The 70,278-nt window shown below is 54.9% G+C and overlaps 1 protein-coding gene across 1 annotated transcript; it reads right to left on the bottom strand.

Moving 5' to 3' along the window:
- Positions 1-14,891: 14,891 nt before the first annotated feature.
- Positions 14,892-53,237, bottom strand: RXRA (retinoid X receptor alpha). The gene is made up of 9 exons (XM_075716363.1): positions 53,028-53,237; positions 47,322-47,472; positions 45,934-46,113; positions 32,770-32,939; positions 26,887-27,016; positions 21,886-22,018; positions 20,668-20,759; positions 18,866-18,971; positions 14,892-15,039 (listed from the first exon to the last, which is right to left on the bottom strand). The coding sequence occupies exons 1-9, from the start codon at positions 53,235-53,237 to the stop codon at positions 14,892-14,894; spliced, it is 1,320 nt and encodes a 439-aa protein (XP_075572478.1).
- Positions 53,238-70,278: the final 17,041 nt, after the last annotated feature.

Raw genomic sequence — 70,278 nt, 5'->3', positions numbered from 1 at the left:
TTCCAGACTGGGAGATCCCGGGGTCCTGGAAACCAGCGACAGCCCGCATGGACCAGCGGACATGGAGACATCCAGGAGCACCAGGACAAACAAGCGAAATACCAGCAGGATGGAAAAGGGCCCAAACAACAACAGTTGGCAAGCGAGAAAGTATTTTGAGTAGTCAAGATGGACATTTCGCAGAGGTAAAGATCACATTTTTAATAAAGAAACATACAGCTCACACTTGTGCTAGGAAGGAGAGCCCTCTGTTTCTGCCCAGTGTTGCGGGGCAGAAGCAACCGTCTCCCCTCCCATCTCAGCAGTCCTCATCCTCTTTCCACTGGCCTGAAAAAAAGTCTGGCTGTGAGGAAGTGCTCTAAAGACACAGGTAAGAAGGAGAGAAAAAGAGGCGATTGTGGGCAGGAATGGAACCTCCCCACATAGGCATGGCAGAGGCATGGCAAAGCCCCCCAGGAAGGTAGGGAGGCCCAGAGACAATTTTGGCAGGAGCGAGACCATAGAACAAGCCAAGCTTCATGTGTGAAATCTCACATAGAGCTGCTGCTATAAATAAGGTTGATGGATTGATGGCCATAAATCATAACCCTGCTGACATCCCAGAGCTCTCGCAAGCAGCAGGGACACTTGTGTGGCTGGTTGTTCTCCCTTGGCAGAGGCAGGAGAGAGATTAGTCATTTGTTGTGTTTCCTTAAACCACCTCCTCCCTCCCCTACAAGACCACGTCTTGAAAAAAAGGAAGGGTTTGAAGCTCCTTGTGAAAAAGGCTATGACAGGTCTTGATCATTGAGTTCCCCAGATTCGTAGGATCAAGCCCTCATACTCCTGGGGAAAGTGCTGCCAACAGCAAGGTTACTGCTTATTTTGAGCGGAAGAAAACAAGAATCCAAATCATCTTCCTTTGAAGTTAAAAACCTCATTTCTACTGTGTTTACTGGCATGACACTGTAGCCCTGTCCTCTGGACCAGATCAAAGGGGACGTGTCTGCTCCCACCAGAGCTAGGTCCGCCCTCGGCCACGGGATGACCTGGTCCAGCAAACGCTGCAGAACTGCGGCAGGCGAGGGCTGCGGAGCAGGATTAGCTGTGTGCTCTGCTCGCGCAGGGCGATGGCAGCTGCCTGGAGGATGATCCTCCTCAACAGCACAGAAACCCCACCCAGGGCTCTCCGCAGAGGCACAGCCCGGTTTAGTGGTTACAACCTGAGGCTGCACAAAAGCACCTGGTTCCTTTGTTTGATCTGTCTGTAACTTCCCTGGCTTCCACTGCGTTGTTCCTTATTTACATCCCTGTGAAGATATGACATTCTCACCCTGGACAAGGGTCCCTCAGCAAAGCACCAGTGGTCAAAACCCAACAGCCCCAGCAACCCCCCCAGCCTGCAGCAGCCCAGGGACCGCTCCCCTCCTGCGAGCCCTTTAAAACCTTTTCTACAAATGTACTTTTCTTAAAGTTCAAAACGTTCTGGGCATAAATCCTTCTCCTCCCTTCCATGCTGCTGGAAGTTTGCTACCGGCTGTATATTTTTAGATTTTAAAAATGTCACCCTCAACTGCTCTGAGCGCGTGTAAGTACTGTAAGAAACAAACCATATAGACTTTCTGTCAATAACACCAGCCTCAGATGGACTCTCTGCAGCCCTGGCAGAGTAAATTATAGCCTTTCCCCCCCAAATGATGGCTGGCTGCTTATTATTGGCTTTCATCTTTATTGCCTCTTAAGGTAAAATGGTTGGAGTGACAACAGCAAATAGCTAGCCACAAATTGTCTCTCCTGCTGGCCTTCCTCCCACTTGTCAGCAGGCTGAGATGCTCGGAGAGCCCCCAGCACACAGCAAGGATGCTGAAATGGGCTGCGTGCACCCTACCAAGCCACCCGGGGGGCCTTCCTAAATCCCACACAGCCCTGGACACCCCCTGCTCTCTTCTCTCCCCTCTCCTGCCACAGTCCCTGCAGGGACCAAGTGACACAGGAGGGGCATAGACCAAAGGAAGCACTGGACTGCTGGCCCCATTTCACCCCCTCACTTACACCACTACAAGTTTTCCTCGTGTGAGAGCATCCCGTATTAGACAGCAGTGAATCCACAGCTAGCTGAATGGTGCAAATGGCTCTACACGTGGGGAACGTTTCATGTTTTAGGGCCAGTCTTGTTCAATATCTTTATCAATGATCTGGATGAGGGGATCGAGTGCACCCTCAGTAAGTTTGCAGACGACACCAAATTGGGTGGGAGTGTCGATCTGCTGGAGGGTAGGATGGCCCTGCAGAGGGACCTGGACAGACTGGATCGATGGGCCGTGGCCAACTGTATGAGGTTCAACAAGGCCAAGTGCCGGGTCCTGCACTTCGGTCACAACAACCCCATGCAACGCTACAGGCTTGGGGAGGAGTGGCTGGAAAGCTGCCTGGCCGAAAAGGACCTGGGGGTGTTAGTAGATAGCCGGCTGAACATGAGCCAGCAGTGTGCCCAGGTGGCCAAGAAGGCCAACAGCATCCTGGCTTGTATCAGGAATGCTGTGGCCAGCAGGACCAGGGAGGTGATTGTCCCCCTGTACTCGGCGCTGGTGAGGCCGCACCTGGAATACTGTGTCCAGTTTTGGGCCCCTCACTACAAGAAAGACATTGAGGTGCTGGAGCGTGTTCAGAGGCGGGCAATGAAGCTGGTGAAGGGTCTGGAGAACAAGTCTTATGAGGAGCGGCTGAGGGAACTGGGGTTGTTTAGCCTGGAAAAGAGGAGGCTGAGGGGAGACCTTATCGCTCTCTACAACTACCTGAAAGGAGGTTGTAGTGAGGTGGGTGTTGGTCTCTTCTCCCAAGTAGCTAGCGATAGGACAAGAGGAAATGGGCTTAAGCTGCGCCAGGGGAGGTTTAGACTGGAAATTAGGAAAAATTTCTTTACGGAAAGGGTGGTCAGGCATTGGAACAGGCTGCCCAGAGAGGTGGTGGAGTCACCATCCCTGGAGGCGTTTAAAAAACGGGTAGATGTGGCACTTCGGGATATGGTTTAGTCTGGTCTACCCTTGATTAGTCTAGAGTGGGCTTGGTAGTGTAGGTTAATGGTTGGACTGGATGATCTTAAAGGTCTTTTCCAACCTAGATGATTCTATGATTCTATGATTCTATGTGGCTCATCCCTTGCTGGCTACCACAAATCAGCCCCTGGGAGCCACCCCAGTCCCTCTGCTGCCACCAGAATGGTCCAGTTTGTGCTTGGACATGGTGTTGTGAAGGGTCAGAGCTAAAAACTCGTTGAACTGAGCCGCACTGGCTTTGTAATGCAGAGCCTGCAACTTGTGCTGAGCACTTCTGATGTGCTTGAAGGAATCTCCTGTCAACGAGCCTCTTCCAAGGGCCAAGGCAGAGAGCTTGGGGCAGAAGAGGTGGGAATTTCCAGCAGAGAAACATGGCAGAGACAGTGCTCTCCTAAAAAGGAACAAGAAGATTTATCAGCACATGAAGACCAGATCATTCCAGGCAGGGGTTAATCCATGGGGTCTTTGGGGACCCACCTCCACCCTCCAGACAGCAGGAAATTGTGCACAGCACGCTCTTTGCCATAAGGAGGGAAACATTTTTGGAGCAGGAACAGACAGGCCAGAGCAAGCTTTTCTCATCCAACCGGAGTCTGACGGGAGGATCCGGTTTCAGAGGATTAGGTAATGTCTTCAGATCGCCCAGGAACCCACGTCCTGGTGCGTCTGCCCAGGCAGCGAGCTGGGAGGGGAGGCAGATGTTGATGGCCATGGACACACAGGAGCAGCCCTCCCAACCTGGCCCCGCTCAGCCTCCTCGCTCGCCAGCAGCCTGTGGGCAGGGATGGGGCAGGGTTGATGGGCCCTGGCCAGTGACTGCTGGCGGGGACAGTGCCATCCCTCTCTCTGCTCCTCCTGTGGCACGTGGTGGTCAGAGTCCATTTGATTGCCAGCCCGGGGGCGAGGAAGGGCTTCTCCCTCCTGCTGGGCTGGTGGGAGGTTGCAGAGGCAAAGGTTTCCTCTGCTGCGTACGGGGTACCCCCCTCCCAGGCTCTACCAGGACATTGGAACCACCTTCCCTGCCATCCAGCTGAAGCCCTCCAGCTCCTCCAGCCCCTCCTGTGGCACAGGGTCCTTCGGGCCCCACCACCCTCCTGTGATGGTCGCAGTGCCATAGCCCTGCTCCTTTCCCACTACAACCAGAACAAGTGGAAAGCAACACTCTGCACGGGGAGGAAGGGGCTCCAGCCTGCCAAGTTCACAAGCAGCAAAGCAGGAGGGTGGTGGGAGGCTGCGGTGGGCGGACGGGGCTGGGTGGGAGCACCCTCCCTGCTCTGCTCCTCGCCGCCGGCCGACCTTGAGCCCGGCGATTCCCCCTCCCTCCTCTCGTCTCCCTCCCCGGCTCGCTCCAGCCCTGCGGTGAGCTCATGCAAGGTAGCCCCTGCCACGGCGAAGGATGTGGCTGCACTTATTACTAGGTAGGGTGCTTTTATGTTATAAATTAAAAGGTCCGGACAAAATGAACACCAAGAGCTGTGTCCTCAGGAATCACAATGACTCAAACACGAGCTTTTTATAAGAAAATAAATTCAATGACTTGGCTGTTTTACTCATTGGGCTGTCTTACCTTTAACAGTATCCTAGCAAACACTTGTGTCTTCATTTAATTTTCTTCGGCATAATACCCACCATAAAAGAAATACAGCAGAAAGCCTGTCTGATAACTTTAGCGAATTTCCATCTGACCCTCCCCCTGGGTTTTGGGTTGAGTGTTGAGTGAATGAGCTTTAAAAGCATCTTTTCATTTAGTCTTCCACAGCAGAAAATCACCGAGCCAAGAATCATACCTCACTTTGTCAGTAGAAAAACAAGATGTGGGCTTAGTGGAATTGAGTTGCGTTGGAGCACGGTATGGAAAATCTTGCATATAAAGCCAAACAAGGTTTCACTGCCAGTGTTGTAAGGGAGAGAGATGCAAAATTTTTGTGGCTAGTATTTCTCGCCTGTGCCTTGGGATCTCAGGCTCTTTGGAAATGAAAGATACTCATTTTAGGCAATGCTTTACTTTAAACATTTTGTTAACCCTTTGTCATACTGCAAGGGAAAAGCAGGCGCTCGTATTCTTTGAAGGAAAAATGAGTGTAAATAATTAAAATACAGTGTTTTAGGCAGTGGGCTGTTCATCTAAACAACTCGCCGCAGCAAGAAATTTCAGAGGCAGGGCGAGGAGGAGAGAAGGAAATGAAAGGTGACCGGCAGAGAAGCATGTTTCAGGGACGGAAAGCTGCTCAGCAGACAGGCTCAGAAAGGCCTGAGGTCCATGCATGGCACCAGGGAGCATGAGAGGGAGGCGGCGTTTCGCTTCACGAACTTCGCAGCCTTAAAGGACGCTGTCAAAAGCGAGTGACAAACTAAAACACCAGGATTTTTCCATGGGTTGTTCCACTCCGGCCCCTGGGATGCACTGGGCAGGGAGACCGGGCATCCTGGGCAGGGGGAGTGGGGAGTTTGGGCAGGGAGAATGGGAGCCAGGCAGGGGGAGTGGGGAGCTTGGGCAGGGGGATTGGGGAGTTTGGGCAGGGGGATTGGGGAGCTTGGGCAGGGGGAGTGGGGAGCTTGGGCAGGGGGATTGGGGAGCTGGGGAGGGGGAGTGGGGTGCTTAGGCAGGGGAAGAGGGGAACTTGGGCAGGGGGAGCGGGCATCCCAGGCAGGGACAGAGGGGAGCTTGGGCAGGGGGAGTGGGCATCCCGGGCAGGGACAGCGGGGAGCTTGGGCAGGGGGAGTGGGCATCCCAGGCAGGGACAGCGGGCATCCCGGGCAGGGACAGCGGGCATCCCGGGCAGGGACACTGGGGAGCCTGGGCAGGGGGAGCGGGCATCCCGGGCAGGGGGAGCAGGAGCCCGAGCAGGGACAGCAGGAGCCGGGCAGGGACAGCGGGAGCCGGGCAGGGACAGCGGGAGCCGGGCAGGGACAGCGGGCATCCCGGGCAGGGACAGCGGGAGCCGGGCAGGGACAGCGGGCATCCCGGGCAGGGAGAGCGGGCATCCCGGGCAGGGAGAGCGGGAGCCGGGCAGGGAGAGCGGGCATCCCGGGCAGGGAGAGCGGGAGCCGGGCAGGGAGAGCGGGCATCCCGGGCAGGGAGAGCGGGAGCCGGGCAGGGAGAGCGGGCATCCCGGGCAGGGACAGCGGGCATCCCGGGCAGGGACAGCGGGCATCCCGGGCAGCCGCTGCGCTCCTCCGGCACGGGCAGGGCTCGCTCCGGTCGGGAGGTGGCAGCAGCACTTTGCTCTTTCTTTGCTCTTTGCTCTTTGCTCGGCCGGGCCACGCCGGACCCCAGGGGCTGCCCCAGGCACTGCCCCCCCCCGGGGGGGTGGGATTAGCCCCGCTCCTGGGAGCTGCTGGCCCGCAGCCTTCTGGAAATTCACCCTCTGTGCTTCAGCCTCCTGCAGTCATCCACGCTCGCTCCCAGCAGACGAACAGCCCCGGGGTCTCCAGCCCAAGTCCCACCAAGGAAACACCTGGAGCGCAGACCTGGGGAGCTGGGGATGGAGAGGGGAGCGCTGGGGCAGGGGAGGGTCATCAGCTGCGTCCTCAGGTGCGTCCCCACCGCTTGGAGCCCCAAATTTGGGGGTTGACGGTTGGACTGATGATCTTAAAGATCCTTTCCAACCTTAATGATTCCTAGTTTTACTTTCATTAAAAAATAATCCAGCCACCAAGCCAGGAAACATGAAATTAATTATTACTCTACCCTTAACTGGTTTAGTGGTGGACTTGGTAGTGTTAGGTTAATGGTTGGACTGGATGATCTTAAAGGTGTTTTCCAACCTGAACAATTCTATGATTCTATTTTGTTTGTACCAGGGACTGATCTTGAAACCAAGGTCCTCCAACCCGGTCATGCACTGATCTCCCGGTGCTCCCATCTGGTCCCATTTTCACCCGCACATGGACAAGGCGGCGGAGGAACCCTGAGGCACACCTGGAGGTGGGTGTCTGTATGGCTTGCTGACACCATGGGGAGACCCGTGGAAATGCCGCTTGGAAAACGTGACGCAGAAGGCCAAGGTGCCCTTTGCAGCCCCGGCACAGGGGGCTGCCCCGGGGGGGGCACGGCGGGACCCAACCTTGGCCCCGGGGCCAGCTGGGGTGAAAAGGCTACTTGAGAGAGGTCAGGAGGAGAAAACGAACCTGCTTTTCTTTGGCAATTATGAAGTGACAAATTACCAGTGAAAGAGCTCATCTGTCTGTATTTATTTGTAGAGCCCCTCCTCGCTGCAAAACTAAGACACGGAGAGGACTGGGATCACAGCCCTTCTCTTAAGGCTTTCAAAACAGTCTGCTGACACCTCACTCCATCTCTGTCAGTGCTGGGGACATGCAGAAATTAAGTGGCCAGCCTGGTGCCACCAAGCAAGACGCATTTCCAAGAGCGAGCACCCTGAGTATGCTCTGCAACCCCCGACACAGCATCTTCCACTCTGCCTCCCCTCATGGACCCGGAGGACCAGGATGGTGTTTTGCAGGGGAAGCTGAAGTCCCCTCCTGATCCCACACCTCCAAGAGCTCAGAGTTTAAGGAAATCTGGTATTAGGAAGTTCCTGATAAACCAGAGAGCTCTGGACCCCTTTGTGTGTGCTATCCCCGAGCTCCCACGTCTCCATGCTGCTCACAGGGCAAGGGTGAAGCCTGCGCACACCCAGCCCTGAGACACAACAAAAGCCCCAAGCGATTGCATGTGAGAAATGTTTAATTGCATTACAACCATCTCCTGTTATCAAGGAATCAGGAGGGGAGTCAAAACAGGCACTTTGATCCCTGCAGAAGCTGGAGAAACAGCGACGAGTTGGCCAAGGTGCAAACCTCCTCCTCCCTCTCCGGCAGCAGAGGAGGGGGAGCAAGGCCCTTCCCCAGAGCCAGGTTTGGGGGCCTGGGGAAGCCCCCTGCCTTCCTGGGGGAGCAGCAGCAACCACAGCAGCAATCACCCACATGAAGAAAAAAAAAGAAAAAAAAAAAAAAAAAATCAGTGGCCAGCTCGGCTTTGCTTTTCTTTCTGTTATTAGCATCTTTAAATACAGAAGCAAACGCGATTTTCAAAGCAAAGTGTGTTTTTTGAGCCAGTGGGCAGCAGCAACCCACGGCGCGAGGACGAGCATCCCGGCGAGCGCTGCTCCGCGGATCCCGGCTCGCTCCACCCTGGGAGATGGGGGGGGGGAAAACCCTCAGGAAGGGAGGTAAATATTTACTCTCTAAACACAAACTGCTGCCTGGAGGTTAACAAGACACATAACCACCCTCTGCAACAGGAGCCACGAGATGTGTGAGCGTGGCCGGCCGGGTGCTCCCCGGCCCCCGGGGGCTCCCGAAGCGGGGCGGGGGGGTGGAAGCGGGCAGCGGCAGGTTGCTGCTGAGGCGGATAATCCCCCGCACCCCTTCCCCTGCCCTCCGCAAGCCATCTCCCAGGGCTTCCCAAATGAAAAAATATTGCGGCCAAGTTAGAAACACAGGGATCGTCACTAACCAAATTGAAACTCTTATTTTCCTTCTCTATTTGACCGGCTCTGCAGCCGTTGGGGGAGGATTTATCTCCACTGTAAACCCAAGAGCAAGTTCAATCTTGTTTGTACCTGGCAACAAATCCAGGTTAAGCTCAGGCCAGCGCTAACAGCTCCCGTTCAGGCACACGCGGCGCCGGGGCAGCAATGCTCCCGCTCCGCAGGCACTGATGCGACTCCAGGAGGGATGGAAAACAGTCGGCTGTCCCCGTGCATCCGCCGGAGCTCGTCAATACGTCCTTGTCACCAGGCTGGGGGTTCTGCCCCGGCTCATGGCCCTGTGCTCTTAGAGGCTCCCCCCAAAGCTGAGCCCCCCAGGCAGACCTGGGAGGGCTTTGCTGGGTGCCGCGATGGCGCGGGGACCATCCCTGCCGCAGCCCTGCCATGCACCCAGGGGGGCCTCGGTCGCCCCACTGCCACCCACGCAGGGAAAGGCCAGGGTGACCCGCAGGCGCCCGGCCACCACGTCCCCCCGGGGTCCGGCCACGCTGGGCAGCCCAGCGGCCAAAGTGACCCCTTGCCCCGTGTCCGCTCCAAGGCAAGGAGGGGGACGCGCCGGGGGGAGGGATGGTGCCCCTAGCAGGGTGCAGCCGGAGGTGTCAAAGGGACCTGAAATTCATTCGAGGGACATTCCTGAGGGGAACCCAAAAAAAAAAAAAAAAAAAAAAAAAAAAATCTCCTTTGCTGAGTCTCGGGGTTCCCCCGTGGTTCTGCCGTCACTCCGTAAAACCAGGCTGGACTTACCCTGACTCGCCCCGCGGCGAGCAGGAGGGACGCGCCCCCGGGGATGGGCACCCTCCGGGGCCACGGGGACCCCCAATGGGGACAGCACCTGAAGGAGTAACTCAAGACACACCAGTGAAGAACAAAAGAGGACTTGGACTGGGTTATATTTTAAAATGCTCATATATTTTCTTTTTTTTTTTTCTCCTTTTCTCTTTTTCTTTTTTTTTTTTTTTTTTCCCCACAATTCTAATACAATTGTTCATCAAAATACTGGCGTTTCCAGCAGCAATTCTTTTTTTTTTTTTCTTTTTTTTCCTTTTTTTTAAGTGAATAATAATATACGGTAGTGATTTCACAGTAAAACAGACCTGCGGGAACGCCGGATATACGTGACAAAAGACACCCCCAGACCAGCCCTCCCCCCCCACCCCGCCCCCCGCAAAAGATTTTGGAAGTGGGGGAAAAAATAAAAAGTTCATTCAAAAAAATTATTTCAAAAGAGATTTCATATAAAGCCTTTAAAACACGGTCAAAAGTTTCTCCCTGTTCTCCAGATCCCTGTCCCTGTGGCTGAACATTTACAGAGAGAAAAAGAGAGAGAGAAATAGAGAGAGTTTATAACAATCTCTGTAGAAGAAACAAAACAATCCAGAAAGAAAATATCCAAGAATACGTAAGGGATAAAATTACATTTGTACAAAAATAGATTTTAACTTTATTGATGCTTTAGATATTTTTCCTTATCTTTTCTCTTTTTTTTTTTTTTGTCATTCTAAATTTTAATGTATTTTATTTTTTTTAGCTATGCATCCCATAGCCAAGGCATCCATCACTAAGTATTGGGAATTGCTAAAGCTATTTTTACTCAAAACCACCTGCTGCTCAAAAGAAAAAGAAAACAAACAAACAAAAGAAAAAACCAAAACAAAAAGGCATCTTAAAATAGATGCATTTCCTTTGTCTCGAGGAATAAAGATCCACATTTGGCATCTGCCAATTTGGAAAGGGCTTCAGATACAATGTAATCGCTTACATGAAGCAAAGAAAAAAAAAAAAGAAGCAAGAAAAAAAATAGGAAAAAAGAATCGACTTAAAACAAAAAAACCCACAAAAAGTCTGTAATTGCTACGGTTATAATATATGTGTATGTGAGTGAGGATATTTATACAGTGTATATATCTACAGTACATACATGTATACACACGCACATATGTATCAACTTAAACCAGCTCATGCACGCTCGTCACTGATGGGGACAGCATCAGCTCTTGAGCCACGGTCCCGCCGTCTCCGACCCTTTTAGGAGCGGGAGCGGAGCCCAGCCAGCCACGCTCTCCTCCCCGGGGAGCCGCGGGGCAGGGTGGGCGGCGAGGACGGGGCGGGCCGCCGGGTCCAAAGTGCAGAAAAGCTGCCGGCGAGCTCGGGAGGGTCGGTGCGGGCTTCCTACACCCATGGGTGCTGGGGAGATGAAGGTCCTTTGCCTGGAACTCCACTCCTCGGGTCCCACCCGGCAGCAGCGCTCAGCCCCTTCGATGCTGACGGATGCGCGGGAAGGTTCAGCATCCTCACGGGGTGGCCCGCGGGCACGCTGGATTCGGCTCGGGTTGGGTCGGGGCTTAGTTGAAACGCGCACACGCAAGAAGGCAGCGAGGAACATCCAGGGTGGCAGGTGGGTGGCTGAAAAGCTGATGTTTGTGCTATCTTTAGAAAATTAAAGATTGTCCCACCAACAAAAAGGAGTTTAAAAAAAAAAAAAAAATTAAAAAATAGATCACCCTAATCAAACCAGATTTTTGCAAGAGTACTAAGATCTGGTTAAATGAAAGTCCTACCTCTCTAGTGAATAACGTGCCTTTTTTTTTTCTTTTACCCATGTATCACCTCTTCAAACAAATACGTAGTATATTTATAATTATTATGATGAGGACAAAGAAAAAAAAAAAAGCCAAAAGTGAAAAAGAATACAAATGAAAGACTCAAACTCATGCAAAAGCACGTTGTTTTAAGGCTGCTGTGGCAGATGTTACCAGACGCACAAAAGCTTTTCCTTCTGATGGGGAGGGCTGGGCTGGTGATGCTGGAGGGGGAGGCACCAGGGTGGGCTGGGGTCCGGGCTCTGGGGGCTGATCACATGCGTTCAGTACCTGCTGGCAACCCAAAATGCCCGGGCATTTCAGGCCGGGGGGAGATCACAAGAGCTCTACTGAAAGCAACAGAATCATGCTGAGTTACAGCAATGCGGGGCCTCCCTCGACACCTGCTGAAAACACAAAGCCCAGGATAACGCTCAGCCTTTCCCCAAAACAGCCGGGGGCACGAATCGAGGCCGTGCACTGCTCCGGCAGGGAAACTGAGGCACGGAGACACGCGTCCTGGCCCACAGAGCCTTCCCCTTTGCACCATGCTACTTGCTGAGGACACCCCCTTGCTCGTGGCATTTTATCGGGTCAAATGCTAACTGGGATGGGATGGGATGGGATGGGATGGGATGGGATGGGATGGGATGGGATGGGATGAGATGGGATGGGATGGGATGGGATGGGACGGGATGGGATGGGATGGGATGAGATGGGATGGGACGGGATGAGATGGGATGAGATGGGATGGGATGGGATGGGACGGGACGGGACGGGACAGGATGAGATGGGATGGGATGGGATGGGACGGGATGGGATGGGATGGGATGGGACGGGATGAGATGGGATGGGATGGGACGGGACGAGATGGGATGGGATGGGACGGAATGGGATGGGATGGGATGGGATGGGATGGGATGGGATGGGACGGGATGAGATGGGATGGGAGGGGATGGGATGGGAGGGGATGGGATGGGATGGGATGGGATGAGATGGGATGGCATGGCATGGCATGGCATGGCATGGCATGGGATAGGATGGGTTGGGAGCTCCTGCTCTGCAGCCCAGCGTTGCCCAGGGCTGCAGCCAGCCAGACCACAGCCCTTGCAAGCCACCACAGCTCAGCACCCAGCACCAAACAGCCCCTTCCAAGACACCAATCAGGAAAACAAGTGGTTCCACCCAACGGAGAAGGACAGCAGGTTTATTCTAGTGCAACGTCCACTGACTCTTTCACAAAGCACCCTCATCCTCTCCGGCAAGCAAGCTCCAAGGTCCTTTCCACCAGCAAGAGCAGGGCCAGGGGCTGCCGGGGGCTGGTTTGGCTCGGGGCTGAGCTCCGTGCCGGCTGGCTGGGAGCCGACACCTCCCTGCAAGCCCCCCGCGGGGCTGCGCCAGCCTCGCGCTGGCAAGGAACAGCCTGCTCGTGTTTACTGGCACCCTTTACATATTTCATTTCTCTTGCCTAGTTTTCTTGGCAAATTCTTGCAGGGTGAAGCTGTTTAATAATATTTTCGGCGGCATGCAGGCTGCTGGAGAAACACAGCCAAAACGCTTTCCCTGCCTCTGTGGATTTGCCACTTCAGGCCAGCCTAAGGGAAAGTTCTGACCTGAAATCCTGAGTATTTATTTAGCAATGAGATGGCCTGGTTAACTGCAGGGGACGGAGCCGGGGACTCGAGCTGCCAGGCGGGATGATGACGGGGCGGTGATGACTGTGTCCCCTCAAAAACAGAGGTGGGAGCTGGTGGGCACTGCTCCATTCCCCCCCAGGCACAAAGGAGATGTTTGAAGAGCCAGCTACAACCCCCAGGGAGAAAGAAGAGAAATACCTCGGGGACCTAACGCTTTGTCATTTTAAAGCACAGAAGACATGCAAGCGGTGGGGAAGCCCTCGGCCCAAGGCCAACTTGCAGGCACCTCATTCTTGGCTCCGAGCACCCGCCCCACGGTGTGTTCGGGACAGTCTGTTCTGTCAAGGAGGGGAAAAAAAAAAATAACCCTCCCCAACATCCCTCACCGCTTGCTCTGCTCTTTTTTTTCTCCAAGTCGTTTTTTTGGTGGGGCTCTGGAGACACCTGATGAAGGTGAAATGGGGATGTGAAAGGGAAACGCTCCCTGGCTGGGGGATCCTGTCCTGTGGGCTGTGGGTATGTGGGACCCACGTCCCTAATCCCCAAAAACCTGTCCATCTCCCTGCTGCCATGCAAAGATTCAAAGGAAGGAGCGTGCAAAAGCTAAAGTGCTTTTGGTGCTCTCGGCATCCCGGATGGGCACGCTGCCCACGCAGGCAGGGGCTGCTGCCACATCCCCCCCACCCAGCCGGGACCTCTCAGCCCCCGCGTCCCTGCCCACCGGGGGAGACTCAGGGGAGAGGGAGCCCTGTTCTTGCTTCACCACTAATTAACAGCCACAATTACCAGCCTGGCTAAGCGCTCCCACTAATTGTTGCCTTGCAGTGTTTTGCACCGCAGCTGCTGAATCAACAGGAGCAGCCTCCTGGGCGAGCCGAAACCCTCATGCGCGGCGAGGGCTCGGGCGCTGCTGGCCCAGGAGAAACGCCTGCCGGTACCCAGGCATGGAGGGGGCGTTTTGCCAAGCCCACCCCATCAGCTGGAAATGCCCCTCCAACCTCACAGAACCAGGTCAGGATGAAAAAAAAAAAAAAAACAAAACAACCCAAGGAGCCATTGCTGACATGCCAGCTCCTGCTGCTCCAACGCAACAGCCCTTGAAATAAAGCGTGGGTCTGGCAGGACCGAGCCTCGCGAGTGGGGCTGTGCCGGGATGCTGGGTGCAGTGCTGAGGGCAGGGATCCCGGCAAGACCCCGCGAGCTGGGGAAGGGTGATGTTGAGTCCCCGGCAGCCTTAAAGCAAGTGCTCCAGCCGGCTCGTGTCCATGTGGGAAGCTCCACACCAAGCACAGAGGCATCTTTGGGAAAAGCAGCAATGCCCGGCTGCCCTCTGGGATGGCAAAAGGGGATTTTTTTCAGGTGCTGCCACCCACAGGACCCTCTGCACTGTGGGTGAGAGGGTGCCCTGGCTCCCTGTGCCACCACTCGCCTCGGTATTTGCGGGGGGATTCAGCTCAATCCCAAATCCTCTGCTTTTAATTGAAAGGAGAAGGCTCTGTGCAGCCATGGGTGACTCATTCACAGGGCATGGGCCGGGCCGCCTCTCCAGCCTGCCTCTCCCTCTGCGAAGTAACTACTGAGACTACTAATAATAGTTAGAAACCAAAAATAGAATTTTTTTTTTTTTCCTTCTCTTTTTCAAAAACTCCATCCTCTGAAAATAGCCAGCTGCAATCCAGCGAGTTCAACCACTCCCCTCGGCTTGTCCAAACCCCGCTGCCCCAAGGGCTGGGACTGTCCCCGTCCCTGTCCCCGCTCCTGTCCCAGGGGAAGCACCGCCGGCCGCGGCACGCACGCGGGGTGATGCCAAGCCCGGCCGGCAGCTCACCCCAAAACTCACGGCACGGCGGGGGCCGGGGCAGGGGTGCGAGCCGGGGCGGTGGGTGGCAAGCTCTCTCCGCTCCCACTTCTCTACATCTAGCACAGGGAACCAGCGAGCAGGTCTTGAGATGCAGCAGTGACAGCAAACGGACAAGGGTGAAGGCGACGAGGAGGCGAGGACGGCAGGGGCTCGCCCCGGATCAGACGGTGCCTCCAGCGCTGGGGAGAGGAGGGAAGGACGGGCTGGGGCGGCGGTGGAGGAAAGCAGAGGAAGGGGCCCCGCGAGACCCCGGCCGGGCGAGGGACTGACCCAGCAGCAGTTCTCTAAGTCATTTGATGGGGCGCTTCCAGCATTTCCATCAAGAAGGTGTCGATCGGTGTGTCGCCTATTAGCTTGAAGAAGAAGAGGTGCTCCAGGCATTTCAGGCCGATGGACCGGAGGGCTGGGAGACGGAGCAAGAGCTTTGCGAACCTGGGGGGCAGGAGACACGACATGGTCAGACATCCCACCGGCAGCCCCGCTTCTGCCCCGACACCCAAAGCTTCTGTGGCCGCTCCTGCTCAGAAGGGCTGGGAGTCAAGACACAAACTCTTTTGCCTCCAAAGTCATGGGGCTACACCTGGTGCTGTGCAGAGAAATCACTAATTATGTCCCCAGCCTTGAAGATCAGGCAGCCACAGTGGATATTCACAACACGCACGTGCTGATAGCTGAGCTGGAAGAGTAAAATAAGAAATGGAAGGCCATCCCTGGACTCGGGTGCAGCACTGGCTTCGTGCATCTGTGTCACACGTGTGCTTTACCGTTCAGCGAGCATCCCGGGATGCTCGTGGGGTCCCTACGCCACAGCCACAGGGAAGAGGCACCATGGGACCAGCCTTGTCGCAGGCAATGGTGCAAGCAGCTGCAGCAGCTCGATCTTTGGTCAGGGAAAAGGGCAAGCAGGCGGGGAGGGGATGGAGGAGATGCTGAGTGGCGTTAGCTGGCACTTTGCTGGGCGATGCCCCTTTCCTGCAGGCACCAGGCACCATCACTGGGGCTGCTGCTGGCTGCCGAGCCCTGGGGGCTGCTGGCACGGCAGAAACCCGGCTGACAGCCGGAGGCACCCCGGGTGTGAAACCAATGGAAGGAGACAAGGGCTTTGAGGCAAAAGCTGGAAGCAACACTGCAAACCAGCCGGGACACGGGGTGTTCCCCTTCTCCCTGCCCAGCGCAGGGCTCCGCCGAGCCCCAGCCGAACAAAAGCCCTTTCTCCCCAGCCTGCCCGGCGGAGACGCTTGTCAGGTCGCACCCTCGATGTCAGGTCGCACCCTCGATGCTGGCAAGAGCAGACAGGCAGGAGGGGTGCACAGCCGGGCAGGGGAGAGCCAGGGGGGCTGGGGAGAGCTGACAGCACTGCAGGAGCCGGCCGGGGGGAAGGAGACGAGCCTGGGAGCCGGCCGGCCATGCCGGGGAAGGGCTGCTGTTTGCTGGGCACAGCAGGAGGCTGCAGAGCCAGGAGAAAGCCACCGGCTCCTGCAAGGGTGCTTCGGAGCACCCCACGGTGCCACCCCCGGGGTGCCCCCACCCTGCCCGCGCCCCCAGGGTGCAGGCAGCAACCCCAGGCACTGCGGGATGTCGCCTCCCTGCTCTCCAAACAGGGAAAAGGCCCTTTAATGGCTGGGAAAGCATTTATTTGTTTTTACTGCCGCACAATTGGGGCTTGAACATAAGCAAAGGCCGGAACCAGCCCAGGGAGAAGGAGACTTTCTAGAAAACACATACATAGACATGCATAAACATACAGATACTATATATGCACGCACACTTCTCTCTCTCTATTTTTTTTTTTTTTTTTTGCTGAGCTGGCGAGAACGGTGGGAGCAGAGCCAGGAAAAACAAATCAGTCCTACCATCCCATTCAGGAAGTTTCACTTTAAACCAAACCAGATGATGGCTCCAGCCCTCGGATACGTTTAACTGTGAGATAACCATCCCACAGCACAATGTGCCAGGGCTGCGGCCGGGAGGGGAGAAAATAGCCCCGATTCCCCACGGCTGCTCGGTGTCACGTATGCACCATGCCCTCCCTGCAGAGGAGGGGGGCGGGCTGATGCAGGGGGGAAGCACTGCTGGGTTTTTCCTAGGAATGTCTCCCTCCGTCTCATTGCTGCGGAGAAATTCCCGTTTGGTGTTTACATGGTGCTCGCGAGCTCTGGATGGCCGGGGACTAGGCTGAAGTCATGCACCAAAGGGCATCTGAAGCGGTGGAGAAGCCAAGCGCTCGCCGCAACACGGAGCAGGGGAGGGCGACTGCCACGGGCTCGACGAGGCGTTTGCTCAACCACAGGAAGAACTTGTTTCCAGCCCCAGATGGTGATCACATTGTGCCATGAGACCAGAAGGATGGAGAGAGCTCCTGAGAACTTCATTTAGCTCTTGTGCAACTCTGGACTCCCAGCCCACGAGTTAACCCTCCCAAGCCACCTGGGCTTACTCCACCATCGCCCTGCACCGCACAAGAGATGCAGTAAGGTCAGCAATGCCCAGTCACAGCTCTCAGGACAGCTGTAAGTGTGCAAAAATGTTTAAGATCCCCAAAGAAGGGTGTGAGGATCACACAAGGAGGTCCCCAGCCCAAGGTCATTCAGAGCCAGTAAGAGATCAAACTCCAGAGCCCCTGGTGCAGCTACCGGACCCAAAATGCTCCCGTACACATTGCTGATCATTGAGGTAGAGCCCTGGGGACCTGATTTTGACTGGTGGCTCAGCAACTTTGCTCAGTCGCGCACAGCGGCTTTGTGGTGTTTTGGTTGATGAAAAGCAGGGCTTGTCCCCGTGCCATCCCCCTGCCCAGCCCAGGGAGAATTAGGGTGAAGGTCCCGCTGGGTGTGTTTGACTCTGCGGTGAGGAGGGGTGAGCCTGTGGCAGCTGCATGCAAGGGCAGCACGACTCAGCTGCGGACACTGGATGCCTGTGCAAAGCAAAGAGTTCATCCTACCGGAGGAATAACCCAGGAGAGCTGCTGGCCACGATTCCCAGCGCAACTCTCTTTGTGCCAGGTACAGCTGGCTGCTCGCTGTGAGCCCTAAGGGGAGCAGAGCTCCTCTGAAACACCAGAACAGCCAAAGTCCAGGGTCTGGGTCTGGCTTTGCTTAGGAACTGCAATTTATTAATGCTTTTTGGAAAAGGAGTCAGCTTGAGAGTTGGCCTGGGGTCCATGCAAACCACCCGGGGGAGGAGAGGTAACCACCCCTGCTCTGTGCATCGTGCTCATTCCTCTCTCATCCCTCCTCACCGCAGAGGCAAACACACCCAACAGTACCTTCACCCTAACTCCCCCTGCCGCGAGCCAACCACGAGCGCCCAAGAAGCCCCTGTACAATGCATCTTTTTCCATCTGCTAGCACATTGGTACCCAAAGGGGGGAAAAAATAAGTCCCATATTACTTCTGAGGCCATGACCTGCCCACTGCATTCATCGCTGCAAGAGCATCCTTTCTTTTTTTAACCATCCAGGCACGCAAGACTGGGAATGCAGGTGAGATGCAAATCCCAGTGGCTTGGGCTGTTTTTCCCAACGTTCACGCCTCAGCGGCGATACGCACCAGCAGCAGTTTCCAGTGCTTTGCTTGGTTTCTCAAATGACTGTCAGTAACTTAACTGGCAGTTGCCAGCTTCAGGCTGTAACTGGGAAAATGCGCCCACTCAGCTCCGGAGCGGTCCAGGAAAGCATTCCTAATTCCCCCTCCCATTCCCAGCTGGATTGGGGGAGGCGGGGAGGGGAGAAAAGAGCATCAATTGAGGCTTTCACTTCCCAGCAATGATGCTCATCTGCCACCGAAAATTAACTCCGTGTGCGTCTTATTTTCGCTGTGGTTTGCTTTCCGTGGTTGCCAAAAGGGAAATGATACCCCTTCCCCCATGTGCTCATCCCACTGCTGCGGCCGCAGGAGCCGGGGCTCCTCAGGTCTCGACACCGCCGTTAGTGCCCGACCTTGTCCTGGTTGCGCTGCGTTTACTGGCATGGGAATAAAGACCTCTCTGCACTTCACAGGGGGATTTTCTAAGGACGCTCACAGCTGAAGCAGGTAGAAATGAGTGGGTTTCTCTGCAGAGAACTGTTCACTCCCAGAAGAGCAGAGAGCCCTAAATGGAAGGACCCAGCACCCATATGCTGCAGGTGCAGCGACCCCGAGGGCGGCACTCGGACCCTTCCCTGGGCTGCAGCACCCTTTGCACTGGCTGCAGCACCCATTGCATGGGGCTTTGCAGGGGGGCGAGGCTGCAGGAGGACAGGGCACAGCCAGCAACTCACCTCCCGGGCTGGTCGGGGTATTTGTGTTTGCAGTATGCCTCTAGCGACGCGTACACCTTCTCCCGTAACGCCTCCACTTCAGCCGGGTTGGAGAGACCTTTCGAGTCTGAAAGGCAACCAAAGGACCATCAGCCAAAAAAACCTCCAGGCTTTCCAGGCAGGCAAGGATCCCCCTGTGCACCCCCCAGGCCCCTCCACCCCTCCTGGCACCACCAGACCAGGGCACAGCGTGGACGCGGGGTCTGAACCCCAGGAATTCAGGGCAGTACCTAACACCTCCCGGGGAGCATTCAAGCCCTGAAAGGTTCGCCCTGTAACTACAGATCTGTTTTACTCCACCTCATACCCCAACCCCAACCATTTTGGCTCATTCCAGTGGTCACAGACCCTCATGAAAAGGGTTTAAGTCCCCCTCAAGTCCTGGGCTTGTGGGATTTCTCCCTCCAGCACTGTGCCAGGGCTGAACGCAAAGCCCCCGCTCTGGCAGGTCCCCTGCAACGCAGCGAGGATCTGTTTTTAGTAGGGTGAAAGGGACAGTCAAGCAATCGATATCCCCAAGCACATGCACCATGGGAACCTCTCCAGATTCCCCTTCTTTTACCATATACGGCTAATCCCAAATTACAGACAATAAATTACTGGTGATTACAAGGGCGGGGGGGGGAGTCAAGCAGAAAAACAAACCCACAAAACAGCAATAAACCCCACTGAAATGCCCTGGCCTGGGTTCGGTGGGAAAGGACAGAAAAAGAGCCATGCTTGGGCATAAACCATGCTCCTGCGAGGGCAGGGAGGGGAAGGGGTGGCCGCAGATGTGGAGGTCTGTCCTCAGCTATCATCTACTTCTGCTCTGGACCGACCCGCTCTAAAAAAACATAGAGAACCCCCCAACAGAGCTGTACAGGTATCTGCAGGCTGGCAGTCTACCTCCTGCTGCAGCAGGGCTTTGCTCTCCGAAATGCCGGAGACAACCCCCGGCACTGAACCACCTTCTTCCCCTGGGCAGCTGGGGCCAAGCGGGGGAAAAATGAGCAGCGTGAAGCCTCCCGGAGTCTGTAAAACTAAGCAAGATGCGGACAAAAAATAAAGTTCCTGTGTATTTTATGAGCACGCTTCATGCCGTTCACTCTCTGCAGGCTCTGCAGAGGGCTTTTCCAGAAATGCAATTAATAAAAGCCCTTGGATGTTGAGATCAGGAAACAGAGAACAACAAGGTCCATGCTCTAACTTTGCTCTAACCCATACTTTGGTCTTCAAAGATATCTACATTCTTTTTAACTCCTATTCAGGGATAACCGCCTCAAGCACCAGAACTTTCTTTTTACAGAGTTGGCTGAAACACTAAAAATAGGAAGACTCTGTATGTTGATCAGACCAAAGCCCCTCAAGCTCAAAGAACTCAGCCCATCAGTAGGAGTCAGCTCCAAAAGCAGCATTCCCCATCTCCTCAGACGATCACAGCCAAGTCCCAGCCAAGGCTGCACCCTGCATGAAGAATATTTTGGACCACGAAACTGTGCTGCCCTCTGCAAAGGGGGAAACACTCCTTGGAAAGGGAGGCCTGGAGAGCAACCCTGGGCATGGATCCAGATCCATCCCTGACCTGCAAAGGACATGCTTGTAACGTGGCAGACGCATGTGCAGCACTTCGTTTGACTTTCATCCTTGCCTCTCTTCCTCGCCCTGCCCTCGGGAGTTGTGTGCCCTCGGTTATTTGCAGTGGAGCTTTATAGGTAAGAAAAGGAGCCAAAAGGACACAGCATCAGCCAAGAGAGGACAGGAGAGAAGGTAACGGCATGTACCGGGGTTGAAGAGGACAATGGCTCGCAGGCAGCCTAGCTCTGTCTTGTCCATCTGCATGTCTCGCATTTTTGACACGAGTTCTGTCAGTACTCTGCAAGGGACAGAAATCACAGGCATCAGCATTAAAAAGAAATGGAAAACCACCCAGGTGTCAGACCCAGAGTGAGGTCCTCTGGTGCATGGTTAATGAAGTCATGGGATAGTGCTCGCTTATACCAGCTGAGGATATGCCCTCATTTTCCTCCGGTATCAAAAATAGCTCATTAGGAACATCAATAGTGCCTGTGAGATACAACAGGGACCATAAAAACTGGCTTCATACATTCACCGAGAGGCTTTGGCACCTGAGAAAGCTGCCTAAAAATAAAAAATAAAAATATAAAAAAAAACCCCAACAGGTATCTAAAAGCAATTTCCTCTGCCGGTAATTTTTATTACTCCCTTTGCTCTTACTGCAGGTGCCGGTCTTGAAATATTTTCCACTGATTGCCCAGTTTCCCCTGTTAGATCCTGCAGTGAAGTCATGATCTTGCACTTATGACCTCACAGGAAACCAATGATGTCACCCAGGTCCGAAGAACAATTTCCTTGCAAAGCAAAGAAGCAAAGGTGAGCTGGTTTCAACTAAGCCATATCAAGATGAGTCTCGGGCAGAGAAATAAGCCACAAGTTAAGTGGCATCTGGAGCCACACTGGGGGTCAAACCCCCTGGAAGTCTGGCTTTAAAACACTTTCCCAAAGCACGAGATTAAAGAGCCCTCGGGAAACGCCTGTGGAACCTGCTGGGTATTTTTGGTGCTTTTTCATTGTGAAAATAAAAATCACGTCTTGGTCCAATTAAAGATGAAAAGAAATAAAGGAGCGGCCTCCTCATAACATTAGAAGGCATCTGGACCCCATGAAAAAGGCTTTGATTAGCACTGGGCAGCCCTCGCCCTGACTATTTTGGGCTGTTGGTTTCTGCAGGTTTAAGAGGAGGGATTTAACGTCATTGCCTGCAGCAAGGACCATGACATTTCCATGCACGCCGTGGGACGGACACGCCTTGGCCCGGGCTCCTCCGACCACGAGCCCATGTGCCAACGCATCTCCATCCGACCCCTCAAGCAGGTTGCAACGATGGGAATGGAGGCGGACCGGTGCGGCGACAGAGCCGGGGATGTCTAGGCAAGGTGGCCTGGGATGTGTTCCCCCCATCCATCCCTCCCTCTGCCCACCTGTCGAAGATGGCCCCGACGCCAGCACTGTGCGCGCTGTTCCGGTGCACGTGGAGCCCGGTGGCTAAGAGGATCCCGTCTTTCACGGCTATGGAGCGGTGGGAAAAGGAGGCGATTAGGAGCTCATTCCACCCTGGGGAGGAGAAAACAACCAAGGCTGCAGGTTAGAGCCACGGGGTCCTCAGTGGGTTCGGGGAAACAGCAACATCACCTCCCCGGCGCGAAAAAGAGAGGAGGAAACCACTCAAGAGCCACCTCTGCTAGAGTAACGGGGCTGGATGTGGGAAGAGAGCGGGGAGCCAGCCCCTTCTTGGATGTCAGGGAAGGAAAAAACCATTAAGGAGCAAATGCACTAAAAATATAACGCTAATAAGGGAAGCGGTTTCCTCTATAAACCTTGCAGGCACCAGAGCAAACAGCTCTCTGCCCTGCTCCTCTCCCTGCGAACCTACGAGTGGGTGTGGAGCCCTGCGTTCCCCCTCTGACCTTATACTCCCTGCCTCCGAGCAGTTAAAGACCTATTAACGCTTTGTATCAGCTAATTGGGCTCGTTTTCAGGCCATAATGGGACACAAAAGTTCATTCACCATTATTCAGCTGTGTAAACGGGGACCATGAAAACTCTTGCCTGCAGCTTTGTTGCTTCTGCCATATAAATTCTGGTAGGGATTGCCTCTCCTCTTCCCTGTGGCTGTACAGGGATGTCCCACGTCCATCACTTCTCCACTAACAGCTTCCCATAGCTGCTTGGAAATCAGCTTTTGTCTTAGTAGTTACTGGACGTGCTACTTCAGGAGATAGGAAAACACATCCTCTGAGGCTGGACACTATGGGAGCAGTCTGGGCTTAGGGCTTAGTTACAAATGGGGAAGGGAAGGGAGATGCAACCTTCCTCCCTGCCTCCCAGCTCCCTTTCCTAATTTAACACATCCTCAAATTCTTAAATCCGCTACCAGCTGAGTTCAAGAATGCCTGAAACAAACCCATACAGGAAGAAATGCTGTAAACTTTTGAAGGGTGGAAATTTTGGTGACTTTGAACCAGGGGAGGCATCTTCAATAAGACAAGACGGGTCTTCTGCAACCCTAGGGAGTCTCACGCTCATCGCGTGGCTGATTTACCCAGCCTGAAAACGTTCTGGTGTCCAGAACACAGGGCTGCTTGGCAGGGTCCAGAAATGTCTTTCCACAGGCTGGAAAAGCAATGCAACAACGTCCTTCACCTCCTCTCCTGCCACAGAAACATGTCTTTTCTTGCTGTCTGGAATAAATACAAGGTCTACATATGCTGTATTTACCTACCGTTGCAGAGATGGGTTGTGCCATTAGAAATGTTGACAAGGAATAAAGTTCACTCTTTCCTAAGTGGCCACAGGATGTTTCCACCCCAATCATGGGAACATTTTTTTGGCTATTTACTGGGCGAGGCCTGGCACTTGCAGACAGATTGCAACACTGTGAAACCCAAGGAGGATGGAGGGGAAGACGTGGGACTGCACCAGGAGCCTGCAGGAACTGTGCTCCATGGCTGAAGAGGACTTCCCAAAACCGTCTGGTGGGTCTCCCAGATCCACAGAAAGGTTCTGCAGGTGTCTCCCAGCAGCCATCACATGCAGACCCACAGCAACTCCGCCTGCAGCCCCTCCACGCAGCTCCAACCAACAGAAACCAGGGCTGGTTCACAACGTCCCTCCACGACACCAGCATTCACAACTCTGCCCTGACTCTTGGCCATCACCCAACACCCCTCTGCCCCAGCAGTGCCAAATCCAGCCTCCAGCTTTCCAGGAATACATGAAAGTGGTGAAAAGTGGCTGCAGGGTACTGCCAGCATCTGTGCTGGGCTTATTCCAGCTAAGGAGCACTGGATTAATGAGCATCCTTCAGCTGAATTATTCCCATTTAGAGCTGGGATGTTTTGGCTGAAATGGGGAACCTATTTCTACTTGGTGCTTTCACCAGAGCATCCCCAAAGAGCTGAAAAGATAGAGGCAGGCAGGAAAAATTAGGTATAAGCACAGGCAGCAAACCTGAGTTAGAGAACAAACAAGTCTACCCAAGGAGTTTTGCATTTCAGCCCAAGCTCTGGAGAAGCAGAGCAGATTTCTTTGACGCTTGTGACTCCTTTCTCATCAAACAAGGTGGCTGCAGCCTCCAGGGATGCTTTGGCTCCTCTGGGGTAGGGAATGCACCTGGCAGGGCAGTGACCATGGTGTTAATCCATCTCACTACCAAGTTTCCCCACCAGCCCTATGACATGAACTGCAGCTGCAGAGATGTAGTGCTCAGCATCCTTTGCCAGGCTGGCCCCAAAGCAGAGAAAACATTGGGTTATTGCCGCCTCAGCCATAGCAAGCTTGGAAACAAGAAAACCCAGGGAAAACAGGCTGAAAAAGCTGGCTTTCCTTCTCCTCCAGAAAGCTCAGAGAAGGAAGATTTTTAAAGGATTCAGGATTAGAGGAAAGCTACTGCCGGCCCATCCAGCACTGCTCCTCCAAAGATGTGTGCTCCACTTAATTTTGCCTCCAAGGATGCATGACTGAACCTGACTGATGCTCTTAGCTAAATTTTAACACTTAAATATTTCATGGGCAGCCTTTCTCAGCAGGCCACTCTCCCCACTCAATAATAGATAGAGCCACTGGTTAAAAGACTTGGGGGAGGTTATCTGAGGCCCTGACAGAGATGCTTGGAGCAGGGAGCCCATCAGAGCCGCTCCAGGTGCTCAGCCCACCTCATGGCCATGGAGTTAGAGCCACCATGAAATTTGGGACATAATGGGGGCTGCAGCCCCCTCTCCTCCCGCCCCGTGGAGTTGCCCCTCCAGGATGCCAGCTCAGAGTTGGTCATAACAAGCACCAGCACAGAGGAGAGAACATCAGGTCAGAAAATCTCCAGCTCAGCTTTCATTAGCCGCCTTCTAAAGAGAAAGAAAAGCCTTGAACTGTTGTTGCAGGGTTTGTTTCCATTTCACAAAAGAAAAAGGCAGCTTTTTGTCTGAATCCAGTTCTTCCCTGCAATATTTGAATAAAGCCCTCAAAGATTCCTACAGAGATGCTTCACCTACTCATCCACTCTCACAAGAGGTTCGAGACCCTCTTCAAAAATACACTTTTTGTATTTTCCAGAGAGGGCCCTGGGCCAGCTCTGGCAATACTCACACCCACGGAAAAGTCAGGGGAGCACCTTCACCAAAGGGCTAGCAGGAGCCGTGCAGGGAGGGCATGGGACTTGGCCACGTCTGCAGCAAGAATAAAACCCCCAAATTCTCCATTCCCAGAATACTGCTGTAACCACTATATGAAATGTGACTATAAAAATCTCCTTTCAGTAATACAAGAAGAGTGGAAAACCTACACCAGTAAACGGTGTGACTTAATCACCCAGAAACCATTGAGGTCAAGGATTTCAGAGAGGTTGCAAGAGGGACTGGGTATCTGTATGTAGGGCCAAGGTACACAGTTACATTGGTTGACAGTCAATAAAAAATTGCTGAAAGTATTAAGATTCATGCATTTGGGTTGCAGTCAGCCTTATTAAACAGAATGACAGAAAGTGTTTGTGTGGTGGGAAGGGAGAAATACCAATCCCATCATCTTCCTACTCTGGAGCCCTTATATACCTTCTCCTGAAGCAACCTGGACAGACCTTGGACCAGAGGAGTTCTGGCAGTTCCTATATTTTGTGTTGAAGTGCATATTTCGCACTTGGTTCTTAAAGTACTTTCCTGCCCAATTTCATGCATTTATTTTGGGGCACACACTTTCTACAGTAAGAAGCCAGGAACGCTGCCATCACGGTGGATCAGCAGCGTCTTGTCTACAGAGGCTGCTAACTCGAGGCCAGAAGAGTGCAGAGTGAGAGGCACAAACCCGGCAGGGTCTTCCCCTCCTGAATTCCCTACAAAAGTGCATTTTGGGGAAACAAAAGGAACTTTTAAAACCACCAGGGACTTCAGAGTCCCTGGCTTACTTGGGTTTGGCTGCGGGACTGGTTCACTCCAGGAAGCTCACAAGCTCGCCCTTCTCTGAGGCTGCACCTCTGCTCTGCACCAGACTCCTCCATCATTCCCTTTTGGATTCCCTTGACTACTTCAAGTAGCCAAGGTCGGTGTGTCTCATTGCCAAGCGGAGACCTGGGTGTCACTGCCAACCGTCAAGGACTCCTCGTTTCCTCTCCCAGTCTCACCCTTCGCATGGAGTTAGTCATTTGCTGGCAGCCACTTCATCTGTCCCACTGACAACTTCCCTCTCTCTTTGTTTAAGGGAGCAAAACTCTCCGCTGCATCAAGCCAAGCCTTTTTAATCACTTATCTGATGATTGGAGCTATGCAAAGAGCTTCATGCCTAAAATGCACCTCCGTCGAGCTCTGCTCTTGACTTCTTGCCCTCCTCAGCCTTTGTGCATAACTTGCCAGCAGTAGGGGCTTGAATTTACTTGGTGGGAGAAGACCCTTTTCACAGCTAACTGCTTTTCACCTCCCAAAGCCTCCATTCTTGCAGACCCCCTACTGCAAAAGGAAATTTAAAATAAGCCCAGAGAATTTTATTTTCATCTTGGTGGGTGGGAGAAGGAGGTTGATAAATTCTTCTCCCCTTTCTGGTTTTAATTATGATCAAACATTTGAGTTTGATGAAATTTCATGGAGTCCCAAGCCTACTTGGTCTTTCAAGTCTCAGCTTGGGAGGAAGGCAGTGCATAGCTCCCTTGGTTTAAATCACCCGGCGCACATCTCCAAGCGCCTCGCTCATCAGAGATGAAGCCGGGCCATTTTTCAGCTGATTGGCAGCTGGTGCAACATTTTGGATCACATTCAGCAACATGTCCCTTGGGGCTTTTTAAACCCTATTTAGCAATTGAATTATCAGAGGCTATTACTCAGAATCAGTTAAAGGCTTTCAAGTTGCCGGGACCTAAATCTAAGCATAATACCTGTCACCGTTGAGATGTAGCATTCCTACAGCCCCATGCCAGAGCCCGCGCAGGGACGGTTCCCACTCACCTGCTCTGAGCAAGATGACCTGGTCGTCCAGGGGCAGCTCGGAGAAGTGGGGGATCCTCTTGGCCCATTCCACCAGCGTGAAGAGCTGTTTGTCTGCTGCCTGGCATATGTTCGTCACCGGGTCATTGGGCTGCCAAGAAAAGGAGATTGAAAGGCTGGGAGAAAGCAGAGCAAGGAGAATAGGAGAGGCTGGAGGAGTAGCTGAAGGGTCTTGCTGCCTCCCTGCTGCAGGGAAGGACCCCAAAATCAGGAGCACCCCAGAAGTGGATGTTATCAGTCACAGGGAAAGGAGGTGACTTGGCTTCTCCACCACACAGTTTTAAGTAGTTTTTAAGCAAGCTCCAAAACAGGAACCAGGAGTGTTGAGACCTAACATCCATCACAGTGACTGATGAACCAAACTAGCTCCAGCCCGGGGACAGGCAGGCTTCTGCACCCATGCAGCATGCACGTTCCCCGTGCCAGCATGTCCCAGCTCGATAAACCAGCACCAGAGGGGGCATTACAGAAAAGAAAAAAAAAAAAAAAAAAAAAGAGAAAAACCTTTTCCTTTGAAATATTATCCAGTAACAAAAAACATCTGCTCTCAAGGAGGACAGTCAGCCTAAACATGCCAAATCCCTGTTTAAAGGAACTGCTAACAGCTCAAGTGGGCTTGTGATTAGGAACTGGAAGAGACTGTCTAACCCCAGCAAAGACAGACCTCACTAGTACAAGTGTGTATATAGGGTTTACCTCTCTGGACAGGGATGTAAGAGCCTCTCCACATATCCCACTGTAATCCCTGCTGATACCTAGCAGCTTTGATTGTACAATTCTTTTTCTTCCATATCCTTAAAAGAGCAGTTTCCAAATCGGAGGAGGATGAGTGTTTACTTCACCCCCAGATTGCAGGGAGAAGGGGTGCAAGTTGAGCGTGGCCGAGCAGACACGAACGCCAGCGTAACCTCTCCCTCTGGCAAGAGTCTCGGTTGCAGCAGGACAAGGCCGTTCCTCACCATGAGCTGGCTGCTCTATGGCAAACCCCTCTCCCAGGCTGCACAGATGAGGACCGTGCTGCTGAGTCTCACTCGTGCCCCCCGGAGCCATGCCCGGTCCCCTCCGCTGTCCTCTGGCAGCAAACACAAACCCTGTGCCTCAGTGGCCAACATCTCCCATTCTCCAGGCTTAAAATAACCAGCATCTGGCAAGCTCAGGGGCACCCGCCTTCGAAGTATTTTCACCTGTTGCATGCAGAGATGGATGGGAATGGGCTTGCATTCAGCAGCGCAGCTGAGGAGCAGGGAGCATTGTTACAGGGATTTTCCCCTCCTTGCTCTGCCCATCTCCAGCAGCTCCCCGAGGAGTGCAAGGGCAGGGCAGTCTCCCTCCGAGGGAGCTGGGGCTCCTTCCTGGGGAAGGAGATGTGAGCAGGGACTGGGCTCTTCCCCAGAAGAGGGAGAAAAGATGGGATTTCCTCTGGACAACAGGAAAACCCTAAACTGGGTGTGAGGAGGAGCTTTGCAGGGTTGTTTCTCTGGAAACACAGGGACCGTCCGCTTTCAGAGGCATTTGCCAGAAGGGTGAGAAGGGACACCCTTGGCCCAGGGGGTCAAGGATGATAGGCACATCACCAGCGTCAAGTCATCCGAGTTTGGTCAGCAAGCTGGAGCAGCCAGGTGGAGAACCCAAGCGTCCCGGCTCCCACGGGGTGGGATTGGGATGGAGCCCTGCATGCCCCGGAGCAGGACACGACTTACGGGAGACCCCATGCTCCAGCAGAACCTGACCCATGAAGCAACAAGTGCCTGCACAGTCCCATGAAAGGGGTGTTTTAGGAAAGTTAGATGTTTTTGCCAAAGCTTTTATCACGGGTTGCTTCTGGGCTGGTTGTCACTGTCTCTAGGACTCACCCTGATGCAGCAAGCTGGGCTCCAGGTCTCCCAGCCCAGGCTGTATCACGGCTGCTCTGCAGGCAGCACAAGTTGTACCCAGCCTTCCATGCTTCATATAAAGCCTCAGCAAGGGGCCCAGCCTTTAATTACACCTCAGACGGCAGTTCCTGGAACCACCACGGTGCTTCCTGGCAGAACTTAATCACTGTAGCTCGAGAGGCAGCTAAAAGTATCATCCCTGCAGGCTGAAAGGGCCCTGCCTGTCTCCAGGAGGGGATCTGCAAAGCGGTGCTAGAAACCCTCCCCATGCATGGTAAACAAATCCCCTCCTGCAGTAAATAGCAAGGGCACAGTGCCGGAGTGTGACAGAATGAAAGGACATGCAGGCACCTGATCCTTCTGGAAAACCGGAGCTTGGAGACATCTTCCAGAAAGTGGTGACTTGAAACCAGCTGCTCAAAGGCCAATTAAAAGCTAATGGGGATAACATCTCTCAGTTACAGGCTTTGCCTTTCAGTGGCCAGGAGCCCATCTGAGGTGGTGCTTACACTGCAAGAGCCCAGCGTTGCAGCTGCTGGGGACACGGGGCAGAGGCAAACCCATCCTCGCGCCTCGTCGTGCTGCCCGGGGACAAGGTACCTGCCGAGGGCGTATGGCCAGTGCCCAGCTCCCAAGGGAGCGGGATCACACGGGGTCTGGGAGCTTCCTGGGACACACAGAGTGGAGGAATCCTGCAGCCATGCTCATTTACAGCTTGTGGAACCTCCCAAAGGGTTTAGCCCCTTTGCCATGGTCAGAAGCCAGACAACCGTCACAATTAGCAGCTATTTGCAGGGGCTGAAGAGCTGTTATCTGGGGCTCACTGGTGCAATTACTTCAAGTGAGTGTTTTAGTGATGCTCCTCGAAACGCTAGTCTTGGCGCCCTCCTACCACCCAAGGCAGGAGAGCAGATTTGCAGGGGCACATCCCTCTGTCTTAGCTGCTCTCTGCCTGGCTCAGCATCCTTCCCCGTCCTGTCTGTGCCACCCACAAGGATCACACCCCACTGTACTCCCCCTTCCCCATCGTGGGCTTCAACCCATGAACGTACCCCATCCTCTCTGGTGTCAATCAAGGCGTCAGGACAGAGCCCCAGGTCCCCTCCCTGGTCACGTGCTCGGAGCAGCACACTTCACCAGCAACAACGTGTGTAGATACCAGGGTTGCTGGAACAGCTCACAGGCTGCAACCCCCCTGCCCTTCCCTTTTACCAGCTCTGAGGACTCTGCTGAAGCCCCAAAATTGGGTCCCACACTGTCCTAGGTGGAAGAAATCAGTGCCAGTGCCAGCCTGGCAAAGCAGAGGGACCTCCCTCAACCAGAGGTGGGATCTCTGCTCTCAGAGCAGCCAGGGCACCTTGGCACAAGGTGACAGTCACAGACGTGAGAGCGTCTGGGACAGGAGGGTGTTAGCTCCTGCAGCACCCTGCCACCTCCGTCCCAGCCTGGCACAACCCCGTGAAAACGTCCTTGCAAGCGCTGGAGCTCTCCAGCTCACCGGCAGCGTTCAATGCAGATGGGCTAAGGTGCAGGGGTGCAAATAAATGACCCAGCATACCAGGCCAGGAGGAAACAGCTTGTGTTTTACCCTGTGTCTATTAGGGACTGAATTTGTCTGCCTTTCCATCACACGGGCTCTCTGGGGAGGGCTGGGAGGAGGGCAGCTCCTCCGTCTTCCCTCACCTCATCCGGTGGCCTCGTCACTGCGAGCTGCTGATCTCATACATCTGCTAAACCTGCTACAAATGTCACCTCATCGACAGAAGCCGCTTGACAATAATAGGGCATTTCAACAAGCCTCCTTCTTCTATTTAGATGCAACACACATCCTTGTTCACAGTAATGCGTGTTGAATTATGCAGGAACCAGCTTTCAATTTGCTACAAGAGGCTGAGGAGACGCAGTGCCAGACGAAGCCATTTATTTCAGCTCGCTCTCTGGGGTTTGTTTTCAAGTCAGCACAACACTGGCTACAACTCCCCTGAAGTATTTTTAATCCTGATAGCTGTCAGAGCCTCTCCGAGTCCCTCGCTAACCACGGCTGAGCTGCCTCCTCCAAAAAAGCCCCTTGGAGCTTCACGGCAGAGTGGGACCCTCCGGCTGGAGGGCATCGCTGCCTGCAGGGTGCAGCTGGGGTCTCAAATGCCGGGGGGAGCACCATGGCCCTGTATCTGCTTCCGGAGAGTTTCCCTTGGGAATCGCCTCTGTCCTTAGCAGGAAGCCTTATGCACCGAAAAGCTTCACTTAGCAAGCCAGCCATTAAGTGTCCTTGCAGGTAAAGGCCAAAAAGAGCATCCCGCAGAGGCAGTCAAGACAAGGAGCAGCCTGACTCCGAGATCTCTTGTCAAGCCCTGCCAGATAAGGTATTCCCTGCTCAATCCTCCAGCCTCATATGAAGAAAGAGATAAAGTAGTATTGTAGCAGAAAATAAATACTGCAGAGTCCTTCCACTTCCCAGAAATAGCTGCATTTCATCACCGCAGCCTCACAGACACCTAGCACAGAGCAATAGGAAACGCAGAGGGATATTTCAGCGTATGTTCCTGCTCTCCTGGGTTAGCCAGCCCGCCCGCTTGCAGATCCCCAGCTGCACCTCCGTGCTCCCCTGAGGGACTGCCAGGCAGCCAGGAGACGCTCCCCACTCCAGCCTCCCCCCGCCCCAGCAGCAAGGCTGGCAATAGCTGGCAGGGTGTCGGGGCAGTGCATACCCTCCGCAGCCCTGATGCCACCTTGCAGCAGCGGTGCCCTTTCCTGCTAACAGAGCACGCCGTGGGATGGTGCGTGCCTGCCAGAAGGCATCGCCTAAGGCAAATGAGAAATTAAACATGTGCGGCTGACCCTGGCCCCAAAAGCGCACGCACAATGGCGCATGGCAATTTATTTTGTCCCCTCTCCCCCTCCTTCTCTTTGCTTTGAGACTTCCCGGTCCCTCAGTATCCCAGCCCCCCCGCAGCGTACCCAGGGACAGGGGTCATTAGCCCCACTCCTGACCCTACTGCTGTATTAGGTGCCTCAACTGCAGTCCTACCTTTTAGAGGCATTCCTCTCTTCCCATTACTTTCACGGGAACGGGGGCTACTGAGGAATGGGGACTGCATCCTAAATGCTGCCTAGACTGGGCAGCAAGTACGTGCTCTGCGCCAGGGCTCTTTATGAGGGCTTTGCATAGGGTCTATCCTAGAAAGAGAATTTCAGGGGATAGGTTGGCTCTCACATTTGGAAGTAGTTGCTTTGCAGGGAGGCTTTCTCTAAGCAAGGCTATAACCTGCTGATAAGGGGATCTCTTAGGAAAGGGACCAAGACAGTTTCCCTCATCACAGCTTCTCACTCTCTTCCTATTTCCCTGTCCGCTATCTCTTGTTTACACAAGGTCCTCTTAGAGCCTGGTTGCTTCGAGCAGGTCCAGTTATAACACAAGCTTGGGAAAGGAACTTGAAAGCATACTTCTCCAGGTTTTTTCTTCTTAGAGCCAAGCAGCTGTGTAACTCTGCATCTGAAAAGTCACGCCCCAATTTTACAACTCTTATCTCTTTGCACTTCAGCCGCACAGCTCTGTTTATTGGCTTGACTGGACTCTGAGCTCTTCAGAGCATGGAGTATCTTCCCGCCTTTTAGCACTAAGGGCTGTTAACTAAAATAAAACCTTCTCTGTGACCCTTTCTAATTATGCCTTACAGTATCTGTTCCTTCGCTACGGCAGTGAGACGGACAAGTACCAGTGCTGCTGGTTGCGCAGGGGCAGAAGGGCTCGCTTTCCTCACGCTTTCATCTAAGCTCACACGCGGCATCTACAGCAGAGCTAAGAAGTTGCATTTCTGAGCTCTGCTTATTTCTTTTCCCCTAAGGTAACTCCTCTCTGACCTAGGCTCGCTGCTGTATTCCTGCTAGGTCAATCCCAAGGCCCCACAAGCCATCCGTCCTGCCCCCTGTGCCCAGGATGGGGATGGGGCCAAGGGGAGAGGTGCCTTACCGAGCTCGGCGTCAAGCCCATATTTGCTTCAATGTACGTCTCTGTCTTTGGCTCCACTGCGAGTTCAGCTTCCAAGATCTTCTCCACGGGCATGTCCTCGTTAGCGCTACTTGTTGACTCCACCTCATTCTCGTTGCGGTCCTTCCCCCGCTGCCTCTCCTCCTGGACGGCTGGAAGTGGACAGAGAAGGGACAGTGTCAGTCTAGGGCTGCCGGCCACGGTGTCACAGGCTGAGCCGGGACCCTGAAGCTCCACGGAGCTACAGGAGTTACTTATCCACGAAAATCTAAAGCATCCTCAGACCTGTAGGACCACACAGACTTCTGATGCCTTGTTCTCCCACCTGGCCTTTCCACCAGTGTGGTCAGTGGGTCTCGGGCTTGGAGAGTCCAAGGGGGTGTAAGGTTTGGGGAAGCCGCCGAGCAGCCCCGGCCTGGGAGAGCTGCTCCGCGTGTGCTCCCCTGGGAGCACGGAGAGGGAGGCTCCTGCTCAGACTTGGCCTCTGCCGGGAAACTGTCCTTTCTGCAGGGGGAGAACTCCTGGAAACAAAAAGGCTAAAGACAAATGACGAACAGCAAAGGAAGCAACACGGCGAGCTGCCGCGGGAGAGGGAAATGGACGGGTGAAGTGATAGCATAAAGGAATCCTAAAGAAAAGAGAAATCGGTCAGTTTAAAGCCTAAGTCCAGAGTTCATCCATCTTCTGAGCCTGTTAGTGCTGAATTTCCATCGAGGTCATGGCATGCATCTAGTTCCCTGGTCCAGCAGTGATGCTGGCGGCTGCCGCGAGGCTCCGTGGCAGGACGGTGCTCCCGTGGGACAGGAGCTGGGAGCAGGGATCTGCCGGCAGGCGTTGTATGCAAACCAGCATGCTATCTTTGTCTCTGGGCAATTTCTAGACAGGAGAGACCTGTCCCAAATCCTGTGCGGTAGGAATAATCGAGCCAGAAGCATGTCACATGCTGATGAGTTAATGTCTGAGCAGCACATAGATGAAAAACACTTATTAGATGCTAATAACATTATTATTAATGATCTCCCTTTGAAACCAGCACACACGCTTTCCCTAAACTTGGAAAGTAGCTTTATGCAGTTACATCGGTAACTATCTCTTTGTCAACCACGATGTTACATACCCTAAATCACACACTTTTCCACACACCGTTGTTTCCCACAGTGCATTTTAGCCCAGTCTAGCTGAGAACAGCCCAAGCAACAGGAGTTTTCATCACTGGTCATGAGAGATAACTCCCAGAACTTATCCAGCCTTTTGCTGAGGCCCAAATGAGGCATTCGGTAATGAAAAAGGCCTGCTATTTATTGACAATTATCCTAACACTTTACCTCTCTGCTGAATTTGAAGCTGGTTACGTGATGTTAAGAGAAAGCAGCAGGGGCACGGGTATTGTTCCAGGGAAATCAGAGCTGTCTATAACACAATAAGGCTTTTTAGGCAATCAGTGGGACCAGCTCTACGCCAAGCGCAAAAATAAAACCTAGAATATAAAACTTATTACTTAAAAACCAGGAAATTAAGACACGTGCTAAAAGAGTCCTATATGGACGTTGATCCCATTAACCCAGCACCACCCCAGCATGCGAAGGCCTGGGGCTGATTTCCATGGCTCGCCCTCCCCTCCTGCAGCAGCCACTGGTGCAGCGCTGCCGTTTGCTGCACGTCAGCGGTGCTCAGACTCCTTCCATGTGAAAGCTGTTATGCAAAAAGCGAGAGGTTATTTTTTGCAAACTGCTCTTAAGTTTACGGGCTGCAGAGGCTCCCGAGGCCCACGCAACGTTTTCTGCTTGGTCTGCCAGAGCCAGGTAAGCTGCTGCTGTCAGAGCTCAGATTTGTGTCATGGCTTTTGTCCATCTGGCTCTTGTCTGGCACGTATTCTTCTCTCCACTTTTTCAGGCCAACATAAAATCCTGCTTAAATTTCTCCCCCCACCCCTACTCCTGCTTTCTCAATCATCAAAAGGCTAGAAATTTTTGCTTAATGCCAACTCTTCTTCAACAGAACAGATGCACCAAAACTCCTCTGGGCACATTAGAAGAGATAAAACACCTACTAAATAACAGAAAAGCCTAAGAGAAAAGCAAACCCTCAACAAATGGGATTTTATAAAATGACTTAAATGCCAAAGACCTCATGCACAGTCACAGCAGGTCTCAAGGATAAAGGTGCAAAGCGTGGTTCCTTGCTCTGAGATCAACCACCTCGGCCGCTGGGGCTGCTCCGCCGGGAATGCGCGTTAGTCCAAAAAACACATCCTCTTGCTCAGCTGCCAGTGACTTAGCTGGACACTGGGATTTGTGGGAAAGTACTGCAGAGCTCTGGGGAGACAGTGGCTACCTAAAGCCTTAAATCTGAAAATCTCAACCTCATCAAAACCAACAGTCACGTTCTTGAGGGTGAAGAATCAGATACACTTGAAAGTTATAGGAAAGTAAATCTTATAGGTCATCACGACAGATGACAGCAGTATTTGCTAGTGATTAGGCTGAATCTAGCTGATATAAACGATGGATGGAAGAGACAGATGGAAAGAGATTATATACATAAGTAGTTATTTCTGTTGATCTGTGCTTTGAGCTGCTACACCAGAAAGCTGGTGCTGTTGCTCGCTGCAGAGCTGGTCAGTGGAAAGCTGACTCATCCCAGCCTGCTTAGCCCCACGCAAAACCCTTGACACTCGCCCCTGCCCAGCTGGCCGCCGGCAGCAATGACACACCAGGCAGAGCAGATGGCGTATTCTCACCGAGTATGTCAGGTCCAAAGATAAACCAAGCCCTTGCCAGGGAGAGCGTTACCTGCTTTGCTAGCCCCGTGTTTCCAAGACCAGACAGCCCTCTCCAAAGCCAGGACAAGCCTGGCATCACTTTGCGATCCCCCCTGCAGCTTGGATGACCTCCATCCATCCCGTCCCTGGCTCTCTGGGCTGCAGGAAAGCAGTGACTGCTTCCTGACGCTATGCTCAGTGATGCCGTTATCCTCCCTTCCCCCTGAGAAGCTGCTTGATGCACTGGTCTTCACCGAGGTGTACATCTGCAGGATGAGGTACCCGTACGACGTGATGTTCAGTTGCTGCTTGCTCGCAGGACGCGCCTTACCGGGTGTTCATGAACCCAACCTGTTCCTCACTTGGAAACGATGCAGGACACCCGCCCAGCCCTGGTTGCTGGATGTAGCTTTCGGGGATGCCTGCGAGGCAGCAACTCCTCTAGATGTTGACTCGGTTGTAGATGCTATTTTCTCTCCCTACAGGCAGCTTGAGGAATGAAGTGGGAACAGCTTAATTCTTCATGTAAGCAACAGGTTCGCTCCTGCAACAGCTCTGTGCCTGGCCTTGGGGTACAGCTGCCGGTGCACACATGAACTCCCCTCTGATGGTCATCTTACTGTCACCTCGTTCTTCCAGCTGTGGCACTCCTAATCCTCTTCAGGATCCAGAGGTTGAACTCGTTTCAAATTTAGTGCCTCCACTTTCCTAGTTCCAGATTCACCCTGAAGCATCATACAGCTCCTGGGGTAGCAAGCCCAACACATTGTCCTGAAAGGTGCAGGGATTTGCAGTTGGCATTCAAGACTCTGTGGGTTCCAAGACTTGGACTTCCCTGCAGATGCAGCCATCCTTGCAGCCTGTGGTTCAGAAGCTCAGCAGAACTGAGAGGGCATCCAAGATGCAAGGAGCAGGTGAAAGTGTCTAAGTGCTGCCAGTCATACAGGTTCTTAGCAGAGTCCTCCATGTCTCTGATCTCCACTGGCAAATGTCTGCAATTTACTGCAATCAGCATCTCCACAGACCTGCTGAGGACCTGACAAGCTGGTGCTCCTTCTTAGTAGAGATGCTGAGGGACAGACACATCGCCGTTTCAGAAAAGAATGGGGACTGTGTTTCTTGAGATATAAGCAAAAAATAGCAGGTGGGGTAGGGGGAAGGAAAGAAGGAGCAAGTATTCAAGCAAAACACCTTTTTTTTTTTTTTTTTTAAATCATGCAGTATGGGATGTTTGTGTGAAGGAACATCTTCAGTAGTCAGGAGACCCCCTCACCGTCAAGACCTAGGACCTTATCTCTGGAGTCCGCTCCCCACTCCCACTGGGGATTAGTCAAATAAACCACGGTGGAGATGACAAAAACACTTTTTTCAAATAGATTTGGTTTGGGAGCTGGGTTTCTTTGTGGCTTTGCTTTTTATTTTATCTTTTAAAAAAAGAGAAATACAAATGTATTTGTATTTCTGCTGCATGGCAGCTTGTCTGGTAATATTGAAATGGGAATACCTTGTTCTTCTCGGCTTCCCAGAGGTCTTGTGGGCCAGGATGGATGGTGCTCCATCCCTGTAACACAGTAAAATTTAGAAACAAAGATCATTATATCATTTGGTTCTTGTTGCTTCTGCTGGATTTTTCTCTTCCTTTCATGTAAGTTGTAAACTCACAGGCTAAAGACAAAAAACCAGAGGAGTTCTGCGACTGACTCCTGCAACCCAATGTGGCACAATCAATGTATATTTAAGAAAAAATAAACATTCTCAACTCTGGAGAGGCCACAAGATGCTTCTCCCGCCTGTCTCACACATGATGCTTCACAGGATTAGCAAGGGCAGGACACAGCGTGGCAATTCAGGGGAGCTGGTTCTGCTGCTAGCTCCCTTCTCTTGCTCGTCATCGATGCCCCCCTCTGCACTGTGGCCTTCTGCTTAGCTGGGTGGGTAAGGAGACATCCAGCTTCTGTTCAAGAGGACCTTGGGAAGAGGATTAAACTACAGGGTGCCTGTGATAACAAGGCACTTGACAGCGTGACCTACCAGGACCTTGCCCAACCTCAGCTGGGCTCTCTTGCTCTTACTGCAATAAGATGGTGATAAGGAGGTGAAGAGCTGGAGAACACATCCCCGCTGCTGCGGGCTGAGCTGCCGCTCACCAGGAGGAGGGAAGGGCTGGCAAGGGCTCTGCAAGACCAGCATGACCCTCCCGTCTCCCATCGCACTCAATTACTGCCTCAGCAGATGGGCTCGCCTGGACAAACTATGGGGCTTGTCTCAGACGGATGCGGGGAAGCCACCGAGAGGAGCCTGTGTCCTTGTCCTTCCACCTCACCGCTCAGGCTGCAGGTGTTAGACGAGATCCACTCTTAGGACCGCGCTGTTCCCAATGCTGCTGATTTTTCTGGTCGTGAGAGTGGCACAGCATTTGATCAATGGTGTGGGTCTGTTCATTGTAAACGCAGGAGGCGAGCCAGGCATATTGCTTGCTGCAACCCAGGAAACGCTCTCCTGCGAGGCAAAGCAGTCCCAAGCTGTCGTTTCGCCAGCCCTGTCTGCCGCGCCATGTTTTCAGAGATGAGCTTCCCCGCGCTCTCCGCCGTGTTGATGGCTGTGCCAATGCTTTTATTTTTCTTCAAGGAGACTCGTATGGTTGAGAGGTTTTCTAGTCTGATTTTCTTAACATAAGGGAAACATTTAAACCTTGCAATCCACTTGAGGAGAAAAAAAGATGTTGTAGTCGAAGTGCTCTGAGAGGCAGCCCCACCTCCTCCAGCTATGTCTCAGCTGAGCCAAGGACAGAAGCCTGTGTTTTCCATGGCACCTGATGAAGAGGCTCTCATGTTATTCTGCTTGATTTCATCTGTACTTGCCTAAGGCCGCTTGCTGTCATTTTTCATCTCGAGCTTCTCCAGCCCATCTGCAATTCCCCAGGCCATGGTAACGGCAAAATACGGAGCCCCATGTGTCAAGACCACTTCTCGGTGACCTCTCTCTCTTTAAGAACCAAAATGTCTCGTCCCGTCGATTGCAGATGAGCCTCAGCTGCCCGGGTCCAAGGGCTGATGCGCGAAAATGCCAGATCCATCCTCTGCCGGTGTGCACATCAACACTGGCCGCCTTGCTTTTGCTCGTGGTGCAGCACCTGATGGCTAAAGAAGTGGGTTTGGGTCCACTGCAAAGCGAGCAACCAGCCTGGCTCAGGTGCCCAAACCAACCAGCGTGGGTGGCTGCGGTTGAGTAATGAACTTTCCAGCCACTGGAGAAGAACAAGCTGCTTGCTGAGGCTCTGGGGAGGACGTGGAGGACACTGCTGAGAAACCACTGCGGCATCCCCAACTCCTGCCACTTCATCGCAAGCCTCGCGATGAACGTCGCCAAGTCCCTGCTCCTTGAGCCGTGTGAGCGCCCCAGAATCCCAATCCTCCGGCAAAAGTTCTTTCCTTTTTAAGCCTTGGGCTCGTGGCGAGAAACCTGATGCTGTGATCTGCAGACTAATTAGATTTTAAAAAACCAGAAAGATGTCAAGTGCATGCTCTGTTTTTAAAGCCTGGCCACAGATCCAACATGGGCGCAGCCAGGTCCCCCACGCCGCGGCACGGCCACCCGCCACGGGCACTGCCACGCTCAGTGGGCACCGCGCTTTTGTGCCGGAGGAATGTTAACGAGGGGAGGAGAAGGCACAAAAGGGACAGGATTTTCCACCGAGGCAGAGGCGTTTCTGAGAGCCCCCATGGGTAGGAGCACTGCAGGCTTGTTTGTTTGCTGGGGGAGGACGCGGAGGCTACAGCAGCTCCTAATTACCACCTACCCAGCGTTAATACAGATGAGCGCTTCTTTCTGAAATGAAAATCCATCCTTCCAGGAACAACAGCGTGGATGACTGGCTGGGGTTTGTTTCTTTTCATGGGGGAGGAGGGGGAAGGATAATTCACTCTCACCAAAAATGGACTGAATGGGGTTTTCTCTGGGGGACAGATCCAGCGTCTGGAGTCCCTGGGCACGGGGAGCCCAGCACCGCGGGGAGCAGGCACTGATGCTCAGCCCAGTTCTTGGGCAGCGCCAAAGCTGTGGGCGAACAGAAGATGCACTTTTTGGCCTTGGCTCTCCCGTTCTTAGCACTCTCTGATCCTCTCCCACCTTTGTCCCTTTTGCTCCTTGCCATTCCCCGGCAGATGCAGGGATCCGCAAAGCACACAGGGATGATGATGCCTTCTAGACCGCTCCAACCTGGATGCATTTTGGGGACATGCCCCTGCATCACCAGGGCACACCACCCTCCTCCTGGAGAGCCCGGAGGCTCTGGTGGCCTCCAAGACCCAAACCTGCTCAGTCTTCTCTGAGCCTACAAGTGGGTGGCTGTTTTATTTATGAAGTGCTGGATGGAGGGTTATTGGGGATTTCCGTTTCACTAGCGGTGGAATTTATTAGGCTCTGCTGCCTTTTTATGAAGCTACAACTTCGCTGTGTATCAGCGGCATCTTGAAGCGCTTATGCCTGAGGTACCTGTTTATATTAAAAATGCCACGATAGCTGAGGAAACTAATTCAGACAGTGTTTCTTCTGCTTTGCTTTCGTGTGCCTCCTTTTTTTTCAAAGATGCAGCTTTCTACTACTGCAAACAACCTCCAAAGCTGAGGTACAAGAAATAAATGGTGGTTTTTTTCTCCAACATTTTCAACTGAATACTGCATTTTTTTAAGAGAGGCAGAATACTGCCGTGACGTTAAAAAAATGTAACTTCAGTGAAATGGAGTGTTAAAAAGTGGATTGAAACCTTTGCATGCAGACAATCCACATGCAGAATGGCTCTGGAAAACAAAAGCAAAAATTGCTAGCTCACTTTACTCTCAAAAGCTCGACACTGGGAAGTATAAGCAAACAGCAACATCACTAAATCAACGAGAGAAAATCATACAGCAAACCTTTTTTCTCAACCTAAGAGTATCCTTAAAACCAAAAAACAAACCCAGCATCATGTAACCAGCCAGTTTAAAGAGCAGCACTTTAAAAGGATATAAGAAACAAGCTCATTAAGCTGAAAGACATTTTCCATTCCAAAATTACTACTAAAAATAACTGCGCTCTTGAACTCTGCCCCTTCACTGGGGTATGGCCACTTGCCTGCTTTTACATTCACTCGGACAGCGAGTTGGAGACCTGAATTCCTGCTCTTTCTCCCCAGACTCCTCTTGCTCCTGTTGGTCCCGAGAGATGCTCCGGGAGCTGGGATGGCTCCGGGGGTTGCAGGGGGGTGCTGCACAGCCATGGCAGGGGGATCAGGCACAACTCAATGACTCCTGTGTTAGTGCAGGAGCTGAGCTCCGAGCCACTCCGGGTTAAAACACGGGGAAACTTTGGTCTTTCTGGACTAAGTGATTTATCTGAGCAGCTCCCTGGCAACATGCAGAGGTCTCCGAGCTGCAGACTAGAGCTGCTCCCCGCAACGCTGCAAGTCAACACCAACCCCCCCGCCCGCCGCCCGCAGGTTAAATCCCTCAGCTTGACGGCAGTGCAAGCGAGAGGGGAAAAAACAACCCACAAACACAGGGGAAGAGGAAGAATTATCTCAGCCTGTGAAGTTTAATGAAGTCCTGGAGTCAGAGATCAGGCATGCAACTGGGCAGAAGGTGTCCTGGATCCTCAGAGCACGACTCTGGATCATGTCACGGCAGCTGACGGAGGCAAGCTGCAGCTGCGCCGTACCCAGGCCACCGCCGTTACGGTATCTGCACCTGGATTTAGGAACTATCTTGGGGGTCACTTATGCGGCCTGAGACGCAGCCGCTGGGGGAGGACAGCCTTCTGGTCTCCAGATGGGCTACGAGCTTCCCGGCAGAGATGCGTCAACATCCATTTCACCTGGCCGGCATCAAATGCCACCGTTAGTGCTCCGCAGCGCGCTCGGGCTGCAGGCTTCAGCTCAGCAAGTGGTAGCCCTGTTAACAAACCAGGCAGCCCAGCAGGTCCGGCGGGGACAGTCTGGCTCGCCCAAGTTGCCGCTCACGTCCGAAGGCAGCGCTGGGGGAAGGAGAGGCAGGAGACGGAGCGGGGCCGGGCTGCGCCGGTTCCCAACGTCTGCTCCCTGTGAGCCGTCCAAGGGCGGCCGGCGGGAGCATGAGAAAGGGCTCCTCGCTGGTATTTCCTGCTCGCTGTGCGATCCGGCGGCGTTGCCAGCAATGGTGGGGCCGGGACCGCGTCACACGAGATAGCGACGCGCTGCAATGCGAGGCCGTGGAGTTTGTAGTCTCCAATGACCCCCTTCACCTATGGATTTAACCCCAGCTAATGGCATCACGTGCAGGACACCTTTATCCCAAGACCCTCAGTGTTTACTCCCACCTCTTCACAAGACCTCTGCCTCTCTACCTCAAAGGCAGCTTCCCCTTTTTCCCTTTAAAATATAAGGCTGCTGATACACAGACACCTTAGACCCTAATGAGTAACAGATCAAGCAGAGAGAGTTATGCTTCTGGATGCAAACAGCCACCCCCACAACAATAATCCCTGCATTAGTCAAGATCCCTGATGGTAATCTTAATTTTGTTGACTATCCAGTATTTAGTGGGAGACAGAGTACAAAAACCAAAGCCTCACACAGCTGGCAGTAATTCACAGGGAAAAAAAATGCTCCCAGTTGCTTATTTATTATAGCTGCAATACCTCAGAGTCCGTGAGGCTCATTCACCACGGACGCGGCATCAGGATCTGTATCTTAAATGTTTTTAACAGGGAGCAGCAAGAAGAGACGCACACACCAGAAGGAATCTTCTGCTTCTGCAGACTTTCACCCCCTCAAGCCAAGATCCCCAAGACCTGATGGCAAAAGCAAAGCCTCGTAGCTCTGAAATCCCCTGTCCTTCCAGCAGTACCCCACGGCCACCCCCCGCCTCCCTCCTCCATGGGTGCACTGCCACAGCTGCCCTGGCCAGGCTCCTTCCCGGAGCACCCAGTCAAGGTCCATCCCTCCAGGTCTGTTCATGGCATGTTCACCTGGAGATTCCCCAGGTGTCGGGATCAAACCCTTCCCGAGCTCCGTCAGCTGCCCAAGAAGCCCCGGTGCCTTTATTCCTTTAAGCCGACTTCTTAGCTACATAATAGAGGCATTTTCTTTTACCCTCCTGAGTACGAACGTACCCTTGTGGGTACAAACGTGGCCCTCACCCCTCTTCTCCCCAGCATCATTCTGTAGGTCACAGCACTGCTCACCACCACGCAGGATGCCTTATTCTCTCACCAGAGCTATAGTACTTGGTTTAGAGGGTTTTACCGTACTTCTGTGACATACAAATACCTTTGGGCTACAGGAGAGATACTTCCCCAGCAGGAATCTGATATGCATTTATGTAGCTATAAATTAGGTCTCCAGAGCAAGATATTTTTTAGGAAAATGCGGCCCATTACCCTGGCTCTGTTACTTAAAAGATGCAAGAGTTTACACTAGAGGACAAAAAGCCAGCTATGTTGTAAGTATTTAGGCAAAAGGAATTGGCAATGCAGCATTTAGCCCAAAACTGTTCCCCAAAACGGAGGTGGTGTGGGGGCAGTGGGACTGGCGTAAGGACAAGGACGAGGCTCCCAGCTGGCAAAGTGGATCGGCAGCAGCAGTGAGCTGGGATGGATGCAATGGGAAGGAGACGTTTTGTTGACAAATCAGGTGGATATCACACGTGAACTCAAGAGCTGCTCAAAGCCAAAGCTTAGTGAGATCCAGCTTCTCACTTTCAGGTCTAGGACAACACTAGGACATCTCCAAACCTGCCACGAGACACTTAATTTTTAGGTTGATAACAAGACAGAGCTTTATTTGGGTACTGGGGGAGTTATTCCAGCTTTCCCTACATGGGTATTATACCCCAAACATCTACTGAATGTCGATGCACCGGCTTGCTGCCCTTCTCTGAAGCTCTCCTCATTGCAACACCAGCATCAGAAGATCAGCCAGCAGCGCCTGAGTGCAATTCTAGAGTTACGAAGATCCCATCTGTCACACTTTTAAATAATTGGCTGATCGTTATGAATTCATTTGGTATTCATTGTGATAATGTTAATCAAGATGAATTAATAGAGTCCTCATACTGTACGCGCTCCCTGGGGAATTCCACCACCATTTAGAAATTAATTAATGGACCTATAATTTTCGTGGTGCTGCCCATGCAATCACCGTTAACGGTAGGCACGAAGCAGGTATCCGATCACAGGATGTCAGTGCAGGCTACGGCGTTAAAGCCTTACTGCTGATGTTCCCTTCCCTACAGACATCGGCTGAGATGTTCGAGGGGTCTGAAAGGAAAGCGGGTCTCCAGCTGCCGGTGCAAGGCTCTGGAGGCAATGCCAGGGTAATGGGATGGGATGCATCTGTCTACACCTGCATTTCTCCCCTGAGAAGCAAGTGCTGCTGCTCAACACACAGGACACTTCTTGGCTGCTTTTTAGTCACCCGAGTCTCCTGGGGCCGGAGATCAGACTTTCCTCCCTCCGTTTCCTCCTCCTACCACACATCTCCCGCGGGATCCAGGACGCTCCATGGCTCTGCCCGCCTGCAAAGCAGCCAGGGTAATACCAGCCCCCAGCACATGAAGCACCGTGCCTGCACCATTCCGCTCGTCTTTAGAGGCATTTTCTGAATGTCTCAATCTCTCCATTTAAGACTAGAGGTTCTCTTTCAGTTCTCTTTCCCACCAAGCTGGAAATGACGCAAACGGAACAAGAAAGACAGGAGCGAGGAAAGGGCGGAGGATGAGGAGTTGGGAGGCCTTGCAACCGCTCTGTGGTGATGGCTCCAAGGAGCAGCTTTCCTTTGTCACAGAGGAACCCTCCATCAAACATGTATTGTTTTGGGTGAGAGTGGGGAAGGGGCCACGGGCACCCCAAGCTCTGCCCGCTGGTGTTCCTTGGAGGTTCCAGCTGTGCGTTGCGTTTCTATCCAAAGCAACGCGTTACCATCTCTCCCACTCCCAACCATGTGCTCTCTCCAGATAGGTTTCTGCCTACAGCCGCACCTGGCAGAGCCGCTGCCTCCTGGGAACCCATCCTTGCTTGGGCCAGAAAGCTTCGTTTCCGAGCACTGAAGGGTTAAGCTCTGCAGGGCTGGGGAGGTCCCCTGGGTGCCCTTGCCTCCCAGCCCGCCGCAATCCCCCCACACCTCGAGCGGAGACAGCTTTGACATTTGAGGACTGCGCGTCGTGGGTCCTTAGGTAACGCCGTAAATCGAGCGTGGCGGGGTCTGCTCAACACTCGGCGCAGCTCCGGCGCTGCCCTATTTAATCAATGCTCCAGACAAGACTAAGTGCTCTTCAAAGAGACCCGGGCTGCAGCGCAGCTCGCTGCAACCAGAGTGACTCGGCAGAGGGATGGGTTTATCGGCCGGTCAGGGAGGCAAGTGTGGCTCTGAAGATGTAAGGGGAGAAGGCAGCACCATGGGGTCATTTTCACATCATGTCTGGTAAAAGCCTGTTCTGCCAGCAGTTTAAAACAGACGCAGTCAGCATTTAAAAAGAGAATTTAAAAGAGGCACTGCCATGAAGTTTTAGGTCCTAAATTAAAATTCCAGTAAGGGGAGGGATATCTTTTTACGAGACCAAATTTCTTTTTTCCTCCCAATGAGAAAAAAAAATCCATTATCACTACTGCTAGGGAATGCAACTGAGTTAGAGCAGCTGGCGCTCGGCGCTGATGGCTGAGCAGTGGACTCTGATGAGAAGGACCTCAGTTCACTGAGTTTCCCTGCCCGTCCCAGCTGGCACACATGCCGGAACCTCTCACCTCCCCAGCAGCACGCTGATTAGTAACCAGCGAATTAAACGTGATCTTTATTTTGCCAATGTGCCCTCATCAGCTCCGGTTCTCCAGGATGCGACATCCCGTGTTGCACGGAGAAAGAAGGGCCAGGTCGGGTGGCAGCATTTGGCACCCAAAACACACTCGGCCCCGACAGCTTTCGCACCTCTGTTTTGATGGGGCTCTGCAGGGAAAGGGAAGAGCTCGGTGTATTCGCCATCGCTGCTCCCAACACGTGGCAGCCGGTGCAAAACGGGGAGCGCAAGTTCCAGGGCAGCAAACGATCTCGCGAGCGCTGCCTGCTTTCATTGCCCCCCTGCTCCCCGGTGCTGTGCTCGGTGCCTCTGGGCTCATTACTAATGTGCAACCGTCCATCAGCCGGGTACCACTCTGGGACTTAGCGCTGGTTTGGAGCCCGTAAGAGGCCCTGGCTGTGGCGCAAAGGTAGAATATAAAAGAGACGCGCGCGTTTTTGGCACCTTGGCAAGGCTCATGCTGGCCCTGGCGCACGTGGTGCTGCCACGCTGCCAACAGGCAGGAGCCTGCTGGAGCCTCCTAACGAAGGAAAGGTGCCTGCAGCACCCGTGGGTGCTCAGGCCAGGCTCTGTCTGCCTTACCTTCTCGCTTCATCCCCATCGCAAGACACTTCTGATAGCGGCAGTACTGGCAGCGGTTGCGCTGGCGCTTGTCGATCAAGCAGTCCTTGTTGTCGCGGCAGGTGTAGGTGAGGTCTTTCCGCACCGTGCGCTTGAAGAAGCCTTTGCAGCCCTCGCAGCTGTAAACCCCATAATGTTTACCTGCGGGGGGGATGCGACTCGGGTTAAAACGACTCACTGAGTGTCCCGGGTGCCCCCAGCTCCCCTCTTTGCTCTCCCTCAGCACAAAGACCCATCAGCTCTTCCCAGAGTCTCTCCCAGCCATGTCTGGGGGAAGCAGAGGTTTCTCGGAGGCAAGAGCAGGAGCTAAAGAGCAGTGGCTTCGCCTTGACTTGACTTCCATAAAATCAGGATGTCCTCCGTGGGCTACAGCCTGCCTTATATGCAGGAAAAGCCCTAGCCATTTCTTAGCCATGCCTCGGGGTGAGGCAGAGCAGCAGTGAAACAAGAGGGGTCCCTCTGTACCCATCTGGACTCCCCACGCCAGCGACCCTGCTCTGCACCACGCTCCCACCCTCCTCTTCCAGCCCTGGAACCCAACAGGCACAGGAGATGTCCTTAAGGGCCTCACAAACTGGGTGACCAGAGCACTTCTGGAGCAGAAAGCTTTTAAAGCAGCATGAGAATAAAGGGAATTGGCACTGCCGCGAGTGGAGAGACTCCAAGGGAAGCACATCTTTTCATCTGGCGCTATGTGACAATACCACTGCGGATCAAAGGATGAGTGGAGAGAGGGCCCCTCACTAATGGCATGGATGTTGCCATTAGTCCATGGACGTGGCACTTTGGGACATGGTTTAGTGGGCATGGTGGTGTTGGGCTGATGATTGGAACGATGACCTTAGAGCTCCTTTCCAATCTTAATGATTCCTAGTTTTCACTTTCATTCAAAAATAATCCAGCCACCAAGCCAGGAAACACGAAATTGCTACTCTATCCTCAATTAGCTTAGTGGTGGACTTGGTAATGTTAGGTTAATGGCTGGACTGGATGATCTTAAAGGTCTTTTCCAACCTAAACGATTCTGTGATTCTATGATTCTAATGCCATGTCTTCAGACGGGCTATGCTGCTCCAGGCTCAGGATATAACACCGCTGCTAAGTAGAGACCCGGGCTCTCCTGGCTCAGGTCAGAGCCTGCCCCAGACCAGATGGGCTGGGAGAGCCTGGTCAATAAGGGACTTTTCGTCCCCTCCTCTGAGGGCACGGGTGGCTCCTCTCCCAATGGAGAGGTCCCACATGTGCTCGCTGTGCTGTAGGGACCCGGGGAGCCATGCAAGCCCTCGCCACGCTTTCCCAGGGCATCCACGCGCCGCTGTGAGCCCCTCCCGGGGAGGCACCAGCCTTACCTGAAGATCTGTCCCCGCAGATGGCACATATGTGCTTGGTGAAGGAGGCCATCGTTCCTGAGGGATGTGCTGGCACTTTGAGGACTCCGTTGAGCCCCAGGGGTGGCTTAATGTCCTCTGAGCTGCTGACGGGGTTCATGGGCGAGTTGAGCTGTCGAGACAGAAGCACGGTGCTCAGCGGGGAAACGGGGCATGCAGGTGCGGGGCCGAGCCAGCTCCGCAGCAGGGCTTGCCTGTGCACCTAGACATGGGGCGGGAGGGCAAGCAGGGGACAAGCTTCCAATGGGGACATGCACCGCTTAAAACACCCACCCAGCAAAGCTGCACCAGGAGGAGGATTTGGGCACATGTGTCCAGTGACCAAAGGCACAGGCGTTCATCTGCTGCCCTGGCATAAAAGCCGGCACGGCTCTGAGCTGGCAGCAGGATGCTACCGGGTCTCGCTGCCGGCACCGGGGCAGAAGGAGCAGGACAGGGCCGGTCCCCTGTGCACCTCCAGGAGCAACGCAGGGCTGACACCGCCCGCCCCACGAAAGACGCTCCTGCATGATTGAAGGGGCAGGCGAGTTCCCCCTGTACTGCCAGACCCACAGCCACGGCACAGCCACGGCACAGCCCCCGTGGCCAGGCGCTCGCAAGCCATCCCGGCTTCACGCTGCCTCGGGATGCAGAGCAGGGAAGATGTTTTGCAGCGATGGTTCCTGGGAGAGCTGCTGGCTGGGAGCGAGCGCTTGCACGGATGATGAAGGCCAGGACACTTGCGCTTTAGCTTTGCAATTTATAGACATCCTTTTAGCATTATCTCTCCAAAGGAAAGCTTCACAGCAAATAAATAGATCCCAGATGCAATGGGGCCTGGCTTTCTAGAGCTGGCTTGGGTGGGACACTTCTCTGCAACTTCCAGCAGCCTGTCCACATGCCTCTCCTTCCCTCCCCAGTGAGCTCGGTCCCCAACAGCTGGTGAAGAAAGTGGAGAATTGGGTGGAAGCTGGGTGCTTGCATGGCCCTGTGGCGCTGGTATCGAGTGAAAGATTCCCGAGTTGATTCCCACACTGCCCTGTGCAGCAGAGCAGGGCTGTTATTCCCCCATGTACAGAGAGAAACTGAGGCATGGAGAAGAGGAGGCTGAGGGGAGACCTTATCGCTCTCTGCAACTACCTGAAAGGAGGGGGCAGTGAGGTGGGTGTTGGTCTCTTCTCCCACGGAGTTAGCGATAGGACGAGAGGAAATGGGCTCAAGCTGCACCAGGGGAGGTTTAGATTGGATATTAGGAAAAATTTCTTCACAGAAAGGGTAGTCAAGCATTGGAACAGGCTGCCCAGAGAGGTGGTAGAGTCCCCATCCCTGGAAGAGTTCAAAAAATGTGTAGACGTGGCACTTGTGACATGGTTTAGTGGGCATGGTGGTGTTGGGTTGATGATTGGAATGATGATCTTAGAGGTCCTTTCCAATCTTAATGATTCCTAGTTTTTACTTTCATTATAAATGATCCAGCCACCAAGGCAGGAGGCATGGGGTTGCTACTCTCCCCTTAATTGGTTTAGTGGTGGCCTTGGTAATGTGAGGTTAATGGTTGGACTGAATGATCTTGAAGGTCTTTTCCAACCTAAATGATTTGATGATTCTACGATTCTATGGAGATGGAGGACCGACCCGTCTTGATAAGGCAAGAAGCTCACAGCAGCCCTGCCCAGCCCAGGGCAGGGTCAAGGAGGTCTGGGGGTGGACCGGGGAGCCAGGCTCGGTCACCTCGGGATGCAGCGCCGGCCAGGACCGCTGCGGCTGTGCTGTCCTCCTGGGGACCAGCCTGCCAGGGACTGTCGCAGAGCCTTCCTCCCTGCCAACTTCTAAATCCAGGTTGGATAGGCAGGATTTGTGCTTTGGTTTGTTGTGTTTCTCTAATAGAGATACTCAGCAATTGCACTTGTCACAAATTAATTCAGGGAAGTCCCATGGCTTGCGATCTGTCAATTAGAGCAGCGCAGCCGTTCCTCTAGCTTTAAAGTCTCCAGGCTGGTGGGGAGTATTTGGCAGGCAGATGACTAATAACCGCAGAACAGAGCAAGGTAAACCCACCCTGGAGAAATGTGATGGATCTGCCTCCCTCTCCCACCCTGCCCGTGCCAGCTGATGAATCAAAGGCAGCTGAGAGCCGGTGCCACCGAGGGATACGCTCCTGGGCTTTAGCTGCTGTTCGGGTACACTGCCATAAGGCAGAGACGGGAGGGACAAGCGGGTTCCCAGGCAGGAGCATCTCTTTTTGGGATCTGTGGGTCCCCAGGCACAAACCCTCTCTCCATGCTACTCTGAGGGCAGGGGCTGCTGGCACTGCTGCGGCACATTACTCCATGACTTTGGAGGTCACCAGCCCTGGCAATTCCTCCCAGTGCACTTTCTGGGAAATGGAGCCATTTCCCAGGTGCAGCTGGTGGCCGTGGCTCGTGTCGTGCCGCATCACTGGCCGCTGCCCCATGGGAGCGAGGGCGGAGGCCAGCGGCTGCCTGCTGAAGAGAAGCCTTTCGCCACCAGCAGCCCCCAGAATCTGCCCAAGCAGCCCCCCGAGAGCATCTGCGGGGACACGATGGGCACAGCAAGACGGGGCGAGCGCTGCACCCTGCCCCTGCACCAGCCCAGGAGGGTGGGGGGGTCCCGCCACCCCCTGCAGCCCCATGCATCAGCAGGATGCGCCGCTCCGAGCTGAGTCAGCCCTGGGCTGGGGTGGGGGAAGTCATCAGTTCCTCTCGCAGCGCCGGCCCAAAACCTCAGCGGAGGCACCATGTGCACCCCAGGGTTCCCACAGCACCCCGGCGCCTGCCCCGTGCCTTCCCCTCCCCGCTGGCAGCCGCCGAGCAAAACCAGCAGCACGTGCAGGCAGGGAGGAGGCAGAAGGGGAGGCAGCGGCCCCCCGCCTTGGCACAGCACTTCTGCTCCGGGGCAGGACAACTCCAGCTCAGCAAGTGAGCGGGCATGAGGGAGGAACCGGTGCTCTGCTTCCTCAGCCACGCTGGGACTCCTCGGCTCCTCTCCCTTCCCTGGTCAGTTCACTGCACCAGGGACTGAATTCTGTCCCTTCTGGCAAGCAGAGCTTTATTCCTCTTCCCATCCAAAAAAAAAAAACCAAACCCCCTTCTCCAGTCCACCCGGCACCCTTGCAGCCCTGGAAAAGCCTAATCCCGGGTCTGATATCTCCCCACTCGCCCCCGGGCGCCCCGAGCTGCTGCCAGCGATGCCTGGGGCGGCTGCGCCAGCACAGCCCTGCAAACTGCATGGAAAGTCCCTCCCTTGAAGCTCTTACTGAAAATCCTGCTTTTTTTTTTTTTTTTTTTCCTGTTTTCCCAGAACTTTTAGGTAAGAGGGTTTAAATCTGTGTTAAATCCCAGTAAGCAGCAGAGCTGCTGGGTCTCGCCTCCAGGTCCAGCTTGCTCACCACGGCAAACTGCCCCTGCTTTTAGCTGGCTCCTGCCCCGCACCCCTCATCCCTGGCCCAGCTCCCCTCCCCAAGGGGGCCTGGGGGCTCCCTGGGTGCTGGGACCCCGCAGCAGGACACCCTGCCTCGTGCCCTGATTTTGGGGTTGCGTTTAGAAGCCGTGTGAGGTCCCAGAAAGTGCACAGCGCTGGAGGGAGGGTGCCATGAGTGCTCTGAGCATCCTCCCGCGCTGGCACCAAGGGCTGCTGGCTCCTCGCCTCCGCCGGACCAAACAGGAGGGGGAAAGCACTCCGGCTTTTTGGAGCTTGCCGGCTCCTTCCCAGCCCGGTGCCGGCAGGAGCTGGGGTGGAGGGGACCCACCCTGCGGGACCCACCGCCCCTTGCACGCCCCGTGCCCTTCTGCTCTGCTGGCTTTCCAGAGGCGACGAGGCGTGGCCTGATGGCAAGTGGCATCTGCCATCTGATTCAAACCACCTTCCATCAGTGCCATCCCCGCCCGGCGACGGGGGCCGCACGCCTCATTACCCCCGGCGCTTTGCCGACCGGTGTGGTGGTGCAGGGGGCTGCGCTCCCCTCCGAGCATCGGCCCCGCTGCCCGCCTGCACCCTCCTCCTCCTCCTCCTCCCGCACTCCTCCGCGGGCCCAGGTAGGCGCCTCTGCCCGCTGCAGGGACAGGGACGGGGACAGGGACCTAATGTACCCAGACAGGGAACAGATGGCAGGAGCCATTAGGCTGAAGACCTCCTGCCACCTCTAGGAAAACCACTTAAGACAAGTCCCCGAACAAAGGACGGGCGCTTGCACCGCGCCGAGAGGGCTGGAGCCGCAGCGTTGCTATCTCGCTCCCCAGCACCATCTGACCACGCTCTCTATTCCCCTTTCTGCCCTGCGGCTGCGTTTTATTTCGGTTCCCCTGGCTCACCGGTCCCTATAGCAAACTGCGCCTTATAATTGACGCTGGGGGTGCATCGCCCCTTCTCCGTTTCCTCCCTGGCTTGCGGCTCACCCCCATGTTGCTTCACATCCCCCCTTCCCACCCCTTCCCCACCATTTTGGGCTCTCGCTGCTAATTTTGCTCCAGTCGCCCGTTCCCAGGCGCCGTTTCGGTTCCCCTTCCCTCAGCCACGGGCCGGGAGGCGGCATGTCCACCCCACTCATCTCCCGCACCGGGGAGCGGGACCCAGCCGGACCCTGCCGCACCGGGCTGCAGGGTGCAGGTCCCCACGCATCTACGGGGGTCACGGGCCAGATCCTGCACGGGAGAAGCCCACCAAAAGGCAAATAGAGCTGCCGCCTCTGCGGCCAGCACGGGAATGCTGGGTCCTGGGGGAAGCTGCCTGGGGGTCCCCAGGGACAGGACTCAGCACAGCACAGCTCTCCCCAGCCCTGGGTAGAAAAACCTGTTATCTCTGGAAATAAATCAGGCCAATATTTAAAAATAAAGGTGCCGGCAGGTGCTTGACTCCCGGAGGGAGCCTGGAATAAATAAACCCGCAGCAAGTGGCAGGTGGTGGCCAATTCCTTAATCTGCCCTTTTACTAAACATATACGGTGTGAGCAGCCAACAACAGGTGGCAGGGCTGGCCAACGCGCCCCGATCTTGCTATTTTTAAAAAGAGCTTATCTCTCCATAGTTGGAGGTTTTTTACATAATCTTCAGCCAACGAACGCCAGCCCTTCCCCTGCGAGGAGAAAGGGGCAGCGGGCAGGGGACCCCTTGGCGTGTGCCATGGGGACCGGGGCTGGCCCGGAGGGGACACACCGGTTCCTGGGGAGGGGACAGGACTGTTCGGGTGAGAAGCACGGGGTGCAGAGAGTTTTAGGGTGGCTCTGGCCCCTGCCAGAGCTACAGCAGCCCCCAGGTAGCCCAGGGGTAGTCACTGCTCCCCTTTCACCCCCAGCCTGGGGACGGACAGGGCGGGACCGGAGGGGACAAGTGATGGGAGGAGATAGATAGCCACAGGCTGGCCGGTGCTGGTCCCCCATTGCCCACCCAGGGCAGCCCCAAAGGTGGCTGCAGCCACCCAGCTCTGGCCAGAGGAGCAGGATGCCTCCGCCTTAGTTTCGTCCTTGGGTTTCTGCTTTTTGCCACCCTCCGGCACCTGCCTGCGCTGCCTGCAACGGAGCTTGTCTCCCTGGGCTTGCCTGGCCAGCGCAGCCTCCTGCGAGCCGGGGCTTGCAGCGGGGAGACCAGAGCCGGGTCTGGGTCGGGAACCCATGGAGGCGGCTTCTCCCCAGCTAAGCAAGCAGCAGCGACGTCCCCGTCACCCTCCCCTTACCTGCGGGCTGCTGGTGCCGAATCCCAGGCTGGGGGTGGAGGGGACAGACATCGAGTGCGGGCCCATTGGGGAGCTGATGACGGAGAACGGAGGTCCCATGCCGTTGATGGGCGAGCTCAGGGTGCTGATGGGCGAGTGGAGCTGGCCCGGGGAGCCCAGCGAGGAGCCGATGCCCGGCCCGATGGACGGGTGGAGGGATGGGGTGGCCATGGGCCCCCGGCTCGTGGGAGAGTTCAGGGATGTGGAATTGACTTGGTTGGAGAAATCTGGAAGAGGGAAAAGAGAGAAACGGGGCTGAGTTTCCCGTCTAGGAGAGGCTCTGACACATTGCCGCAGCAAGCCCTGAGCAGCAGCCCCCTGCTCCTCGCCCTGCTGAGGGGCTGCTTTTCAACCTGCCCCCGAAATTCCCAGTGCATCCTCCATCTTTTAAAACCACCTTCTGCTGGAGTACCTACGCAGGCGTTAAGACAGGCACTGAGAGCATTTCCACCTCGAGAGCCCAGCGTCACCACCCTCCTCCGTCTCGCTCACCCGCTGTACCCCAGTTCTAAACTCTGCTGCAGAGGCAGCATCGCTGCTCTGGCTGATGCATGGGTAGAAAATCCACCACGGGAGCGGACAGATGCCCTCCATGCTGCAGGATAATTCAGATTTACCACAGCATCGCAGGGCCAGGCTATGCGTGGGGAGCACGGAGGGGCTGCGTGCCCGGCAGCACCCGCACGCTGCGGCAGCGGGGAGGGGGGTTTGGTGGCGAGAGCGCGTTTGTGCATCGCACGTGTGGTTTGCGCGGCCGTCAAGGGCACGAGTGTGCGACGGGCAAGTCTGTGTGTGTTGGCAAGGAGGAACATGCCTGCCTGCTGCTCGGGTAGCGAGGGGCAGCTTTCTGCAGGCAGCAGCGGACGGGCTGTGTCTGCCTGCGCCCCAGCAGCTCCGCCATCCCAGGGGAGCGAGGCGGGCGGGGGGGCCGGGAAGGGGGCGTTAAAAATAGACTCCGATTCTCCCGAGAGGAGACATGGAGCCATTCCTGGCACATTTCCTCCTCATCCTGTCACGCTGCTTGCAAAACAATCCCAAGCGAGGAAGGGGCTGGCTCGTGGCCCCCGGGCGGGCTGCGAGGAGGAGGTGCCGGAAAGCGAAAGGGGCGGACAGGCAGCACGGGCAGGGGTCCCACGGCATCACCACCGCTCGCCCCGACACCTGCTGGGACCCCCCCAGTTCACACCAGCAGACGCGGGCCCAGAGCTGGGGGGCACTGGCACGGCTGCTTGGCCAGGGACTGTTCATGAGGGAATCTGGGAGCCACTGCATTTGGCTACAGGCCCCAAATTCCCTAAATTCTGGGAAATATTGTCCTCAGTCACCTGTGTGGGGTCAGCTGTCTCCCTGGGATTTTGGAGCAATTAGCATACGAGCGTTATGCAGTGGGAAACACGCTTGCTGAACCCCCAGCAAGCCCAGCCCCGGCAATCTTCCCTGGAGATCACCGATCCCGGCGGGGAAACCCCAGCATGGGGAAGTGAAGGCCCAGCAAGGCAGAGATGCTCCTCTCGCAAAAAGCCATGCAGCCAGCATCCCACTGCTGCACCCAGCGTCCCATTGCTGGACCCGGCATCCCATCGCAGCACCCAGTGTCCCATTGCAGGACCCAAAGTCCTATTGCTGCACGCAAAGTCCCATCGCTCCACCCAGTGTCCCATTGCAGGACCCAAAGTCCCACTGCAGGACCCAGCATCCCGTCGCTGCACCCAAAGTCCCACTGCAGGACCCAAAGTCCCATTGCTGCACCCAGCATCCCATCGCTGCACCCAGCATTCCATCACTGCACCCAGCATCCCATCGCTGCACCCAGCATCCCATCACTGCACCCCGCATCCCATCGCTGCACCCAGCATCCCATCGCTGCACCCAGCATTCCATCGCTGCACCCAGCATCCCATTGCTGCACCCAGCATCCCATCACTGCACCCAAAGTTCCATCGCAACACTCAGCATCCCATCGCTGCACCCAGCATCCCATCGCTGCGCCCAGCATCCCATCACTGCACCCAAAGTCCCATCACTGCACCCAAAGCTCCATCACAACACCCAGCATCCCATCGCTGCACCCAGCATCCCATCACTGCACCCGAAGTCCCATCACCGCACCCAAAGTTCCATCGCAACACCCAGCATCCCATTGCTGCACCCAGCATCCCATTGCTGCACCCGAAGTCCCATCACCGCACCCAAAGTTCCATCGCAACACCCAGCATCCCATCGCTGCACCCAGCATCCCATCGCTGCACCCAAAGTCCCATTACCGCACCCAAAGTTCCATCGCAACACCCAGCATCCCATCGCTGCGCCCAGCATCATGCTGCCGCACCCCACGTGGTCACATCTCCTGCCCTGGCACCTTCTTTCCAGCCTTGATGCATTCAGCCCCATCCCCACCTCGTGAACGTGCTGGTGGGGCACAAAGACCCCAGGCAGCCGTGCTGTCCTGGCACCCAGAGCCCCCCATGGCGTGTCCCCCCCGCGCAGCCCAGCCGTCCCCAGCACGCCTCCGACGCGCCTTCCCGGCCGTAGGCATAACAGAATTACACACGCCGCAGGACGGGCTTGCTCCCTGCACAGATTAATTCCTTAAACTCCCAGACAGGAGCCAGAAGCGGAATCTCCGGGGCTGGGAGCAAAGGAGGGAAGGGGGCTTGGATGCAAAAATAGGGATTAGGCTCCAGGGCTGGGACGCTGCCAGCTCCCTCTGCATGGCTGTTCTGTCCCGTGTGGGACAGGCAGAGGGGACACGTGCCCAGACCCTGTGCTCCAGCCAGGTACCGCCGTCAATGCCGAAATGAGCCCGTGTGCCGGCACCGCCGGCCCCGGCAGGCATCTCAGAGGCCATGTCGGAGGCGAGCACCCCTGTCCCTGGGGGCTGGCCTCGCATCGGCTGTTGCAGGATGTTGATATAAAACAACCGCCGGCCACCACGTCACCCGTGGCTGAGCGACGTGCGGGCAGGACAACAGGAACCCCGGGAAATTCCTTGACGCTTTGGGGTCTGCTCCTGGGGTTTAGCACAGCAGGACCACGCTTCCCAGCTCCCTGCTTTTTGGGGTCTTTAAACAGCTGGGAGGAGGAGCGGGGTTGGGCGCTGCGATGCGCAGCGGGGATCTGGGATGAGGGCTGTGCCCCTGCCACCACGCCGGGTCCAGGGGGAACGGCAGGAGCTCATTCTGCAGCAGTCGTGTGTCTGGGTATGGGGTCCCAACCAGCCCTTCTCTGAAGGACCCCCAGAAACACCCACGGTGTTAGCCAAGGTGACGGATGGACACCATCCAAGGATGCACGGGATCCCCTGGCCAGGGGAAACAGGCACTTGACCTGCTGGCAAAGGGAAGGCAGCAAAGCACAGTCCTTCCTTTTAAAAGATCCTGAATGTTTAAGGCAGGAGAGGTCACAGGCAGGTTACTGGCGACCGGCCCGTGCCTAATCAAGCACGTCAGAAAGCAAAGCACGTGTGGGGCCGGCACCTCTCCCAAAATACGCATCCCCTGGGTACCACGGGAGCTCCCAGTCCCTGGGTGTCCCGCGCCTCCGAGCCGGCTCCCCTCGCCCATCCTGTTTACACTCTCTGCTTTCCCAGCAGACGCGAACCCCAGCACCCAGCAAGGAACTGGGTGTGTGTGGTAGGGCTGGTCTGGAGAAAATAATTCAGGCAATAACAACAAAAAGGAAAGGAGGCGAGAGGAGGAGTAACCTTGCATTGAAGAGGCCAGTCGGGGAGAAGTGTACGCAGGCACGGACACACGTTTGGGTGTGTTTTCACCCCAAACCCTTGGCCAAACGCTCTGCAATCTGAACCAGACCTCAACTCCTTCAGAGCATCATGCGTCAAAGCCCAGTTCAAAGCAACCCCTTGGACACCGGGAAGTTTCCGCTCCTCATCCGAACGCTTCCTCCTCCGCAGCCCAAAACCCTGCTGCAAGAGCAGCAGCAATGGGAAATGTTTACCTCCAACCGACCAGCAAATATGGAAAAGGGTTTGGCGGGTTTTTTTTTTTTTGCTTAGCAAAATCAAGAGTCCACCTTAGGAAACTCAGTGCAGATGCCGCCAGCCCCTGGCTCGAGGGGGAACGCTCCCAGTGGGAAGATGCATTTGGGGAAAATAATGACTCGAGGCGGAGAGATGGGGATCCAGAGCTGGACATGAGAATTCCGCCCTCCTCACTCATCACAAGCATCCTACAGGACCCTGAATGCTAAAGGAGCGCTAGAAAAAAACAGATTTAAAGAGGAAAATAGCCTAGATTGAAGAAATATCCTTAATAGAAACAAATAAATCCCCAAACTGATGGACACCGCTTGGACTGCAGCAAACAGGGGAGGTATTTTCCCAAATGCATTTTCAGATCAAGCAGTGTGAGACTATTCATTTTTCTTGCGTAGTTTTGCCATTTAGAGCCGTTGTGTGTGACTCTCTCTTGACCAAAATAAACTCTGTGCCTGTTTCTAAATAAAAAAAAAAGAAAAAATAGTTCTCAAAGCATTTCCCCTCTTGCCGCACCCATAAATTGCAGCTATTTTCTCTGTGTGTCCTTTGTTTAAACACAACGACCTCTACATATCTTGTAAGATGCCCCATGGCAGTTGGGAGATCGGAAACAAGAGCTCTTTAGCAGCTAAAGAATTTGCAATGAAGCTCTTCTTCTTTCTCTAAACTACGAACCTGCGAGCCACGAGATTCGGACAGGAATTTTTCGCAAAGAGTAAGACATTCAGGGCAAGGCTACACGGTCCATCTCAAGCGACCGAGTCATGCAGCTGTACGTGTGCGCGTTCTCAGCTCTCCTCCGCGGCAGAGGAACGCGCTTCAGCTGAAACCATTGCATGGAGACCGAGCCAGCGGGTTTTGATCTGGCCTCAAGATAAAGAGCCCGAGTCTTGTTTTTCTCCGGCGCGGTGCTCATCGCCGCCCTTTCCCTCAGCAGACACCCGCGTTTGCAAGATCTCTTTTGGATGCCATCATCCCCGCTTCACAGGCGGAGAAACCGAGGTATGGGGCGAGCGATGCCGCCGCCGAGGCAGCAGCCCCGCTACCGGACACAGACGGCACAAGTGCGGCACAGGCTTCCATGACCTTCAACAAGGTCACACGGGAAACGGGAGCCAAAGCTGGGAGCAGACCCCGGGTATTGCGAGACCAAGGATAGCACCTTGACTGCTGAATCAACCTTCCCCACATGGGTTTTTTTTTCCCCTCCTGGCTCTGTGACAGACAGCACTTTTTTTACTATTACTAATTTTCAATAAGGGAAGAAAACATCTGTATAAAACATTTGTCCCCATTCTCATCTGGCTGCATCAGACACTCAGACCTGCGCCGACAGGTACCAAATGTCCCCTATTTTCCGTCCCCTTGGCATTCTTGGGGCCAACAGCAGAAACCTCCAGTTCGGACCAGCAAACATCCATGTCTGGATGCAGCCCGGATGGGCAGGTTACACCCCCTGGGAGCTGCGGTTGCTGAAAGCATCCGACCAACTTTCCTGTTGCACTTTATCATCCAGCACATGGGACTCTTCAAGAAGTGCTGCTGCCGGGCCGGGGTACGTCTGCAGCAGCCCGACAGCTAACAACAGCTTTTGCTGATACGGCACTATCGAGAAGGGCTGTGATTTTAACATTTCTAGACCACAAAATGTCCCAGAGCAGAAACAATTACAACAGCAAGAGGTGCTTTTTCCCAGGGTAGCTCATTTGTACCAGAATAAACCGTACCAGTGTAAGCTTCCGCCAGTATAATCTTCATTTATGCTTAAGAGGCTTTGCCAGTAAAACTACAGTGACCTAGCTCTGCTGAAAAACCTTTTCTCACATATCCAGGGAGTTTACTCAGCAGCTCAGCGGCTCGGCAGTCTGCTTCTGAGAGAGGGGAAATTAAAAAAAAACACATCTCAAGGCACAAACGGACTCCCAGACCCATGCTTTTCTGCAGCCGCGGAGGGTTGCAGACCCAGGACACAACCCCACCGCCCGTCCAAATGGGATCAGAGGGGTCTGCAGGCACCCCATGGCTCCAGGGAGCCGTCACGGTGCGAGCACCCCACGTGCCCAGCCCTGACGCCAGCCGAGATTTGGAAAGCCGCCCGCACCCCCCCGCTTCCGCTTTTTTTTTTGGTTTTTTTTTTTTTTTTTACTCAGCACCTCTTCCTCCTTAATCAGAAAGCAGATCAATTCTGGGTATTAAACAGCAGGAAATTCTAAATTTGGGTTGCCACTCCCTTCCTTAAGTCAGCCCTCAGCGTTAGGGCTTTGCAGTGCTGTGGGGCCACGTTTGGAGGGGATCAGGACCAGCAGCTGAGATCAGGCTTTTGGAAATGTCCTCCTCCTCTGCTCTCAAGTGTCACTTTGGTGTTGACCAGATTCAAAACTCTGACACCCCAATGGACGTGAACATGCATGTAAATGCAGCGGACCGAGCGCTGAGAGCACTGTTCCTTCTTTCGGTGCCTCCACGGGTGGTTGAGTTTCCCTAAATAAACTCGGTAGTGACAATCACTGTCCATTTGCTTTCATTCCTCAAAAGTAGTACAGAAATCTCCTCGTGCGCTTTCCATCCAAGGAACCTCAAATGATGGAGGTTTCCACCTCCTTTTGCCTTCCCCAGCGCAGCCAGCCCAGCAAACCAAGGCACTGGTGGAAAACAGCCTGCGCCCCGCTACGAAGCGGGATGCTGAGAGCAGCGGGCAGGCAGCAAATCTGGGCAGGAGACGAGGGTTTGACTGTAGTTTTCATGTGAAAATTGCCATGGGAATATAGTGACCACAAGAGGTCAGGTCCTCACTTTTGTCTCTGGTCAAAAAGCGGAGTGAACAGAGAGCGTGTTTACAGCGGATGAATTTAAATAGCCCCTGGCCTACAATCTTGAGTAAGTTTGCTCTCAATTTACACCAGCACAGCTGAGAACTGAAGCGAGGATGGAGCAAGAACTGCCTCTTCTCCTCCCAATGCTGGCTGCTGCCATGGACCTGACGGTGCCCGACTTGGGCAAATTCAGGGAGACGACCTGCACGGCGTGGAGTGGCTGCCATCCCCAAAAACCACCCATGGGCCCAAGAAACAAGCATCACCTTGTGGCCCAAGCACGTTAAACTGCATTTATAGCACTTTGCCCAGCGAGCAGAGACGACCGATCCCCATAAACCAGCCGGGCACCAGGCGCGTGGCAGAGGCATCCCCGGGAACGGACACCCCAAGATGTCAGAAGATGCAGCTGTATGTTATCCATACATCCCTCCTTGAGCATTGCTGCCACAGCTATAGGCAAAAGGGTGTAGGAGCAGCGGACCGCAGTGCAATCAAGCGCAATTGGTCCTGAGGAGCTGTGATTTCACCAAAAAGGGACTTGAATTGTTTTTTCTTTTTACATTTCTGGACTTGAGCACAAAGACAAATCTGAGAACATCCCTCTCAGACCCCCCACCAAAGTCTGCACAGGGGACAGCACACAGAAATGTGTCTTTTTGCAGGCATTTAAAAAGCACCACATGCAGTTTCTCTTCGGGAACGTGCTCTGAGGTTTGGGAGAGTTTCTTTAGCCGTGCTCGGCACTTTCTCCCGAGAAGTGCCGGGCGACACTGTGGCGGTTCCAGCCGCTCAGGGACAGTGAGAAACTTGGTTTCGGCTGCTCTCTGCTCCCAGGGGGTTCCTCCTCCTGCCGGGTTTCACTTTGACCAAACTAAAACCTCAAAGCCACACGGTTTCTCACCCCAAGCTCCCCCCTCCCACGCAAGCCAGCCGAAACCCGCCGGCGGGACCACTCGGCACGGCCGCCGCCAAACGCAGCGAGGAGCAGAGGCGCGTTTTGGGGCTTTGAGCCCAGCATCAGGGTCCCCTACGGGGGGGTTTCCTTGGCTGGAGGAAATTCAGCAGCACCCCTCCGCGTGCTGCCGGCCCAGCGCCTTGCAGGCAATCGCCAGGCGAAAGCTGCTGCCTCCTGCCAGCATTTCACCTTACGGGGTTGATGGGCCGTGGCATGAGATTGCAGTGCCCACGAACAGCTTTTCCACGGCATTTTGCACGCCAACCTCTCCTTCCCTCAGCCCGAGTCCCCACTGGCACCGCTCAGGGAAACATCTGCCCTCCTCCCAGAAGATGAAGGGGAAGAAGCAGCGCAAAAGCACCCCAGCACCAGGCCATGGACAGGGTGGATGCGGGCTTTCCGGAATGGTACCCACCCCAAACCTGGCGGCAACGCTCCTCGGAGCAGGCAGCATTCCTCCCCCATGGGGCAGAGCTGGGACACCTCAGTCCCTGCAGCTCCAATGCCCACATTCCCTCCCTATCCTATTTTATTTTCTCCTCCGGACACAACTTGGCAGATAACGTTAGACCTCCCCAGCACCAAAGGGAAGGGCGACCGTGTGGTGGCAGCTGTGGGCAAGTGCTGCGTGACATTTGGGGGTTTCTCCCCAGGCTTTGCCACTTCTGAGGCAACCTGCGTGGGTGATCATGGGCTCGCCAATGATCCCACTTTCCGGCAGCCCGGCTTAAAGCACCAAGGGGTCTCCTTTGGGAGACACTCATCCCTAACCCACCACCTGCTAGAGCCTGGGTGCCCAGAAGTCTGGTGACCCCCCACCGCAGGACCCACAACAAAAAATGGGATGCTTCTGCCTGATGCTTCAGAGCTAGCACGGAGGCGGGGGAGCAGCCCCACTGCGATGTGTGTGCAGGAGAGGCACAGACCCCGCACCAGGGCTGACAAAGCACGCTCGGCTCGGGCACAGGGGCTCATTTTGTCTTTTTTTGCCTTAAAAACCCCATCCCACCCTCTGAGCGCAGCCCGCTCCCGGAGCCAGTGGCAGAGCCGGAAGCCTGCAGGGGCTATTCCCGTCTCCGAGGGGGAAGGACTCAAAAGAGGAATTTTCCAGAAGCCGCTCTCCCCGCGAGCTGCCGTGTCACCGGAGGAAACGCTTGCAAACGCCTCTTCCTCCGGCACTCCCCGGCTTCCTGCCTCGTGCAGACCCCCATCGCCAACCATCTCCCCGAGCCGGGGAGGACCCCCCACCCACGCTTCTTCGGTTTGCATCTCCCAAGCGCACGGGGCAGGCTCCGAGCCCCCCTCGGCAGGAGCCGGGGCGGCGGGCGGAGGAGGCAAAAGCAGGAAGCGTGAGCAAGCGGGAGAGCGTGACATATGGAAAGTGTGAGGAGCCCCTCGCAGAGAAGGGCCAGGCAAATGCAAAGGCAAGCCCAGGGGGAGGGGAGCGGGCAGCGCAGCTCCGCTCTCCCCCAGCCTGGCAGTAGTGGGTGCGGGGGGAGGGCGCACCCAGGCAAACAAGGATTCTGCTGATAAAGCAAATGTGACTCAATCACACGCTTGTGCAAAGATGTCACAACAGTCCTGAGAAATTACAGGCTCCTATTTCATCCCTCAAGGGCCAGCGCTGTCCTTGCTCTTACAATGCGCTCTGTTCTGCTGTCAGCAGCTCAGCGAGTGCCCCTAATTTACTGGCTGGGAACCCGCTGCAGGAACAGGCAATAATAGGTGCAGTGTAGTGCCGCTGCCAGGGCTCCTGGGCTGGCAGCGGGGCTGGGGAGACGGCTGCCGAAGGACTTAACGCGGCGGCTCTTCTGAGCTCGTGCCGTGGCCGTCAGAAGCGGCCCGAAGCGGGGGCTCGCTGTCCCCTCCAAGCCCCGCGCTTTTGGGGTGCAGGCGCTGCCGGGCAGCTGCCCCCCCAGCCCAGCTCTCTGTCCCAAACACGGTGGTGTGAGGAGCAAACCCCGCTTGGGGTTGCATCTCTCCATCTTCTGGGGTGTCCCCATGCACCCCCAAAAGGGAGGTTTGAGGAACACAGACCTCACTGCCAAAGCACAAGGGCTGAGCCCCCATCACTGCAGTCGTCCCCTGCCATTAACCTTCCCCAAACACAGCCAGGATCAAACCAGGACATACCGAGAGGGGACCTGTACCCGCTGGGCACCCTTCCAGCCTCCAAGGAGCATCGGGGAAGCCAAAACAGCAGCCAAAGACGGCAACAGAGGGGAAGACGCTCTCTCTGTTCTGCAAAGATAAGAGGGCTGTGCCCAGGGGTCCCTTCAGCCTCCCCCGACGGGCACCGCCAGCGCGGGGGCACGGTGGTGGTGGCACCTGGGTGCTTCCCCACGACTGCCCATCCCAACCCGGGGAGCTCTGCTCGGAGCTCCTCTTCCTCCCTGCGAACGCTGACCTTCGCAGCCTCCCTGACTCCATCCCGCTCTCCGAAAGGAGCATGGTGAGAGCAAAAGCGCAGTGGTCCCGCAGGTTGCTGAAGCTCATTATGGCCTTTTAATTACATTCAATTGCAGTTTTATGGGCTTACGGGCAAATTGGAAGTGATCTAATTGCCCTTGAGGGGGTGCTACGCTCTGAGCTATGAAAAACCAAGCAGGATCCAGTGAGATGCAAGGGGAGCTCGAAAGCATTAGGCTCGCTCTAGCAGAGAGAGGAGAAGTTTCGTCTGACGCCTAAGCTCCCCCAGGACCTCGCGGTAATGAGCCGCACACGTGGCACGTGCCGGGCCCGCCGGCGAACCCGGATCACCCCACCGCCCCGGCTCGTCCCACCCGCTGCCCCCCAGCACCCGGGTCCCATCCCCACGCTGGGCTCCGGGTGGGAGGATGGACTTGGAGAGGAGATGGGTCTCAGCCCTGGAGCTACGCAGGCTTCTCTCCTGGGGAAGCTGCTACCTTGAGCCCTAGAATTTACTCCTCTCCAAAGCAGGCAGGGGAAGCAGCAGCCAAAAAAAGTGCAATGAAGCAGGGCTGAGAGCTCTGGCAAATGGGAGCTCCCAGCTCCGAAATGGGGCTGCCGACCCACGCTGTTGGAGGGGAAGCTCCGCTCCTCACAAGACACGTCCGTGCATGGGTTACAGCCCGCCCAGGGGGTTCAGTAATAAATGTCCCTGCTTCTTCCTGCAGCATTAACCCTTCAGACGTGCAGCTGCCCTGCCATGCCCACACCTGGGGGGGGACCCAGCAGCTCTCCCTGTTCTCCCTCCAGATCTGGGATGAGCCAAACCCTAAAGACCAGGAATGGGAGCAGCCCGGTGGCTCTCCCTGACACCAGTTTTGAGATCTGTGGGCTAAAACACGTGTTCTCCCCTCGCTGATGGGTCTTAGAGGCGCAGAGCCCCAGGACGCTGGGGGAAGTGCTCCGTCTAGCCTGGTTTTGCTAATTACGGGGATTGACCGGAGGCGCTGGCAGGAGTGACAGCACCTCCACACTTCCCAGTTGCTCTTCTGCTCCCGTCTGCGGTCAGCGTTGAGAGCCACCGCCAGCCCAGATCGCTTTAAAAGGTCCTACACTACATGTGCAGGACGTCTGACAGGACAAGCTCCGTCCTCGGTGTCCGAGACGGCAGTGGGAGGTGAGAGGGGGGGGATACGGCCATGTATTGCGGATCCCCTTTCTGCGTCTGGCTTCCAGGAACAACGGCCTACAAACCACCGGCCAGACGGATTATATTATGGTGCTGTGTGCGTGCATTAATCCAGATTTGAGATAATTACAGTCATTCACTTGGCATAATGGGTTTTAACTGATCCAACGTGGCTGGCGCTGGTGCTTGCCGCCAGCATGCAGCTAGCAACCCAACACCCCAAAGCTGTGCTGCCACCGGCCGCACCATGACCAGCAAAAGGCAACGCCGCTAACTGGTTTTCCAGAAAACCAGTTTTCCAGAAAACAGTTACGGTAGTTTTCCTTAGGGGATGCTGGACAACAGCAGGTGCCTGCAAAGCCACATGCGTCTTCCCATCTCTCAGTTGACACGCAGCAAGCCTGGCGTGGGCATGAGGTGTCGTCTGGTCAGGAGACATCTCATGAGCATCCAAGTGGGATGAGCCATCCCTCCAGAGGGCTTTGCTGCTGGGAGCTGTGCAAGAGTAGCCCATGGGAACACCGTTTTCCAAGTCTCCTTGGAGAAATGCCCACCTCCCAGCCCATGCTTGATGGTAGGCTGGTCAACAGACTGCTGGAGGTCCCTTCCCACCAGCATTTTGTGCTTTAATGCTCACAGAGCACACAGAGCTGGAAAACCTGACGGGCAAAGGATCCTGGGGTCCCAAAAGAGCCACCCCTTCCCCTCTCAGCTCCTTCTCCACATCTCCACCGATGACTGGACCACGCTCCAGAGCAAGCCGGTTGCCTCAGGGACAAGCCACCCACTTTGTGCACCGTAGCTGGAGGTCCAGGAGAAGGCGCCTGAGAATTGAGTGCCTACCCAGGAAGGTGCCTGACAAGATAGGGAAGGCAGCTGCCAGAGCCAGGTCACCTTCAATAAAAGCAAGCTCCCTCTGGAAACTAGACGGTACGCACCGTTTTTCAAGAGCAAGAAGCTGCCTCCAGTCTTACGTGAACCCCCTTGGTTTAATAACGCACGCTGGGCAGGAGGGAAGTTTAAGCCCTCTCGACATCAGCCGCGCGGCCGAAAAGATGGGCAGGCAGGGTCGGTGGGTTGCTCCCCCTTCCTGGGGGCAGAGAAGAGGCTTGGGAAAGTCTTTCCCCCCAAGGGCAGGCTGCAGCAAAGGATGGTCTGCCTGCAAGCTGCCTTTGGGTTTGAGTTTCTGGTTCGAGTCCAAAGCTAATTAGGCTGCGCCAAGTCCAATCAGATAGGCTCAGCTAATTGAGCTCGGCGCAGCCGGGTCAATGTCCAGCGGGTCTCTGTGTTCCAGGCATTTTGTCAGCCCGCAGATAACTGCCAGGGCCTGGGAAGGGGAAAGACCCTTAAAAAAATGTTCGCTTCATGTACAGCCAGAGCCTTTCCCTGCCGGAGCTGCATACGGCTCCATGTTAACCCCTCAGACACCGCCAGCATCGTCCTCGTGCCTGAGGAACCCCAACAGATGAAGATGCCCCAACGCCAACGCTGAGGCAGAGCCAAAAGTGAGCAAGTTGGAGGATGAAACAGGGGGAATGGCCACCATGCTCTGGTGTGCACCTCTCACGGTGTCACCCCCAGAATAGGCGCTTGGTGAGCCACGCCGCATGCCATCCATCACCCACGTAGCAGACCTACCAAACCATACAGCAAGAGCAAACCAGCTAAATTCCCAGCCACGCAGCTACTGAAAAAAACAGTGAGACTAACACGGTGTGCGGTGTGCCCCATGCTCTCCACGCAGCAACCAACACCTCCAAAGCTGGCTTAGATGTGTCTGCACCAGACTGCAGCCTCCCGTCTACAAAAGTAGGGTTTGTCCAAGCCAACACCACAGCTCTGTGGGCAAACGCGGCCACCGGCACAGGGTCAGCAGCGGTTCCCAGACGTGCCTGGGCATCACGACCTGGCTGTAGTCAGATGAGGAGCATGGAGCGGGACTGCAGGGCAGCCAAGCACTGGTCTCAGGGAGAGCAGCGAGGAAAACGTAGCAAGTGCCAGGGTGAGAAATGAACTGGATGGGAGCGCTTTGCTCCCACGAGCAGGTCGGAGTCGTGGAAAAGCCCCGTGCAGACCCATGCACAGTTGAACCCAGCAGCTGAGGCTGCTCCTGAGACCGTGGGCGCAGCCAGAGCTGCTGAGTATCCGCCGTGCCTTCCCGGAGCAGAAGTGACTGCACTCGAGGGCAGAGAGCTGGGCAGAAGAGCAGAGAGAAGGAGAGGGGCTTTGAGGAAGGCTCCAACGAGCCCTTCCTCGGGTGGTTACCAGCCCCACTGCAGGGCTCTGCTAGCTCCTGACTTCTACGGCAGATTACGGCAAGGAAAATGACAACGTCCAGCTTCCTAAAAACCACATACTTCCTTTTTTCCTCTAACCCTGCCTTTGCTTTCGGGTCAGAGCATCATCCACCTGGGCAGGAAGATGGCAGCCTCGATCTCTGCGACGGCAGCAGGAACGCCGAGTGCAATCCCCGCGTCCGCCCCCTCCACCTCCGGCTGCTGGGGAAAGGCTGTTCCTCTTCAGCTGACAAATAGATGAGACGATTCATTAATAAACCTCAGCTTCTCCTAACACTTCTGATTACGATCTCTGTTTGGATCCGTGCTCATATTACACGTTCGCCTCAATTATATATTCCCTTCTCTTTAAATCCCCACTTATCTCCTTTACCACGTAAATCACAGAGTGGGCTCTGGTTTTTTTTTTTTTTTCCCTTCCTGCCTGCCTAACTTTCCCTGCTCCAACAGCAGTTAGAAAATAAACAGTAATTTAAATTGCAATGTATCCGGGTAGCCTCTGAGCTCATCTCTCAGCAAACCCATCCAAGGGGCCGACATCAGTCCTGCCGAGCCCCCCGCCAGCGCTCTCCTCCAGCCCTGCCGTGTTTGCAAAACACTTTTATTTACTTCTTGCTCAGCGTGGGCCAAATCCTTACTCAGGCTTCACTGGGGACACCTCCCCTGCGAGGTCCTCGGTCCAGCCGGAGCGGAGCATCGCTGCGCTGGGTTGCGAAACCCCGGCTGGAGCAGCAGCACAGCAAGAGCCCAGGCTGGCTCCCCTCCCCACTGCCCCACATCCCTCTGGCAATTAAGGCAATTGCTTGCATGGAAACCTAATTATGTTAGGGAAGTATTTAGTAATTTTTAACTGTTCTGCTGGTGGCTCGGCTCCCTCCCCCTCCTGCATACCAGCAGCATGGGGCAGAAGTCGCAGTGCTGGATTCCCTTCCTCTTCCGCCGCTGCTTGTAAGAGCGAGAGCGAGGAAGAGGAGCAAGACGGAGTGATGGGCAGGCAGCGGGCTGGCACTCGGGTGGTGGCCCAGGTGGTCCTGGGTGAGCCGGGGAGCATCTGGCTGCCCTCTGGCCCTGCAGCAGTTTGCCTGTGAGGTTTGCACAGGGTGGCTGTGCCTCGCAAGCAGGGACACCCAGCCCTGGCATGTGGTGGCCTCTCGATGCCGCCATGAGTAAGATGCCCCCCAGTCCTCTGCTTGACAACTCGCTGCACCGGGCAGGTGGTCAGCCCCTGGCGTGATGTTCACCTCGACTGCAAATGCAACACCCCCACCATTACAAGGTTTTGGCGTACCCTGGACCCCCCCCATGTATCTCCATCTTCCCCTGGTCACTGCTTCTGCATAAAAGCCCAGGTGGGCGAGAGCGCAGCAGAGGCACCACTACGCAGAGACAAGGAGCTCCCAACCAGGCACCCACCGTGCGCCCAAGGCACCTTGGAAAAGATAACTTCCCCAGGAGCATCTTGGTCCTCTTTGTACAAGGACCATGGGCAGCAGAGCAGGAGCCAACCAGGCAGAGTGCTGCACCACAGAGAGCTCTGTACTGCGGAGAGCTTCGCGCGATGGAAAACTTTGCACCAGAGAGCTTTGAACTGTGGAAAACTTTGCACCAGAGAGTTCTGCACGACAGCAAACTTTGCACCAGAGAGCTTTGCACGACGGGAAGCTTTGCACCACAGAGCTTTAACCATGGGGAGCTTTACACCGCAGAGGGTTTTGCACTATGGAGAGCTTTGTACCACGGATTGCACCATGAAGAGCTTTTCACCGCGGAGAGTGTCACAGGAGCCCCTCGTGCCGGCTCCCCTCCGCAGGCACACCCTGCCCCAGCTTACCTGGGGGCTGGCAGGCACACGAGGCTCCCCCCGCCCAGCCCTGACCCCCCAATTCCCACGCCTGGGGCTGGCCTGGCCACCGGCTGTGCCTTTAAGAGGCAAGGAGGGGAGCGCGATGGCCGGCGTTTTCCAAAGGACCATTAATTTGCCAGCATCACATGCTTCGCAGCTGCAGCCTGGCAGTGATTTATACGCCTCTGAAGTTCATCAGAGGGAAAAGTACTTTCCAGGCGCAGTGTATTCCCCTTCCCCTCTCTCTTCCTCACCGGCGCGAGCTGCCCGTGTCCAGAGCCCGGCCAAAAAAACGAGGCCCCATCCATCACCCCTGCGTGTCACCCCCTGCCCTCGCCACCCAGCCTGGGCACTCCCCCTCTTCCCGGCATCTGTGAGCAAAAGAAAACTTCCTCTGGCTTCCTCGCCTCCGTGACACACCAACGAGAAAGCCATTAATTAATAAGGGGCAGCGCTGATACGGCTCCTCTGCTGGCTGGGGGGCTGGCGAGCCCCCTCCTCCCCATCCCCAGGCCCTGTAGCCAAAATAAACGGCAGGCAGAAGGCGGGCGTCCCCTCCTCCTGCCGCCACCCCCCTGCACGCCGTCCTCCGGGGAGGTTCAAAAGTTCAAGATTTTCACATTTCCCTAACGTTATTTCAGGAAATTGCTGGAGAAAGGAAAGACGGCACTGCCGAAAAAGCAATCCGCGTGTGGATATAATAATACACATAATCCAGAGGCAGGACTCGGTGTGTGCCAGGCGTGGTTCGGAAGGAGCCCCATCCCCACCCCGCATGGTACCCGCCTTTTATTTTTTGGCTCGGGAGCTTTCTTGCCCACCGCTGCCTTTCGCAAAGTTATTCCTAAAGCAACGCCGAGAGCAAAGCCCGGGCTCACCCACCGCCGCTCCGAAGCAAAGCAGCCCCAGCGGTGGCAGACGCTGGGAGATGCTGCCACAAGGACCACGGGTCGGCCCCGGGACCCGCAATGCTCAGAGCACCAGCACGTACCGAATCGTAGCGGCTGGTTTGGTGGCGATGCTGCCAAACGGGTTCAAAGCATCACCGAGAGCATCACCCGGCGCAGAGCCCAGGCGCCAGGCGTGCCGGCCCAGCAACGCGGGTGCCCGGGTCCCGGGTCCCCAAGGAATTACAGCTTGATCCCAGATGTGTGCAGGACTCCCTGCAAACACCGTCACCCGCTCTGACGTGCTTTAGGGTTCCTTTCTTCCTTCGTCTCGAAAACCTTTGAATTTCGCGTTTGCGCAAACCTCAGAAGTTGCTCAAAAGCAACTGAGTCGCACCTGGGTTTTCATCAAAACCAGGTTAAACTATAGCCTTTGCTGAAGGTTCATGGGAAAGGTTCATAAAACTACTGAAACTCTTGGCAAACCTGTATTTGGGGTTATAATGAAATATGAAACTCAACTACTTTCATGTGGTTTGGGGTTTTTGTTGCAAAACATTTGGTGTAGCAGCTTTGGGCGAGAGCACGACAATCTAGTACACAACAGTGTCTACAGGAGCGAGGAATTCAGATACACCCCGGCAGCGTTTGGCTGGCAAATGATTAACTCTTATTTGAAGCCATCTCATTAGCGTGGGGGCTGGATCTGTGCCACCGCATGCCTGGGGACGTGGGGCAGAGCTCTCGGCGCTGGCAAGGCCCCAAGGCAGGAAGATCGCCTTGCACCGTCGCGCCGGTGCGGCTCCGGCAGCGATGGAG

Source organism: Pelecanus crispus, chromosome 9 (genome assembly GCF_030463565.1).
Source record: "Pelecanus crispus isolate bPelCri1 chromosome 9, bPelCri1.pri, whole genome shotgun sequence".
NCBI lineage: Eukaryota > Metazoa > Chordata > Aves > Pelecaniformes > Pelecanidae > Pelecanus > Pelecanus crispus.
Note: the sequence above shows the minus strand (reverse complement) of the source record. Positions and strands in the feature narration are given on the sequence as shown.

Coding starts and splice junctions, on each gene's coding strand:
- RXRA (XM_075716363.1), bottom strand. CDS start 53,237: ATGGCCACCCCATCCCTCCACCCGTCCATCGGGCCGGGCATCGGCTCC. Junction 47,473..53,027: donor TCGGCACCAGCAGCCCGCAG/GTAAGGGGAGGG, acceptor CTGTCTCGACAG/CTCAACTCGCCCATGAACCC. Junction 20,760..21,885: donor GTCGGGGCCATCTTCGACAG/GTGGGCAGAGGG, acceptor TGTCCCTTGCAG/AGTACTGACAGAACTCGTGT.